At 36.5% G+C, this 72,089-nt stretch overlaps 1 protein-coding gene across 1 annotated transcript; it reads left to right on the top strand.

Moving 5' to 3' along the window:
• The first annotated feature begins 20,534 nt into the window (after positions 1-20,534).
• Positions 20,535-63,828, top strand: LOC149787008 (toll-like receptor 10). Its single transcript, XM_089977555.1, has 2 exons — positions 20,535-20,644; positions 59,802-63,828. Exon 2 carries the CDS (start codon positions 59,984-59,986, stop codon positions 62,372-62,374), a length of 2,391 nt encoding a protein of 796 aa, XP_089833681.1. The 5' UTR covers positions 20,535-20,644; positions 59,802-59,983; the 3' UTR covers positions 62,375-63,828.
• The last annotated feature ends 8,261 nt before the right edge of the window (positions 63,829-72,089 follow it).

Here is a 72,089-nt window from a genome sequence, read left to right as displayed (position 1 = left end):
ATATGATAATGTCGGCAATGTGAAATATTGGAGAAATCGAAAATAAATTTTCTGCAATGTGAAATGTTGGAGGAATCGAAACAAATTGCGAAATACTGTAAATTCACGTACTACCAATTCTCGTTATAATGAGAGTTATGAAAGTTTAATTTAGAAGAATGAAAATTGCATTTATTAACATAAATATTAGGAAATGTCTCAGAAAGATCCATTCGAGTCACGAAAGAGTAATTAATACTGCTTATTTTCCTTTTGCAAAACATTACATTAGAGTCCTTCATTCTCTCTCTCTCTCTCTCAACGTTATCCATTCACCTGTCTGTCGCAAGTTTATCTTTTTCTTCAATAAATGTTTGACTGCTACCGGAAGTTTAGATCGACAGATTCGAAACAAATTCATTTCTGTGTTGCAAGCGTTAAAAATATACCATCTGAAAGTGGATGAAGCCTGGATGTTAAACGTGTTATTGCAAACTCTGGGGTGGATGTTAAATGTGTTATTGCAAACTCTGTGGCGAATCTAAATACAAGTATAAAATCTCAGAGATGATCTTAAACTCTTGGCTGTAATCTATGAAATAGATGCAATACGTTTGGGTGGAATCTTTGAGACGTATCTTAAACTCGTGCCTGGAATATATGTGGTACATCTAAAACATTCGGTTGAAATCTCTGTAGAGGATCTAAAACACGGAATGGACTCTGTTGGTTGTTCTAAAACATTTGGATGGATTTTGTAAATGCCTTATTTCAACAATAACTTGAGATTTGCGTAGTTGATGTCGATTTAAAAAAAAATTGTTCTTATTAAATGTATTTACGCATGTCAGGAGTATTGAACCTGTGATGGTCACTCTCATATCGAAAAATAATGACAGAATATGCCATTCTGGCAACCTATTGCGAAACAAATTAATTGAGCTTTTTGCCCTGCCCTGTATCACAATCACACATGATAGGATTTTCTAACATATTCAGCATAATTATGTGTGGAACAAAGTCCAGTTTCTCCTATGTTTTGATGTTATCGCTGATGTTGTATCCATATGTGCATCTCACTGGTAAACGACTTTTATCCTGGAGCTGTCGAAGTAAAATAGTCGTCGTGAAGACCATATTTTTTCATCCATGTCATGAAATATAATTATTTCCTCCAAATGTATCATGAAAGCTGTAGGCAAACGTTTTAGCCGCTTCTTTCACAAATCATTCGACCTTAAATCCCATTAGCTAAGCAGAACACAATTAAAGAACGTACGTTCGTTTTCACTCAGATCAATTATACGTATTTTGGTATTTGATGAGAATAAGGTGAATGGTATATCGCTAAGATATTTATTGTGTAGGCAAATTATCTAAAGGTCTTTGGTTTTCGACGACATATAAGTACAAGTGTCCATAGTCTGTATTTTGTGAAATTGTTTTTTGACAAGTCTAGAATCATCAGAGAAGGAAAACTTCTTATAAAAGATGGCGATATATAAATACCATATTGTTGATCGCTATTTTCAATGCCCATAGTTCATGAAAGTCATATGATCCGGAAAAAAGTAACATTTTAAATTATGATCTTATTTTTTTAATCGCATTGAATATTAAAATGTTTAGTGGAAATGATAGAAAACTGAATTCACTAGTTTAAAAACTCATTATATGCATGTAATTGCACATAGATATTTCAGTTCGTATTTTTTTGTGTTCTTTTTCATGCAGCATCACAACAATTTAATTTATATGAGACACTGATTTTTTGTTAAACATGTAAAGTACACTTTACATGTTTATCGTTTTCGAATGAATTTGTACAGTACACTTTAGTAGTTTTGAAGGAGCTTGTACACTAAATTTTACATTTTTATCCTTTGATGATGGAGCTTTTGCGGTACACGTTACATGTCTACAAGCTTGATGGAGCTTGTACAGTAGATTTTACATGTCTATAAGTATGATGGAGCTTGTACAGTAGACTTTACATGTCTATAAGTTTGATGGAGCTTGTACAGTAGACTTTACATGTCTATAAGTTTGATGGAGCTTGTACAGTAGACTTTACATGTCTATAAGTTTGATGGAGCTTGTACAGTAGACGTTACATGTCTATAAGTATGATGGAGCTTGTACAGTAGACTTTACATGTCTATAAGTTTGATGGAGCTTGTACAGTAGACTTTACATGTCTATAAGTTTGATGGAGCTTATATAGTAGACTTCACATGTCTATAAGTTTGATGGAGTCTACACAGTACAGTTTACATGATGAGCATTCACATTGCTCGTATTTTGTGTATTACAACCTTAAGCAAAACAGTGTGAAAAGATCAGCTGCAATTTAGATTAAATGACCATAACCCTGAGTGAGCAATTATTGCTTTAATTCTGCAAATATATGTCGAAGGAAACATGGTCTAGTTCAGAAATCCATATATGCTAATCGAGGTCAGCTTTCGTTTTGCTGTCTACAGAGAGGAGCTGTACAACACATGAAGACTGCGAAGTTTGTTTAACTGCTAATTATATACTGCATCTGTGGTTGTAAATTTTAATTTGAAGTTATCGTAGTTATTTCTGTGTTACTGTGGTTGTTTTTGTAAGGTGCTTATGCAGACATAAATAGACTGACGGTACATTCGAGACTGAGAGAATTCCCCGGGATATACCAATTTGTAAAAAGGTAATTTTACACCAGTGATATCCAAAGATCAGACACTGTTTAGTGCCAACATAAACATAGCTGGTAAATGCAATGATGAATGTGCCAGAAAGGCAATCGAAGAATATGTGGAACTGCGCCTTAAAATGTCTTTGTCCTTGGTTAAACCACAAAGCTATAGGAACATCGGAAATGGGCATGCATTTACCATGGCTGTTGCCGCGAAACATATTAGGTATGACATGATTGTAAAATGAGTTGTTGAGCGATGCGAACTCTCGCACACGTCAAAACTGATCAGGTCAAAGAAATATCGCACGTTTGTGTATCGCTACACCATGGTAGGTATGCCTCCATCTGATACCAAGAGATGGATATTCCCCGACGGATTTCCTATTTTCGCATACTTATACCATAGATGCTCAAGTGCATTAAAATGGACTTTGGTGTTAATTCTTTGGGAATGTCTTACCATTGTCCCCGCAGAAAGGCTATACTAGTTGGACATTAACATGGGCTTCAAAATTATAACGCTCTTTCAATTCCCGGAAATTCATTTGGAACTGAAACTGTAAATGCATCAATGGACGATATCTGGGCAGAAGTATTTCACCTCCCGACTTACAATGCCCCCAATTACTACATATGGGGAAGCAAATTGTCTTCGATAGAGTTTAATATAGGTGGTTGGTCAAATGAATTATATATGATTGCGATTGTACTCTGGATAGGCATAGCATGTTTTAAGCCAATCGTGTGTGTGATTTTATTATTTAGTGTAGCTTTGACTTATCGAAGCCATGTAATCCACTCAAGGGATAATTCTATACGATGTATTAACAGTTTAATACGTTTGCCATTGTCTGTGTAACCGTTCTGTAAGTGTATGGTTAAATCATTCTACAATGGTTTGATAATTATGCACGCCGACTTGTCCTCGACGAACAACACATTCTGTTTACTAAACAGTGCAGTAGAGGCTCCGAGAATTTTGGAGGAACCTGTAACAGCATCGCTTATGTTCGCAGTTAATCTGCATCAAGACGTTTGGGCTCATCTGCACTAAAGTCCTGATTTTCTTTTGCAAAAAAGACATCAATACGCAATTCCAGAAACACGAGAGATCTTCATGAGAAGATACATAATTGTTTTCAAAGACATTCCTGCACTCGTAAAGATAAGGCCTCTGAAGCTTGTTGAAAAAACGCAGCTTGTGCGTTAATCGTGAGTCCTCTGTCGCCTCTAAGCTCTATTACCGTCTGTCAACTTTGCAATCCATAGATTTTCAGTTATTTTATATTTGACGGGTAGGTAGAGGTGTAAACAGATACGTGACGGGTGTGTTCCAGTCATGGAGGGGTTAAAGTTTCGTGCTGCTGACCTTGGACGCATTGCGTATCACATGAGTTTAAACAGTCCAACTTACTTACTCATCTAGTCTGCCTATACTTTATCTGGCAGATACATTACAAATAGAACGAAACTAACTGGGACAGATGCAAACTTAAACGAAACTGCAGAATATCGGTAGCGAAAGAGTACGCACTCATAGAAAGCTCGATAACTCGCCCACTAGGTTCGAAGCTCGAGATGGTTTTCATGAGGTCTGTGATGGAAGATATTCAAGAGCAGGTTAATGAAGCAAATGCTTTGGGATTGTAAGTATAAGGATGACATTGTTACTCAAACACTTCGTTGTTTTGGGACACCACAAATGCCAAGCAAGCTGCCTTGGAAAATACGAACACTGTGGCAGATCATGCCATTATGAGTACTGTAGGACACACGCAAAAAATACGTAATGGCCTGGAGGTACTACCATGCTTGAAAAGTACCATCGGAGCCAAATCACGTAATCAATTTTGGCCCTCGTGTGGATCAGTCCTTGAGTACTATTGATTACGTAGACAGAAATCAATATTCTTAACGCTGTGGCAACCAAATTATAAGCACAGTATGATCCTGAATCTTTATGACAGCAGCGTCGTCATCGACACAATTGCAAGGGGCATTGCAAAGATTATCCAATCGCTCGAAAAGTGCATCAACGTAGAATCGGGACGGACGCTCAAATATATATTGCCATATCGCCCGTTTTGTTTTCCCATTTACATATCAACACCATAAGTGTGCTACAAAGGTCAAATTTTAACGTGAAGAATTTGGACTATAGTTGTTTTGAGTGGGAATTATCGGCATTGTATCCGGATACAATGCCGATAATTCCCACTCAAAACAACTATAGGACTACATAGTCCTCATAATTACCGGCAACAGGAGGATAAAAAAAAAAAAAAAAAAAAACATTAGAAATGTCGTGTTTTCAGTACAAAGGACCAAATCCACACTAAATAAAATTTGAAACGCTGTACCAGGTAACGCTTTTAATGTTTTCACGTGCGACGAATGATTATTTCAATTGTCACTATCATTCATTGTTCGTCACAAATTAATTTTGATTTATTTGTCGATGCTGACTGAATTAAACAAGAATCTGAGTTGGTTTCGCAATAAACATGGATCAATGATCTAAATCGGCCTCTTTACCGTCATAGCAGAAACAAAATTAAAACGTATGCATGTCTTTATTGATCAAGAGCGCCTCATCAGCTATGACTTGTACTGCGGCGGTATAAGTCCAAAACTACAAATAACAATCGTGGCAAAGCCTAGGGAAAAAAAACCACCCTTAAATTTGATGAAGTGCAACGCAATATAAAGGCACCCTACATCATTTGTTCAGATTTTAAGAGTTTGAATGTGCCGTTGGATTTAGGCACTAGGGCTGAACAGAGAGTTCAAGTCGCAGAACAATTTCCTTGCGGATATTTTATGTTTTGCTTCCATGTTATGGCCGATAGTTTTTATTGTGCTGAGAATGTGAGCAATCCAGGCACAGTGGGGTATTCCGCAGATTTATTGAATTCACAGCGAAATTGATTCGACAACAGCTAGATTCGCCAGCATGAGTGGCAATGAGGGAGGGTAACATTTGTGAATCTGCTGCAGGCACTTACTGCTTGCTGGTATTGTGAAGAAAAAATATACTTCTGTCGAATTCACTATCTGAACTGATTCTTTAGGCTATATGCTTTTTTTATAATGAGAGCCACCCAAGTCAATTTTGGTTTTCGTGCCTCCTTGGATGATCAATTTTGCGATTCTTTCTTCCAGTGTTTGTTTAGTCGCGTTCAAGTCATAAACGTGAACCAAGTAGGCAAGTGGTCGTCCTCAGGTACCCTATGATTCGTGGTATGCAAGGTCATGTCTGTAAAACTCCGCATTGATTGTTGCTTCACCATTGTCTTATATTAACTTGGGCCATACAAACATAAACTTCTTTGCTCCAAATCAGGCATACGTTCGCATACAACTCAAATTGGATTTAAGGAGCCTTTGTATCATGACACCGTACACAGTTTGAAGATATGATTGCATTATAGCAACAGACAATTATTCAATGGTGTAGTGCAACATGAAATTCGCAGACTACGTTTCAGTCATCGATATCTCTACAAAAGCCACACTTAGATCGTCAACTCATTGTAACAAAAACATCTTTCTGAAAGCAGTTTGTGCATTAAACACTGGCCCTGCTGGATCCGATAAACAAATATGTTGTAGTCTATGATTTTATGATGGTCATCCAGTGATCGGTTGTATGTGATTGCACCATCGGTCGATGTTCAACCGTATAATACTGTGCTCAATGATTTCAACAAAGTTTTGAGAAGAGGTAGCAATGCCACAATTTCAACAAAGTTTTGAGAAGAGGTAACAATGCCACAATCGATTTCTTTTCCACTATCGGCGACCGCCCTACCATTGACAATTATGGATGTAAGCAAACACAATTTGGTTGTGTACGCCGATGTGTTGTTCGTGAAACAGGTTTATCAAGCGTAAATATTTTCACGAGGCTGATAAAGAAAACATTCGGACGTGATTTATTTGTCTCAGCAGATGATAATTCGTCGCATGGACGAGCATGGCCTTGGAAATATCCATTGGACATAATACGCTGAATCAACTGCGTGAATTGTGTGCGCGGATTACTTTAACCCTTTTGATTGGGAACATCCATTTTACATGGTTCGCATTTAACCATTCGTGGGATCAACTACGTGACTAGTGTACTAGTTTTCTCACGAACAATTTGACTTGTGAGCCACGTAATTCGCGTGGTTTAAACGTGCTCTTTTAACAAATCATCTTTCAAATTTAAAAAAAATGTCCTGCCACGATACCATATAATCGTACGGAAGACGTCAAAAAAAGGCGCAAAGCAATATATATGTAGAAAAAGGCCGCAGCACAATCAAAAGAGCATTACAGTTTCCAATGCAAACATCTCATTAATCCCAAAAGGAAAATTGTTGAATGCGCCGAAGATATTAAAGAGACTAGCAAAGCAAAAGTGCAATAAATGGCAGTTCTTTCGGGAACAGACCAAGCCCATCTTCTAGGTCGTATTATAGCCAAGCACAAGAAGGATATTAAGAAAGACACAAGAGAAACTCCAGAAAAGATAGTTCGTTTGCCACAGGTGGTTGAGGAAGTCAATGAAGACGATGAGGAACATGGAGAGGTCTAGAATATATTCGCCGAAGGAAACCAGGCACTTAGGTATTACGGAAAAAAGGCTCCTGGCAAAATACTAGATGTGCCACCGAGTAGGAGTATGAGATGAAAACAATGAATCAATACTTTAACGACGTAACTAACTCGTCAGGGAATGTTTGAAAATCCTATGCTTGTCGCTCTTGACAGACCTACCAACTGTAATGGGAATCTGACTGTAAAACAGAAAAAGGTGAAGAATTATCAATATATTCTTTTAAAAATTGCAACTACAACCGTAACAAATGCCAATGCAAAGTTCAGAGCTTCGTGCCGCTTACTTGACTAATTCCGGAACATACATAGGAAAAACTGGAACAATAATAAGCACCTGCTCAAGCACCTGAGAAATTTAGCGTGTCGCTGCTGAAACAATATGTCCCTCAATTTAGATCAAAGAAATAAAGAGACGAGTGGATAACCATGTGGAAAGTCTACACATCTTGGTCAGCAACCTTAAAATGGAGACAGTCGCAACGTATCTCCAAAGAGACACGATTTACTAGCCCAATCTGCATAAATAAAAGCTATACTTGAACAACCTGCAGATAGACGTCCTAAGCTCATACCGGAAGAAATGAGACTGATGCGCTGCACATTCGTACAACGCACACGCAATTTGACAAAACAATTTGAAGAATATTGGACAAAGCAAGAACATAACATGAAATTGTATAACACTGACAGTTGTAAGCTCATTGCCAAGTTAAAGCAAGCTAGCCTGTGTACATTACCTATTACGGAACTGGGCTCGGTGAGATTGTTCTTGGAATATATCAGAGAGCGACAATAAACTCAAACCTCTAACATCGCGAGCTGAAATCATCACTAAGCATGTAACCATGCAGGTTGTGAATTGTGTCAAAAATACGACCGTGGACAGATTAAGACGAATAGTCTCTCTACAGGCCTAAGCGTGTCTCTTTCGAGCACTGCGATAAATAACACGAGAGCCAAAGGTGGCACCACTTACATTGTCTTCGACCAAATCCGTCTGCAGTGGGTAAGTTATTAACGAGGACGCTCAACAACAATTGCAAATCTGGCCATGAGAAGTGGATTTGCACGCTTTCAAGAAAATAAATAATGAATAATGGCTCAGTTAAAAGACGTTTCTGACTCTGAATTTTACATGGGAGAGTCCGTCAAACGAGACTTCCAGTATTACTTGTAACTTGCCTGAGACCCCAATCAGTTAAAAATATAACTGCAAATGCAAGATAATTCTCTGTTTTTCATTCCATGTGAAGCAGATTTTAACTGGAAAGCTTGTATGTGGTGACAATAACAATTACGATGTCAATGCCGGTGAGAGATGTGGTAACAATGGCTTCATGCCATAGTTCAACAGTACACGTTACTACATCAATGGAAAGGAACTTAAAGCCATTAGGACGATGTAGACTCTCCCGATATAGTAATATGTGCATGAGAGCCACTGGTCTAGCTATGATGTTTCTCAAGCTTACAACTTATCACGCTGTCAGTAGAGCAAATATAATCAGCCAGTCTTGAAATCCTGATGCCGATTCTGATGCAGCTGTATAATTTGTATCGTTTCCTAATCCTGAGTTTGATCTTGAATTTGCACAGCGTCGAGCATATTCTTATCGAGACTCATTTTGTTTTTCAAGTGGTTGACATTACCTTCATGCAACATATTTGTTTTGCAGATATGCTTGCAAGGTGATTTCAGCCCAAAACTCGTTCACCTTGATTCGTAAAAGCACCTCCAACGGTGCCATTTGGCGCGATGTATTTAAGCCTGCCATCAGGTAAAGTTGTGTTGGGTGCACTGACTTTGTGAATGCACGTGTTATTGCTTTCATTGGGCACATAGTACCGCTTGTATTCCGCTTGGGAACCACATCAACAATATTGTTTTTCGCATATATCACAGACGCACACCTACCATTAGTATTACTGGGTAGTTTACCTGGCAGATACATACCGATCCGTCTTATTGCACTAAAACACTTCTCATTGTCGGTTAGCATTCAGCGCGAGATAGTGTCCGGGCAAATAATACAATGGTACTCGACAACTTAAAAACCGCTGAGCACTCCTTGCGGTTAAACAACGAAGAACATCGGCATAAATTCTGCTTCATCAATCAGTTGCCAACCAAAATTCCCTTGCAGGTCAAAATATCTGGTCGTTCATGGACATCGAAATAAGCCAAACGATTTCCCTGAATTAAATGTGTACGTCTTAGCAGATTTATTGCTTTTCACTGGAACATTTGGAGTTGTTCAGACAGTCCAACGTGCTATGTCGCTTCTTGAGAAGACGCTATTGATGAAGGATCCTGGTGAGGGAGACCAAATAACCTAGGTAAAATTCATAATTGAACCTTTAACGAATTTTAATAGTCATGTCCTACAGCAAAGTGAAGGCCGCCATTACTGGAAATCAATTTAAGAAAAGAAACTCACAATAAAAGAAATTGTGGTGTCCATTAAGATTAATTAAGCTTAAAATTTTACTAGTCAGAGGTGGCGCAAATAGAGAAATTAGGAATATTTCCATTCCTTAAAGCGATTCCAGCATTGATGCCAGCGGTGGCCTCACAGGTTGCAAAAGCTTCTACGTTGGGAGCTGTCGGACCAGCATCACCATTAGTAGACTGATAAGTAAGTAAGACGCCTTCGATTACGACGTATTAGTCGTCGAGTATCCTCAGGCATAAGTCATCGATTACCCGGTCGATGAAGATCGCGCGCTTGCCAACCAAATTTGATTTCTGCGCAATAGCTATATCGCTGAAACATCTTCCTGTCTTTTTATGCAAGGTGAACTTGCAACGATGACACTACACAAACGCAAATTAGGCATCGTCAATCTGGAACCATCCACTGGTCCTGGTACTCACTGGGTCGCATACATGGCAAGACCTCAACATAGTTTGCAGTTTGATTCGTATGGACTTGCACCTCCATTCGAAGTTGTAAATTATATAACTTGGTGTAATGGTTAGGCAGTGACAACATATTTGTCTACTGCTGGTTCATTCGATAATGCCTGTACAAACACAACTGGATGGTCCTGTATGCATTCATCTTGACGTTCAAGCGTTGCGTACACAGGAACTTTCACCTACCCCGAAAGCTCCTATTGTTTCACATTACAGTATGCGTTATGGTATGAATTAACTAGATATATCAACATTTACGAGCCATTTCCTGCTCGGCGACATGGTGCTTATCTGGATCTGAGCCAATTTCTGAATAATTTATCCTCGTTTACCTACCGCGTTGCATTTATTTTCGATCCATGGTAGATTTCGATTTTTGGTAACCCAGCTAGCAAACTGAAAAAAGTCAAAAATCTTACACATGCAAGATATTATTGTGAAGTTGAATGCTAACTTTGAGGTAACGATTCTCCATAAAGTCACTAACAGCGGTAGCATTAAAGACTGCTGCGTGCTGGTTGGGTTGTAGTTATCAAAAAATATTTCGATAATACCAATGCTGCAACAAGACACAACGTGCAAAAGACCTCCATTATGAACCATAGGTTTTGTATTTATCCAAGTATATCATGGATTAGGTGATCTTCGGCATGCAACATGAACATATTATTACAGTAAAGGAACCTAAGATAAATCTGCTGAAAAAGATATTCACGACCGTTTGTTGTATGTACTGTCTCCTGGAATAATTTTCTTATGACCCACCAGTGATTGATCCTTACATGAAACTCCTTCCTTTGTTTAATGTATTACATGATCAGAAGATTATCGCCAGAATAAAATTGGCAAGGACCAGTAAGCGAATTCTGGTGCTAATTCAGCATATTATCGGACTGTGCATGGCGTACCTTAAAATACTGTTAAAGTCTTCATTGAATGAAGCAACTTAAAACAATGCTTTCGTTTATCCATATTTGTGAAGAAAACGTATCAGCTTCTTAGTACGCATCTATTAGAATCGGATCTAAAATATTTCCATCAATAATGGACTGCATTCTTTCCTCTGACCTACCTACTAGATTAATTAGGTTGATGTTTTCGTGCAAGAAAAGCATAATTATGTAAACCGTCTAGTACTTGAAATGAAACCTCAAAGTTAATACATTCGTAATGACATTCTACTAGTAATACAACTACAACATGTTTGTTGGAACATGACTACTTAGTCATTGATTTTGATACCATATATGGTAACAGAAGGGTGGGGAGACTGAAAATTGGCAACCTCAATATATGAAAATATAATCTGTTCAATATCATATTTGAGCAACCTATAGAAAGTTGTTATGGAACCTGTCCCATTGTAATATAAAAGCAATCAACTTTCATCAGTGTTCACTGCGTAAAAAAAACTTTGAAACAATGATCAAGATCGTAAAGACAATATACTGACCGCTCCGGTTGCCTAGTGGTTAGAGCGTCCGCCTCGGATGCGTTTGTCGTGGGTTAGATCCTCGGCCGAGTCATAACAAAGACATATAAAAATGGTACTCACTGCTGTCTCACTTGGCGCTCAGCATTAATATGTTAGTGTTAGGAGTGGTCGGCGTGTTATCAGGATAATGTGACTGGGTGGGGCATCATGCTACAAGTCTGTGGCATATTGCCACAGTGATAGACATCACTATAAACTGTCACACTGCAGACATCGTAGCGATATGTCATAAAAATTGTTAAAGCTACGTTAACATTACAAATCACACACACATACACACACGCACACACACACACACACACACACACACACACACACACACACACACACACACACATACACACACACACACGCAATATACTGCTTGAAGCATTGCCGGGTTTCAGTCAAAATACGATATTTATGTTTCACACGCCAGAAAACTCAAGACAATAAGTAATTCCAGGATTTGATAGATAGATAGAAAGATCCCTGAGTTTTATAGGATATCTTATCACTAGTATTTCTGAACTTAACACATAGATAAATCATTTGAGATTCACGGTGCATTTTATTATTTGTATTTCTAACATGACTATCAATGAATAAACTGCTGAACGTCGTCAAATTAGCTCTGTTAAGCTTCGATTTGAGAGTCCTTTGTTAAGCATCAGAGATCAGCATAAATGCATGAAATATCGGTTTATGTTATAGCTATGAAATGAGACTGTTGGGAAATTGAAGTGGCCCTGCTTCACTGTGTTGGTCGCAGTTGCAGGTAAAATCTACGTTATATACAAGTATTGCTGAAACAGCAATCATACAACAAGAGAGTGCTTCTTCTTAAACTGATCATTATCATTTCGCTACATAAAGCGTAAATTACTTAACTTTCTATAACAATTCATAATACGTAATATAAGTTTTTACACTTTTCTATGGCAACAGACGCATTCTAGTTTAAAGTTAATTATTTAATAATAAGAGATCATACACAGATCCAAGTATTACCACAAGCCTGTAATTTTCCCAATATTATGTACAATTACTGTTGACAAGCATAGATTGATATCCCTTTCAAATGTTACACACGTCATTTGCAATCTCAAAACAAGAAGTTGGGTGTAAAACATAAAACACTATGGAAGAAACTTGACTATAAACTTCATTATAGACGGATAAAGGACTCATAATAATTGAATTGGAAACTTCTCTCAACGGATCGGTAAATATTAAACGCTTACATACCGCAGTTCATATACGACAAAGGGAGATTTGGCAGCTAGATTTAAATAAGATGCAGCTTAGACGGCACCCTCGTGTAACATTTTGATAAGAACTTTGCCAACATCGGACCGACCCAGGTCAAAAGCTCTTTTTTCGGCATCTATGATATCTGTTGCAATATGTGCCATTGTGTCAGTCATATACATATCATTGTTAAGGGCTGAATCATTACTCATCAAAGAAAAGTCACTAAAGTGTTAATCAGACAAAGGAAACTAAAGTGTTGAGAATGTCAGCCAGTTAATTACAATATCTGTTAATTGATATATAATATATTGATGACATTTGCTTCATTAATCAAAATCTGATCCATATATATTATCTTGAGTTGACGATTATAATAACATGATCACCAGAGATAATAGTCATATTAGTCTATATTCCACGCTTTCTAAACATCAGATCAGAATTATGCCCTACAAAATAGTTGCAAACTCACTCAGTCAAGAAGGTACATCCCATAATAAATCGTCATGTACCTTTCTCATTATGAAACTCATACCAGATCATCATGACAGCGGCCCATGTTAAAATTTGATCAAAATTGGATAAAAATCGAGGTTTAAAAAATAGTGAGCTTTTGGGTAGATCATCTGAAGTCATCAATACTTTTGCCATTTCATTGGCAAATCCAACACGTACCATATGTTTATTGATTGCCTATAGCTTATATTTTTACCAATACCTGTCCTAAAAGCAATCACATTTGTAAATATGCTTCCGATTGCAGAGTATATGACTGACTTTATCTAACAAACCTAACAAGTTGATTGCAATTGTGCCAGTGCAATCGCAAGTGCCTGACCATTATGAGCTTCAACTGTAGTTGGAAAACCAACATAAAATTCCAGCTACCTTGACGTCACTGACATTATTGAGGAAGTCGGCGGCGTTGTGTCAGCAATGATCAGTTCCAGTCGTGTAGTTATTTATGTGTTCATTATTATATATACAGTGAATTCTAAATTTGGCGTTGACAATGATGGTAAAGTTATTGCTTGCACTGGTATGTTTGCTTTCTTTTGATACAGATAATAAATATCCCTAACTGCAGCGAATTTATTTTCGGATTACAACGTCATTTACCCTGCTGACAGGATCATTGCTATATCTATACACGCATATGTCGCCGCGGCGTTATTTCTGTGTGCTCCTGCATTTTTTTACCGTAATATGTAGATATATGTTTCACCTTAATGTTAAAGATATCAGCAACGCCGTCAAAAATAGCGACACCCGATTCCAACGATAGGCGAAATCACGTGCGTCGCTGATAACGAGCAGATTAATGTCGCTGTTTCAGCGACCAGCAATAAGACCGCATATACAATATTGTCTATGACGATGATTCATCTGAGATATCTTTTTTGTTTTGTCATGTGCTCAACTATGATTTCCTCCAGCTATGCCTTCCACACACATGCTTTATTGAACCAAAGGGACTGTGTGAGATTCGATATGTCATTTACTACTTCACTAAAACAGATGTTTAATCGACGAATTCCACAAACCACCAATACATCTCTGTGGATAGGGTTTTGTCTCCTGGATCCAGTATGAATGTTTCCCTGACATCTTGATTTAACAGGACTGACAAAGGTCCTGAAAATCTATCGATGGAACGACCCCGTGGATATGTTGTGATGGATGATGTGTATACCGTGTTAATGAAAGAAGTTGTATAGACAACACCAGGGGTAATCTGTTTCATGTTTTGGTCTCTGCCATTGAGTCGTGTGCGAATTTCGCAGAGGTTAACGTTAACAATATTTGGGTCTCCAAAGAATCTATTGTTGATTCCATTTATTTTTCTACGAAATCCGTCAAACTTGGTCATGTGATTATTAAATTCAGCTCTGAATATTACCCATCCATCAACATCGTCCAATTGTAGTTCTCTCAATTTAGCAATTCTATTTTCGCTCATGTTGAATTAACCAGTCATTGCATCGGCGGCCTTAGATCTCTCCTATGGTACCTCCGATTGACACTCTTGAGTCTTAGATTTTTCTGCCATCTATAGACATCATCGATATTATTATTGGTTGTAACTTAGACTTGCAGAATAATATCGACTTATTTTACATTGTGTGTCATCCACCCATGCTGATCTTGAGAACAACAACCTGATTTGCATCAACCCCCTGCGAGAGGCAAAAGATCAGGAAGTTTATCTCTTGTTGCGTACGCCGACAGATCAATGTCATCTTGGGCCTTGCCCTTAGTAGCTCTTCCTTTATATATCTACAACTATCAACCATTAACCTGTTTAAACCGACGGGCTGTATATTCGTGCACTAATTTCTGATGTGGAGCTGATGACTTTGAAACGGCGTTAAGTACATCGAGTACTTCTGGACCACATGTTGGTGGATCCGTTAATATATGTGTTGGTAATGTTAAATACCATAGAGGTATGTCACGGGCTAGCCATTGTATTTTAAAACTTCTTTCAGTGGCGCCAATCAATACGAATCGATATAAACAACACCGCGTGTATCAACCGCGTATGCACCCTAATGAGTACCAGCACCAGAACGGCCATCTAGAGTAATGATACAAGTTTCAACACGAGTTTCCTTTTCTGGTAACTGATCACGCTTCAAAACAACTCCGGAGTATTTTATATTTGATCGCTGCTCAACATCAAGTAAATACAAAATGGATATGGGGAGATTTATGGAAGTGTCTCCGGCATTCGCAGACCTTGATCGTACTACATTCGTGGTAATCTTAGATCCCGTCCGTTTCTTAGGTATTTATTCAGTGTCCTGTTGCCTAATTCAATGATATGCAGATCCAACGGCAACAACCGCAGCTGATTTGTTATGAGCTGAAGTTGAAACGGCAGCCAAGGCTGGTGTATCCGCTATAGGCGGTTGTATAACTACAGTCGCTGATAGCATTCACAGAAAGATCAAATCACACGCCAGTTTTGATTTCATGGCCTCATTATAGTGTTTGTGCTGACACTCAGTAGGGATAATTTATCTGGGCCTTGCAACGCCTCTGATATCAGAGATAGTTTTGCACCAGAGTTCTTTGATTGCAGCTTTTTAACACGACCAGGTATCAGATTAACGATGACGTGATGATAGGACATTATAATATCATGAATGAACTAATTCAATGTTTGAAAATATGACATGTTTGGAAAATACTTACACGTTTGGAAAAGATTTACTAGCTTTGTATGGGCTCATGAAAGGCTCTCATTCCTCAGTCAACATCTTCAAGCTACATTATTTTGTCTGGCAATGTAACATCACTTACACTGTAACCACCAGCTGGCGCAGGACCAACAATAGCAAATTGTAACAGGAGGTACTGCCTATTGTCAAAATAGTCAGTAGTGTACTACTCATACATTAAATGGTCGATAATTGTCAAAGTTATCGAGGCATGCATCCATTTCTCTACCATCAGTTATATTATTAATGGCACTGTTAAGCAACGCCATAATACCGTTGTTAACGAAACAACATTGTTCATTTGCAGCGTATGTGTTATTATCATTTTTCACAAATTTTCCATGAACTTCAAAACACATTCCACAGCGGGAAATATATATATTAATGTATCTTGGACTTGTAGTTCACTTTGTCCACGATGGTCTGGTCTCGTTCTCGTCTTTCATATGAATAATGGTGATAATCACACATTGACTCGTCTTTGAGTATACGTGCATCCATGTTCGATGCGCGATCAGATACACGCCTGAACATGATAATATATTCTTTGTTCTCTACACCGATCAATAAGTGCTGCATCAGCAACGACGTCGAGCCAGGCCACTACCCTCTTTTATGTTTGTGGTTATCATTTGTGCATCTCTAATAAAGCTTGTATTGTCAGAGATGACCCACCAGGTAATTCTTTCAACCACTTATTTGCGGCTTGATTTATTATTTTACTGATACTGTCTGGTATCACTTCGTTGCTGGTAAGTTTTATTGAAATGCTTGCACTGGAATGGATCGTAATCTGCTGTGGTTTTCGTCGTACTAATCACCGTGAGTCTGTGTTTGGTCGCTGATAATGCTATACCACCAACACCACCAGCCGTGTCAGTACCCTTCTCACGAACAACTTCGATGCTTTTCATCAATGTTTTTGCAATCGGAATAGCTGTTGCGGCTATCATAAAAATAAATCTTTAATGACACCGCTGAGTCCAAACCAACAATCGCTGTTGTAACCGTTGGTAATTTCATCGATCAACTACCGACAAACGCTATTGTCCATGATTCCACCGGTAAATAAACATTGACAAATAGCAGCTGCTTCACTGATGATTTCGTTCGAATTGTTGCCGGCTCGTCTTTCACCAACCATATGTTCTAGTCTATCAAAATCTGCAATAATGTTATTGGGATAAAGTTTATCTTGAATCAACGGGAAGGTTTGTGTTCTACTAAATCGATCACAAGTGGTATAAACATTTCCGGCTGCTCCTCAAGGTGAATTGTCGTGCGGTCGTGGAACAGAAAGCGCTGCTGGAGTTTCTCTGACTCAGCTTTTCCCTTTTCCTTTTTTCCAGATCTCGATTTAACGCCTAATTGTTTTCCTTTCTTCTTTCTCTTTTTCAAGTTGACGCTTCACTTTTTCTTGTTTTGGTTCTCTTTCCAATTCAGATTGCGCAGCAAATTTATATACTGCATGTGTAAGATTTATATACCATTTTAGTCCTTTCTGAATTGCGAAATATTAGTAGCAGCATGATATACATCTTTGACCGAATCGGAGGATTTTTGACTGTAAACATGTCTGGGTTTTATATACTTATCACTGCTACACTCTCCAACGCAGCAATTTCAAATACTTGGTTGTATCCCTGATAGCGGCAATACCTTCCGCGGTAAATTTATCTAATATGTTGGTTCTATCTCTTCCTGGTGGTGGTGGTGGTAGTTGAACTTCGGTGGTGGGTAAACGGGTTTGAGGGGTTGAAGACGGTCATCAATATCAGCTGGTAATGTCTCAAGAGTAGTTTGTGTTGCGTCTGTTGCTGTATCATTTGTTTCGTGTTGGTTCGATAATTGGTTTAAATAACTGGTCTGTACCCTGTTTAAATTCCACATGAGCTTCCTGGCGTTGTTGCAGCTGATGTACGGCAAAATCATGTGCTAGAATATATTTCCTAATTACATTAAACCTTTGTCTGTTTAATTTGGCTGTAATAAATTCCATAGCAAGCGCAGAATCACTCATTATTATTACAACAAAAATATATTCATAATAGAGTCAGTGTCCGTGAAGTTAAGAGGTACGGACAAACTATCTATCGACCTGTGCAGACTTACCTTATGTTTTTTTTCCCAGTAGCGCGCGACTGACATATTGTCAGTGTTTAACAACAGTTATTAAATGATGCAGAATGGTGCCTGCAATGGATCGATAAAAGATGAAATATCGTTAAATGGTTAATTGCAAATTTATAAAACTTAATCGAGTTGCTCTTGCCTCTTCCGAACCCCCAAAAGGGTATTCATTTTATAACACCCAGGTTCATATGAGGGGGCGCTTGAATACATTAATGAACTAAAACAGCCCTTTGAATCTCTTAAATTAGTTTCGCACTTCGCTATTCCTCAAGGGGTGTGTTCACACATAATTAGACAAAAAGAGCAACGAGAAAGGAACTATACAAAACTATGAAAATTCTCCAAGAACGTTATTCATCGTATAATCAACATCTATCAACCTGGTCTCAGCCATTTTCTTTTTGAACAGATTAAGAAATCAGCATTACCACAGGTAAATTTAACAATCTTACAAGCCTCGGATTGCCTTTTACATAACTGATCAGTCAACGCTGCTTTCCTGAAAATAACATTTGTGTCAAGTCATATTACGAAAACGGGATCTATTTTGTGTGTTTGTGCGTGGAGGTGGGACAAACCAACAAGTCGCCCCCCTTTTGCTGCTAGGAAACTTACGTTTGCATATGACACATTAAAACTGATCCATAGAGTGTGACAATGCAAATGGATATAATCATGCGAATCACGCAGCTCTGAGAATTTTCTCAGATGTACAAATAGTGTCTGACTTTCCATTCACTGGCTTGTATATCACTTGTTGTTAAATTACGTAACTTGACTTTACGTAAATACTGCTAAATATAAGTAGAAACAAAAACAAACAGCTGATTGATATCAAGGCATCGTTACTGCCAAATGGAGGATTAAATTGTAATAGCGATATACAATTTTCTAATTCAATGCTATGAATATTAATTACACATATTTACAGGTGAGACAATTTACCTACATACAAAATATATCAAAAGATATGAACATATATGCCTAAGCAGGAGGTTGATTTTTTGAAGAAAGAGTAACCTTTTTGTAATGCATATATGCTTGTTAATTTTGGCAACAAAGATTTCTTCTCCATACATAGCACCTCGTCAATAGGTGAACGTTATATCATTATACTACTATTAAATCATTGCATATATACCGATCATCCATGATGAAAACAGACCGAAAACACAACCACACAGTCTAGCAATCGCTCACCATACACCCTATCCCCCACAACTCACAAATAATGGCTGCTGAAAAACACAAACACACACACAAATAACATACATACATACATACATACATACATACATACATACATACATACATACATACATACATACATACATACACATTCACACATACATACATACATACATACATACATACATACATTCGTACATACATACATGTTAAACCCTATAACAGCAAGATAAACACATACATAAATACAGTAGTACGTTAGGGTTATTGTGTTACTAAATGCAGAACACTGATTTAAACAAAGTTTATAGTTTATAATGGACTATCATATATATTATTCCTCATTGAGCTCTTGTGTACGATATTTTTGGACTCGAGTAACCATTAATATGTAGTTTTCTTTTAACTTTCATAATATAGCATACAATGAATATAAATATGACTTTACGTTAAGACATGATCATAATTGTTCCATTAAAAGGCTTCATAATTCAAGGTTAACTTGCTTTATAACAAGGCAGAAGTCTAAATGAGTATATCTCTCTCATATTTGTCTCTCTCTCTCCAGCATGATTTCATTTCTCCTTTACGTAATTTTGGAAGAATTTATCTTTATAAACTTGTGTCCATTCAATTTTTTTCCGTACTTTACTTTTAAATGGTACCGTGTGTTCCATTAATAAACTAAAAGCCAGGCACAAACAAAATTTGTGGGCGACTCATCCAATCATTCTTTTCTAAAGAAACGACCTATGATGACAAGCCAACAAATCTATGAAGTTCTTTGTTACACATACTCCATTCTAACAGCACTTTTTCATTATCCAACTGAGAATGTGTTATATATAATACCACCGTTTATGTGGATAAATCAGGCTTTGCTATTGATAGATTTAAACTTCCTATTTCATTATCCGACTGAGAATGTGTCATATATAATACCATCGTTTATGTGGATAAATCAGGCTTGTAGCTATTGATAGATTTAAACTTCCTAATATCTGAAGATTGGTGGAGTTTGATAATGCGTATTGAGTTGTCTAGTTGTATTATTAGCTTCACTGACCTGATCCAAAGCAGTGATATTAACAAATCATCTTTTTGGTACTGTGTTGAAAGGTAATTTAGTCTTTTCCAAAGGTTGTTTCTACTGGTACGATAATTGATCTTCTCTGTTGACATGTCAGGTAAGTCTGAGACATTTTTATATGCAAAGACAAATACATTACTAACACAACCTGGCAAATTGAGGGGTTGGAACGCATGACTGATTATTAACTGCGAAAGAAAATGTAGTGTTTGAATGGTTATATCTTCTAAACATTTCGTAAGATAAATATCGCAAAACGTGTCATCTATCCACTTCACGAAAGTCACACATACAGATACAAATTATATCTATCTATCTATCTATCTATCTATCGATCGATCGATTCATCCATCCATCTATCTATCTATCTATCTATCTATCTATCTATCTATCTGTCTATCTATCTATCTATCTATCTATGTGTGTGTATGTGTGTTTGTGTTTGTGTGTGTGCGCGTGTGTGTGTGTGTGTGTGTGTGTGTATGTGTACTAGCTAACACAGTTTTTAACTATGTTATGTTTAACTGCCGACATTTACATTCATTATGTTATAACAGCATAATAGCTTAGTTAGGCAACTGGAAAATACATTTTCTCTAAATCATGCCGATCAGTCGATGAACTGTGTGTGTGTATATATATATATATATATATATATATATATATATACATATATATATTAGACAATGGAGACTACTTCCAGAAAAGGTAGGGGTTAACAGGTTGTCATGGATCGTGCTAACAGTTATGTGCTAAGAGATCTATTATCTTGCATAAGGTCAGTTGTACACAAATTCAAGTAACAATTAAAAGCCATTTTGTTATCTTCTACATTTAATTTAGTTAATGTTTCGATGAAATTATATTTTTTTCTTTTTAAATCAGGTTACATGACCACTACTTTATTTTGCAACAAAAGAAGATACAATTATTTTAGACCGCCAGAAATTATCATGACACAATTAGATGGATACAAGTTGTTCCTGAGATATGTTATTGTGTCGGATACAACTTGTCTCTATTACATTTATTCTGTCATTATGATGTTACACTTCTTCTACATTTTCTTTGGACCTAATACATTCAATGTAGTTGTCGCTTTATCACAAAATTGGCTATGTCCCTCCAAGATATTAGGATGGCCTTTGGTTCGATGTACATGACATTTCTCTGAGTTTATACGTACTGTGTGTCCAATCGTACTCTACTTACCTTCCTCAATGATGTCCAATATGGGATTATATTGTCTTTCAATTAGAGTGTCACGAGTGGGTGGACAAAACGTGCCTCCCACATTGACTCTGTCCCTAAGATTTCACGCTATGTTGGATTGAATTGGTATCTCATACTGACTCTGCCCTACGATATCACACATTGATTTATAAAATTCGACTCCACTTGACACTGTCCCTTACATGTCAAACTTCTTTAGATGAATTTCATATCTCATGCTGTCTCTGTTCCTAAGATTTCGCACTTGGTTAGACAAAATTTAATCTCCCACATTGCCTCTGTCCATAACATCATTGTTCGATTGATACAAGTAATAAATAAGATATAGATGTTTGATACTCCACAACATACAATTTGCCGTTATTCAATACCGATTACATTACGATCTTTGATATGTATGGTCTAATATATAAAAGACTATATGTACCACATGTCTTAATTGTTGAAATTCTGTCATGAATATTTAAATGCATAAAATTTTAGCGAATGTGACAGTTTTTAATAGTCGGCTTTTCTGAATCCATTGTCTAGTCGGTGTCATGCAAACAAGCATATGTGTTTGTGGTCAATACAATAAGTGGCAATAGACAGTCAACCAAGCATTTAGATGTATAGCTAATTTAATAAGTGGCGGTAGACAGTCAACGAAAATGTTATATTGATAGATATTATAAGAAGTGTCTACTGACAGTCAACCAAACAGTTATCTTCATGCCTAGTATAGCAAATAGCGCTAGACAGTCCACCGAAAAGTTCCTGGCTAATATACTAAGTGGCAGTAGGGTGTCAAACAAAGTTTTATTCATGGCTAGAATAATAAGTGGCGATAGACGGCGACCAAAGAAACCCATGGACATGTATAGTGTAAGCAGAAGAAGAAGAGGCCTAGTAGAGTGTAATTTTACTTACAAAAAAATAAAAAAAAAATAAAAAACGATAAAGGCATCGATAATGATTAATTTGTTTCTTCTTGAAGATGGTTTTTATGGTGATGTTGTTGATGAAGGTAATGTCGATTGATGCTTCTCTTAAAAAAGTATTAATGCTGTATTTTTCCACAAAATAATTACAGGTCAGTTCAGTTCCACTACAATTTTGTTGGTATATGTCTACGTGATCCTGCTGAATTTGTTTCGTAAATCGTACACGAGTATCTATGCAGGCACATCCTCATTGGCTACACATTACCTGCACATATTTCCTTTTGTGTAAAAGTCAACTCATCAGTGTTTACGCCCGCATTTAGAATTATGACTTTATTTATTTCAAGTTCATTTCTTCTTTAACATCTGATATGTAATTCAATATTTGCTGGTTTCATACTCACGAAGGCCAAGCAGGTACTGCTGTCTTGGTGTGGCATTTGAAATTGCATTTAGCTCACATTCCTCGGCAGGAATTAGACAAAAACGCACATGACGTGCAGTTTAAAATCTGCCATAACAATTTGTTCTGAATGCTTGTACAATGGCCCTGGTGAGGGCGTTTTGTGGTCTCTTGCATCGGAAGCAAAGGGACAATGCCGAGGGCACGACCGATCTTGTGAGGATTGTTTAACAAATTCAACACGATGCTTTGCGGAATAATGTCCAGTTTTTTATGGGTTTGATGTCATCGCTGGAGTTCTTTCCATATTTGTATTTCACTGCTATAAGACGTCTGTCTTGAAACTGTCTGAGCAAAATAGTCGTCACAGAGGCCTTATGTGTGTCTTCCGTGTCCCTATGTCGAAATATTTCTTCCAAATATCCCACGAAAACTGCAGGCAAACATTTTAGCAGATTCTTTCCAAAATCAATTAACTTTAAATTCCACGAGTTAAGTAAAATCAATTAGACGTATTTTGGTAGTTGATGAGAATAAGGTGAGTGGTACATCACTAAGATGGTTATTATGTAGGAAAAGTATCTCAAGATCGTTGTTCTTTGATAACATACATGAAACAATTGTCCATAGTCTGCATTTTGTGCAATTGATTCTTGGACAAGTCTAGTATCTTCAGAGAAGGAAAACTTCTTATAAAAGATGGTGATATATATTCTATATTGTTGGTTCTTTTTACGGAGAGCCCTTGAAACATTTTCTCCAGGAACAACTCTACGTCGAGAAGCTTTGATTCCAATTAAAGATAGATATTTAAGTTTGCTCTGTTTTCCGTTCAATGCTGCATCAACTAAATCTGTAATGTGTATAGCATATATATAGTTTTCATTTTCTAAATGTCAGATATTGCTTGAAATAACCAGTAATCGTTAATATTAAAGCACTAGGTAGTTACACAAACATGAAATGGATCCACATTTACAAATGTAATTATTGTAGTTTGCGATGAGATAATAAATGGGGTAATGCAATTCAAAGAGAGCTGCATTTATTATCACATTGAATATCAAAAGGTTTAGTCAATGTGATAATTAATACACTAGATTAAAAAGTAATTATAAGTATATATTTGCACATATATATTTTAGTTTGTATATATGTATATAAAATTGGGCATATATTATAAAACCGATATTAAAGTTTTGTTTTAATCATGAAGACTCAAAACATATTAGTTGATCTGGGACACTAATTTTGTTGTTAAGACAGTTATGATAATATAGCTTTTCTTTCGTTTTCTTGTCTGCAGAGACGAGCTGTAGAGTTTAGGAAGACCGTACGATTTTTGATTAATTGATATTCAGAGATTGTATCTGTGGTTGCAAATTTTGATTTGAAGTTATCGTAGGTTTTGGTGTTGCTGTGGCTGTTGCTGTAAGGTGCTGAGATAGATGTAAATAAACTTAAGGTACATTGGAGACTGAACACATCCCACTGGATTACCAATTTGTAAAACGGTGAATTTTAAACGAGTGATTATCCAAAAGATCAGTCACTGTTTAGTACCAACAGAAACAGTGTTGGTAAATTCAATGATGAATGTGACGGAAGGCAATCGAAGAGTATGTATAACTGCGTCTTAAAATATCTTTGACTTTGTTTGAATCACGAAGCGATAAGAACATCGAAAATGTAAATACAGTTCCAGGGCTTTTGCCTCGAAACATCTTTGCTATGATATGAGTGTGAGCTCACACACACGTCAAACTGATCAGGGCAAAGAAATATCGCACGTTTGTGTATCACTACACCATGGTGATTGTGCCTCCGTCTGATACCAATGGATGGATATTCTTCAACGGAATTTCGATTTACGCATACTGATACAAAGCCTACGGTAGATGCTCAAGTTCAATAAATAGACCTTGGTTGTAATTTTAGGAATGACTTACCATTTTCGTCTCACAAAGGATGTACTAGTTGGACATTAAGTTCGACTTTAAAATTATAAAGCTCTTTCGATTCCAGGAAATTCACATGGATCTAAACTTGTAAATGCATCGAGGGACGATACCAGGCCAGTAGCACCACACCTCCCGACTTCTAGTCCTACCGTTTACTACAGATGCGGAGGCAAATCGTTTTCAAAAGAGTCTAATACAGATGGCTGTACAACTGAATTATATATGACTGAGACGATATTCTTCCGGATAGGCACAGCATGTTTTAATGCAATTGTGTGTGTGATGTTATAATTCAGTGTTGCTTTGACTTATCGAAGCCATGCAATCCACTCGTGTGATTTTTATTTACGATGTATTAACAATTTATTGCGTGTTCTAATGTGTGAGTTACCGTTCTGCAAGTGTGTGGTTAAATCATTCCACAATGGTTTCATAACTATGTATGCCGACGTGTCCTCGACGAAGAACATATTCATTTTAGTTAATAGTGCAGCAGAGAATTCGAGAATTTTGGATGAACATGTAATTCATCTTTCCATTAATTGCGTAGACTGTAATGTTTCTCGGACGGTTTCTTATATGCTTTTGTATCTTTGTTTATCATATCAGTATATTTGATCTCAATCGGATGAATTGCTTTCTCCTTTGATGACCCATCAGGAAATTCATCTGCATGTGTGGGATTAATTGCATTCAATTCATGGATGAGACCTGCTTCAGCAAGTTGATGGGCACAACTATCACGTCTTGCTTCGTACACGAGATCATGTCGATAAATATTTGCATCATTGATGATTATAGATGTTTCCAAGATTTGGCTGGTTTGTAGAATCAAGTTGTAAATCCATCCTTGCACAAGGCCCACGGTAGTTGTAACTAAGTCCCAGATTGTGCCACAGCCATTAATCACCAAGTTATTTGTCCCACGACACTCCGAGTAGTCTTGCTAATGTAGCTATGATTTCAATGCCTCCTATGCTTTCTCAATAAACGAGAACTTCTTTCATCCACAACTAATATAATTTTCAGTTATCACAATACCAATATGTGCTTGAACTCTAGTTGTATTTGCAGTACGAGTGATCATGCAGCATTGCACACGATAATAAAGTCCTGACTGTGTTTTTAAAAAACTGCTCCAATATGTAATTACGAAACACGAAAGATCTCCTACATGAGAAGATACCTATGTTTTCTTTCACTGTCCTTCTGCACTTGTAATGATAAGGCATCCTAAGCATGGTGACAAAACTCAGCTTGTGCGTTAATCGTGGATCCTTCCTCGCCTCTAAACTCCATTACCAGCTGTCCTCGATGTTGAGTTACTTTATTATTGAGGGGTTGGTAGAGGTGTAAACAGATACCTAACTCGAGTGTTTCAGTCATGGAGGGGTTAGGGTCTCGTGCAGCTGGATGTGGACGCATTGGGTATCAAATGATTTCAAACAGTCCCACTTACTGCTCTAGTATGCTGATATTTTATCTGGCAGTAACATTAGAAATAGAACGAAACTAACTGGAACAGAAAAACAGAACTAACACAGAACTGCAGAATATCGAGCGCGAAAGAGTACATCCTCAAGGGAAACACAATAACTCGCCCACTACGTCTTAAGCCCGAGACGCTTTTCATGAAGTCAGTGAAAGCTGTTCAAGAGCAGGCTAATTAAGTGAAAGCTGTTCAAGTGCAGGCTAATCAAGCAAATGCTTTGGGATTGTAAGCATAAGAATGAATTGTAAATCAAACGCTTCTTGTATTGGGACGCGACAAGTACCAAGCAACCTGTGTACTATTGATTACGCAGACATAAATCAAAATCTTAAACGCTGTGGCAACCAAATTATGATCAGGGGTGTCAAAGCACAAATAAAATAAACATAAATAGATAATATAATAATTAGGATCGAAGAGATCCAAGTTTCTGATCTTGACCAAGTACTAATAATACAAAAGTAAAACATTCCATCGACAAAATTTCACAACTGCAGCAGCAACAGCAACGGCAAAACAACTAAGACAATTGGTGCAAAATTTGAATACCTAGAAGAACAAGAACAATTAATATCCTTGCGATACTATATTGGTATGAACAAAACCGCCTTCTTGTTCAGGTATAAATAAACGTCATCTCGTTTCTGATATCGGTACTGAAGTAGATGGGTCTGTTGATCCAAAACGACAACAATCGCAAGTGCCCGAGCTCAAATTTCAGAAGCGTATTGGTGGGTTGGAAAATAACGTGGCCATTATTCCGCCCATCTACACTCCTGGCAAAGACGTTCGATAGCTTCTTACCAATCCGATTCGAGGTATTGTAGCGTCTAGCAAAGCAGTTGTTACGCTGGAGTGAAAGCAGACATTGTCTCAGTACTCGTCAGTCTATGCCTCTTAGTTAAGACAAGGATGGGTTTAAAATTACTTCTCCATTGATTAAATGTGGTTCCCGTATGATCCTGAATTGTTACGACAGCGCGTCATCATCGATACAATAGTCAGGGGCATTGAAAAGATTCAGAAATCGCTAGAGAAATGCAACAATGCAGAATTGGGAGCGACGCATGAAAGATCTTTTGCCGTATCTCGTGTTTTGTAGATCGATTTACATAGCAACACCAAATTTGTCTGCAAAGATCAAATTGTTAAGTGAAGAATTTGGACAACCATTGTTTTGAGTGGGGATTTACAGAATTATATCCGGAATTAGACAATCAAAATAGTCCTCAGACGTACGGGCGACACCAGGACAAACCCAACATTGGTGATATCGAGTTTCCAGTGCAAATGACCCAAGCCACACCAAAGAAATTGGAAACACTGAACCCAGGTAGAGCTGTTAATGTTTTCACGTACGCCGAAGGATTGTATAAATTGTCACAATTATTCATCGGTCGCCACAAACGAATTCTGATTGATTTGTTGATGCTGAGTGAAACAAACAAAACTCTGAATCAGTTTCGTATTGCATATGGATGAAGGACCTATATCGGCTTCTTAGCCGTCACAGCAGATATATAATTATAACTTTTGCATGTCTTTAGCGATCAAGAGGTCCATATCAGTCACGAAATGTACTGCCGCGGTATCAATGAAAAACTATAGATAACAATCGTGGCAGAGCCTAGTAAAACACCCTTAAATTTGCTGCAGTGCAGCGAAATATAAAGGTTCCCTACATCATTTACGTGGATTATTAAAGTCTGAATGAGGCGGTGGAAATAGACACCGAGTCTGAGCAGACAAGTCGCAGATCAATTTCCGTGCGGGTATTTTATGTTGTGGTTCGATGTTATGGTAAATCGGAGATGATAGTTTTTTATTGTGCTGTGAGTGAGTGTGAGCGATCCAGGCACAGAGATGTATTCCACAGATCGATATAATTCACAGCAAAATGGATTCGACAGCAGGTTAATTGGCAAGCATGCGTGACATTGAGGGAGGTTAACATTTGTGAATTTGCTGCAGACACTTACTGCTTGCTGGATTTGTGGAAAGGCTTTTACAGACAAAGAACAAAGCCAAGCTGACGATGAAAGAAAAAGTTCGGTTTAAAATGTTTGCGATCATTTTAAAATCATCATAGCAATTATGACTTTGGAGGGCTACTTGACTATGCAAAAAGTAGCCACGGCGTTCAAGTTTTGAGTAATTCTGAACAACATTGAAAAATGCATGACCTTTTGGCTTGGTCAGATTCATTTCATTGACTGTTTAGTTTATGAACTCTTCACTGGAAAAGCTACTGAGTAACCTGACAACGGAGAACTTCAAAATCACTTGTGTTGGATGTCTCGGTGTATAAATCCGTACGCTTTTGCAAACACTTCGAAGGATAATACTAGGTCAGTGACTCGGCGTTGTGGCCAGCATTCCAACTCGACAGGCAAATACAAATACCAAACAAGTTTTGGATCTGTCGGCTTGTAACGGTGCCGGCTGTGGACATAATTGTTTTAGCAACAGTAATGGCCTTCCGTCTAATTCACTATTTGTGCTGATTCTTTAGGATTGATACTTTGTATTTATAATGAGAGCCACACAAGTCAATCTTGATTTTCATGCCTCTTTGAACAATCCATTTTGCGATTCTTTCTTCCAATGCTGGTTTAATCGCAATCAAATCATAGACGTGATCCAAGTCGGCAAGTGGACGTCCACGGATAAACTTGGATTCGTGTTATACAATGTCATGAGTGTAAAGCTCCGCATTGATTGGTGCTTCACGGGACTTGGGTTGGTTCCGAGTATTGAGTCGTTGATTCAGTCGCGTACCAGGCTTGAGATAACTGTAACTAGGCAGATGCTACTCCCAGAACATTTATTCCACTGTGTCCATGGTAACTTTGTTGATGCAGTCGAGATGTCACCGCCACCAGTGACTTATTTTAGCTTGGACCATGCAAGCATAAACTTGTTTGCTCCAAATTAAGTATAAGTTCGCGTACCCCTTGATTGTTTTAACTCGAGTTGGATTTATAGAGCCTTTTTCTCACGACACCATACACTATATAAAGATATGCTCTGATCATGGCGATCGATCATTATTCAACGGTGTCATTTAACAGGAAATTCGCAGACGACGTTTCAATGATCGATATCACTGCTAAAACCACACCTAGATCGTCAACTCTTTGTTACAAAACCGCCTATCTAAAAGCAGTTTTGGCACTAAACACTGGCCCTGCTTGATTAGACAAACAAACCTGTTGTTGATTATGATTGTATGATGGTCATCCAGTGATCGGTTGTACGTGATTGCACCATAGGCCGATGTTCTTATACTGTGCTCATAGATTTCCACAGGGTTTTGAGAAGATGTAACAATGCGACAGTCGATTTCTTTTCCATATCGGCGACGGCCCTACCATTGACAATGTGGATGCAAGCAAACTCAATATGACGGTATACGACGATATGTTGTTCGAGATCCAAGTCTATCCCGCACACATAATTTCACGAAGCCGATAAAAATGTCGGACGTGATTTATTTGTCTCAGCAACTGCAGAAACGATAATTAGTTTGCCACAGGTGATTGAGGAAGAACTTGGAAAGGTCCATAATATAGTCGCCAAAGGAAAACAGGCCTGTAGCCAGGAGGAAAAAAAGATTCTTGGCAAAATACAAGATGTGCCATCGGAGAAGGACACTGAGATCAAAACAATGACTCAATGCTTTAATAATGTAACTCGCCAGGGAATGCACGAAAATCGTATGAGTGTCGCTCTTGGCAGACCTTCTTACTGGAAAGTGTATCTGACGGTAAAAAAGTATGTAGGTGAAGAATTATGAAGATATTCTTTTTAAAATTGCAACTACAAGTTCAGGGTTTGTGCTGCTTAATCGACCAATTCCGGAACATACAGAATAAAAACAGGAACAAGCATCTATACCTGCACCAGCACCTGAGCAATTTAGCAATTGGCTGCTTAAACGAAATGTCCCTCAATTTAGATCAGACAAAGAACGAGACGAGTTGATAAAGAAACAAATAAAAGAGTGAAAAAAGTCTACATATAATGGCTCAGTTCAAAGAGCTTTTCGATTCTGAATTTAATATGGGAGAGCCCGTCTTACTAGGCCGAAGCAAACTAGATTTCCAGTATTACTCATACCTTGCCTAAGACCCCAATCCGTTAAAAATATAATTACAAATGCAAGATACCTCTCTGTTTTTCCTTCTCTGTGAAGCATTTTTGGATGTGGAAAGCTTGTAACAATTACAATGTCAATGCCCGACTTAGATTTTAGTGGCAGCATGGCTTTGTTCAACAGTACACGTTATATCGATGGAATGGAACTTGAATCCATTCTGGATGATGTAGACTTAGCCACAGCGATTCTCGGACTCGCCCGATATAGTGAGTATTGCCCGAGAACCGCTGGTCCAACCACGATGTTTCTCAAGTATGGAACATATCACGCTCACAGTTGAGCAAATATAATCAGACAGTCTCGAACTACGGCTGGCGATGCTGATGTAGCTGTATAATTTGTACCATTTTATACTCCTGAGTTTCACCTTGAATTTGAACAGCGCCGAGCATAACTTTGTGGAGATTCATTTAGGTTTCTGTGTGTGTGCCATTTCCTTCAGCAATATGTTTGTTTACAGAGATGCTTGAAAGTTGGTTTCAGCCCAAAACACGGTCACCTCGGTTCCTAAAAACAACTCCAACTATGCTATTTGGCGCGATGCAGGTACTCTTGCCATCCGATAAAGTTGTGTTAGATGCACTGACTTTGTGGATGCACGCGTTATCTCCCTTCATTGGGCACATAGTATCTCTTGAATTCCGCTTGCGAACCACATCAACAATGTCGTTTTTCGCATATATCACAGACGCACACGTACCACTAGTATTACACGGCAGTTTACCTGGCAGATAAATACCCAACGGTCTTATTGCACTAAAACACCTCCTCCTATCTTTTAACATTCAGTGCGAGGTAGTGACCGGGCAAATAATAAAATGATACTCGACAACTTAGAAGTGACTAAGCTCTCCTTGCTGTTAAACAATCAGGAACATTCGGCAGCAATTCGGATTAACCACACAGTTGCCAACCAAACTGCCCTTGCATATCAAATTGTTCATGGACATCGGCAAATGCCAAAGGAATTCACCGCAAGACTTTCGTACTCTTTACCATATTTATTACTTTTCACTGGAAGATCCGGATGTGTTCATTTAGTCCAATGTGAAATGATCCTTCCTGAGAAGACGCTGCTGTTGCAGGATGATAATGAGCGTGATCAAATCACCTATGTAAAATTCGTCATTACACCTGTAACGAATTTGAATAATAATGTCATACCACGAAGAAAAGGTCTGCCTTACTGAAAATAATTTGTGAAATGAAACTCGCATCAAAAACAATTGTGGATTCATATTAAGACTTTCTGAAGCAAGCTTAACTGGAAGTGTTCCTGATTGGTTGAAAAAACTCAATTCACTCAATTTAATGTTGAAAAACACAATATCGCTTCATTAAACTTAGCATTATCATAGTCAGAGTTGGCGCAAATGCAAGCGAAAGGAGGAGTATTTACTTTCATTCAAGAGATTCAAGCATTATTGCAGCGGTGGCTAAAGCGGTTTCAAACGCTTCAACTTTAGGAACAGAATCACGAATGGCTTTTACAAACGCAGTCGGTAGACGCATACTTAAGGATAAAGCCTCCGATTACGATGCACGAGTCGTCGAGTATCCTCAGTCATATGTATTCGATTACCCGGTCTACAAAGAGCGCGCGCCCGCTAACCAAACTTGACATGTGCGCGATAGCAAAATAGATCAATCAGTTTCGTGGTGTTTTTTATGCGAGATGAACTTGCAGAGACGATGCTACGCATATGCGATATAGGCATCGTCAATCTGGAACCATCCACTGGTCCTAGCACTCACTGGGTCACATAAATGGCAAGACCTCAGCATAATCTGTATTGTGACTCGTAAGGACTAGCACCTCCAGTCGAAGTGGTTAATTATATATATATCGGGACGTTGTTTAGGCGCTGAGTACAGAGTTGTCTACCGCTGGTTCATTCGACTATGCGTGTACGACTACGGTTGGATGGACCTTTATGCATTCATCTTGTCGTTCAAGCGTTGCGTGCACTGGAGCCTTCAACGACTCCGAAACCTCGTATTGATTTCACATTAAAGTATGTGCTTTGGTATGACTCAACCATTTATGTTCGTTACTCTGGTCGGCAACATGGTGCCTATGTGGATCTGAGCCGATTTATCAGCAATGTGAATCTGTTTTCGTTTACCAATCGCGTTGATTTTGGTCTGGATCCATGGTAGATTGTGATGTTTAAAAACCAATCTAGCAAATTGTAAACAGCTAAAACGTATATACAGAACATATTATTGTCAAGTTTAATGTCAATTTTGAGGTAAATGAATCTCCTTAAGGTCACTAACAACGGTGTATTTAGAGACTGCGGCGTGTTGAATGTAGTTTTCAAAAACTATGTTGATAACATTAATCATTCAGCAAGACAAAACGTGCAAGATGACTTTCACTATGAACCACAGTTTTTGTTTCTCCTAGCATATCATGGTTCAGTTGATTTTAGACACAATACTTGAACATATATGACAGCAAAGGAACCTAAGATAAATCTACTGAAAAGGATCTGCACGATCATTACTTGCATGTACTGTCTCCTGGAATAATTTTCTTAAGATCCACCAGTTAATGAACCTTGCAGGAAAATCATTATTTTGATTAATGTATCACAAGATCGTGAGATTCTCGATATAATAAAACTGGCAAGGACCAACAAGCGAATTCTGGTTTCTAACTTAGCATATTATCGTTCTTTGCATCACTTACCTTAAAATAATGTTAAGGTCTTCATTAAATGCAGCAACTGAAAACAATGATTTTGTTTTTCCAATTTTGTTTAGAAAAAGTATTAGCTTCTTAGTACTCTTTTGTTAGAATGGGATATAAAATATGTCTGTTAGGAATGGACTGCATTCTTTCCTCTGACCTACCTGCTGAATTAATCAGGTGGATGCTTTCGTGCAAGAAACAAATGCTGATTCAAACCTACTATTACTTAAAGTAAAACTTCAAAGCTAATACATTCGTAATGACATTCAACTAGTAATAAAACTCCTAAATGTTTGTTGGGACATGACTACTAGGTCATTTATTTCAACATCATACATGTGAAGAAAAGGGTAGGGAGACTGAACATTGCAATCTCCGGTGTTTGAAATTAGAGGCTTTTCAACGCGCTTTCAGTACGCTTAACATGACTATTCTTTCCAACGATTCATTTTCCCAAATTTGTCATCTTCACTCTAGTTCAGATGTACGGCACTTCTCTCTCCCTCCCTTCCTCTCTCTCTCTCTCTCTCTCTCTCTCTCTCTCTCTCTCTCTCTCTCTATCTCTCTGTCTCTCTTTCTCTCTCTCCAATCCAGAATACAATGGCATACTTAAAAGACCTAAAGAAAGTTACTGTCCCATTGTAATATAAAATCATTCATCTTTCATCAGTTTTAAATGCTGAACCAATCACCTTTGACCAACCATTAGGTTGTAAATGACAATATACTGCTTAATGCACTTCTGGCTTTCGGTCGAAATACAATAATATTTGTTTTACAATTTCACATGCCAAAAATACTAAGGACAATAAGTCATTCACAGCTTTGAAACAGAGAAATATAGACATATCCCTGAGCTTCATGGGATATTTGATCACTAGAATTTCTAAACGTAACACATATATAGATCACTTGAGTTTCATGGGACATTTCTAACCTGAGTAGCTGTGAATAAGCCGCTAAACTTCCTCTGCCTTCAAAGTGGCTCATTCAAACTTGTATTGTAGAGTCCTTCTCCACTCGTCAGAGATCAGTATAAATTCAAAAAATATGGGTTAAATTTTACCTATGAAAGAAGAATGTTGGGAAATTGAAGTGGCCATGCATTACCGTGTTAGTGAACATTGCAAGTACAATCATCGTTATATAGAAGCATTGCATAAACTGCAATCATACAGCAAGATAGTGTTTCTTCTTAAATTGATTATTATCATTCCACTACAGAACGAATAAATTAATTTACTTTACTTTACTCCGACCAACCCAGAGACAAAACTCATTTTGTCGGTATCGATAATAACTGTTGCAATGTGAGTCATTCTTTCAGCCATACATATATCATTGTTAACGGCCGTATCATTATTCATCGCAGAAAAAGTGTTGATCAGAGAAAGTACTAAATTTTGAATCATAGAAAACACACCAAAGTCTTAATCAGGAAAAAACAACTAAAGTGTTGAGAAGCTCTGTCAGTCACTTACAATATCTACTCATTGACATATCAGATATTGATGATATTTGCTACACTAGGCACAGTCTGATCAATAGCTATTATCTTGTGTTGATGATCATCGTAACACGACCACCAAAGATAATAATTATATTAGTCTATATTCCAAGTTTTATAAACATCAGAGCAGACTTATGCCCTATAAAATAGTTACAAACTCATCCAGTCAGAAGGTATACCCCATAATAAATCGGCAGGGACCTTGCACATTGTCAAATTCACACCAGATTATCATGCCATATGCCCGTGTTACAATTTGATCGAAATTGTATCAGGATCAGGGCTTCCAAAATTGTGAGCTTTTGGGTAGGCCATCTGAAATCATCCTTTGATTGGCAAAACCAACACGTACTATATTGTGTATTGGCTATAGCTTAAATTCTTACCTATATATGGTGCTAAAATCAATCACGTTTGTAAATATACTTCCAATTGCAGTGTAAATGACCGACCTTATCTAACAAGTCTAACAAGTTGATAGTAATTGTGGCAGTGCGATCTCAATCGACCCTCCATTAGGCGCTTTAATTGTGGTTCGAAAACCAATATTAAATAATGGCTGCGTTGACGTTGCTGACATTAGTGTGGTAGCCGGCCGCTCTGTGTTAGCGTTGTGTTAGCCGTGATCTGTTCAAGTCGTGTGGTTATTTTTGTGGTCATTATTATCTATACGGCGGATGTGGAGTTGGCAACGTTGGCAACATTGTTTCCTTTACTAGTATGTTTACGTTCTTTTGATATAGATAATACATATCATTGGTATGTTTACGTTCCTTTGATATAGATAATACATATCCCTAATTGCAGCGAATTTATTTTCGGATATTGCAACGTCGTTTAACTCCGTTGGCTGTATGGATTATATCTGTATACACGCATCTGTCGCTTCTACGTTATTGTGCTTGTGAAATTTGTTACCGTAATATTTAGGCATATTGTTCGCCTTAATATTAAGAATACTATCGACAAGAATAGCGACACCCGATTCAAACTACGGGCGAAATCACGTGTGTCGCTGACAACGAGTCGATTAACAGCGTTGTTTCAGCGACCAGCGAGTAGACCGCATATACAATATTGTCAATGACGATGATTCGTCTGAGATATGTTTTTCTTTTGTCATGGTCTAGTCGATTATTTCGTCAAGCGATGCCTTCCACACACCTGCTTGATTGTGGGATTCATTATGTTATATTCTAATTTACCACCTGTGGTGATTGAAAAACGAATTCCAGACATCAGGAATACGTCTCTGCGACTAGGGTTTTGTCTTCTGGATCCAGTATAATCGTTTCCTCTACATCTTGATTTAACAAGACTGACATGGTTCCGGAAACTCTATCGGAGGAGCGACGCCCTTGATATGTCGTGATGGCTGCTGTGTATACCGTCTTGATGATAGGAGTTGAATTAACAAAATCAGCGGTAATCTTTTTAAATTTTTTTGTCGATATCATCGAGTCGTGCGCGAATTTCAGAGAGCTTAATGTTAACAAGATTTGGATCTTTAAAGAATATATCGTTGATTAAATTTTGTTTCAACGAAATGTATCAAACGCGGTCACGTTATTATCATATTCAGCATTGAATATGGCCAATCCATCACTGATTGTAATTAACGAGGTCCTTATCGCGACATCTTACATTATCAACATTATCCGATAGATACGCTTGATTCTTTGATTTTTTGCGGCGTCTATAAGCAAAGACCGCTGTTATCGTTGGTCGCCGACAGATCAAGCGTACAGATCAATGTTGCCCTTACCTTTAGAAGATCTTTCCCTAATTAACTACCATTACTAACCATTAATCTGCATAAACCTACGGGCTGTATTATCTTGCAGGACTTCATGAGGGTTCGCTGATGACTCTGACAGGGCGTTAAGTACTGCTAGCCCATATGGACTACATATTTATGTACCCATTAATGCATGTGTTGGTAACGTTGAATACCAAATTGGTATGTCGCGGGCTAAGTCACTATATTTTAAAAATTCAAAGGTGGCTCCAATCCATACGAATCGAAATAAACAACGTGGATCAACCCCGTATGTAACCCAATGAGTACCTGGACCAAAGCGTCAGTTGAGAATAATGATTCCAGTTTCAACTCGGTTTGTTATTTCCGGTAACTGATCACGCATGGAAACATCTTTACAGTTTTTTATGTTTAACCCTTTAGAAACAGCAAGTAAACCAATTTTGGACAAGGAGAGTTTTAACGAAGTGTCCCTGGCAGACTCAGACTTGGCCGTGCTATATTTCTGGTAATCTTAGACCTCGTCCCGTTTTTAAGGTATTTATTCCGCGTCCTGTTGCATATTGCAATGCCACGCAGATCCAACGATACCAAGTGCAGCTGTTTTTGCAAGAGCTGGTGCTTCAGCGGCATCAAGGCTGCTATAGCAGCTAGAAGCGGAAATATACCGGCAGTTTTTGCTGTGTCGCTGTTCAATTCGCAGAAAGATCAAGTCGGATGCCAGTTTTGATTTCTTGGCTTCAATTTAGTGTTTGAGCTAACCTTCAGTCAGCGATAATGCATTTGGGCATTGCAACGCCTCTGATATCAGAGATATTTTTGCCCCAGAGTTTATTATTTGATGCTAATTGCATCTTTTTATCTTGACTGGGTGTCAGAGTAACGACGATGTGATGATATGACATTGTAACATCATGAATGATCTAATTGCATGTTTGAAAAAATTGCATGTTTGGAAAATACTTACACGTTTAGAAAACATTTACATGCTTCCTACTGGCTCATCAACGGATCTCATTCGTCCTCCAGCACCTTCAGGCAACAATATTTTGTCTGACAATATAAAAGCAATTGCACTGTAACCACCACAATGTCCGAATAAGTCGAGGTGTTCAGAAGAAAAGTTATAGATCCGATTCAACGTTGAGAAATCCCGCTGGGATATCTGCGACCAGAATCGACATTCTGATTACGCCCCGAAAAATCGCATCAAGCTATGATACACCCATGCAACGTTGTTTTTCTCAAAAGTTTTTATTTTGTCTTCAGATGGTTCTTGATTTCCATTTATCATCTATCAAACACCATTTGGTTCGCTGTCTGCTCTTTATACCTCTTGGCACGCCGAAATGCCACGAATATATGTCGTGGTGCTGAATTTCCTTGCTGTGATGCGATCTGCCATAAAAATGTTCCTGTTGTGCCCAGGGCTGTGTATGTGGTCATCGTCAGAAACGACAGCGTATACTTACCACCAATATCTATGAATGATAACAACCGCGTTTCTTCTGTCACTAATGGAATCATTGTTGGCATCCATAATGCTAGTCTTGTTAGTGTTACTTTACTAGCATCCATAATGCTAGTTTTGTTAGTGTTACTTTACCAGCACCACCAATTCCTGTATGCCGAATTGTATCGTTGAATGTGGCCCTTCGAACCAGTGTAACCGCATGTTTTGCTCTGAAGATAACGTTTTCAAAATGACTGCTGAATCCGAAGATATGTGACAGTGGTATCACACAGAAAAATCTACCATCAGCATTAACCTGAGATCGTCGTGATGCAAATCCCATGCTTAATTCTGGATTGGCGCTCTTCAGTGTCGCCAGATCAGCGGCGGGTCGGGCTATCACGCCGGCTGGTTATAGATTAACAGATATTGCCTGTGTTAATTGGAGCATGAGGCTGTGCATATCGTCTAGGTGGTCAGTACTGTCCTTCGCGAACATCATTGATGACCCGGTGGAACGTGAATAGTCATCGGAGTATCTTACAGGGCCAATATTTGCACTAGCAATATCAAACTTATCGAGACATGCTTCGATTTCTCTACCATCAGTGATATATCTGGCACTGTTAAAGAACGCCCTAATACAGTTGGTAACGAATCCACGTAGGCGGCACCATCTTTTTTCACAAGTTTACCATGAACTTCAATAAATGCCGCAGCGGGCAAGAAATACCTTGATGACACCTTGCCTTGTTGCTCGATTCATAAGAATAATACCGATAATCACGCATAGACTCATCCTTAATAATACGTGCATCCAAGCTTGAACATGTTATTATATTCGTTGTTGTCTACACCGATCAATTAGTGCTCTATCAGCGACGACGACGATCCAAACAACTACCATCTATTAGGTTTGTGGTTATTAATTTTTCATATCGGCTTGTTTTGTAAGAGATGGCCCACCAGTTAATTCTTTCATTTGTGGCTTGATTTTTTAATTTACTGATACATGCTGACATCACTTCGGTACCTTTTTTATTTGAATGCTTGCATAGGAATGCTTCACATTCTACTGTGGTTTTCGTCGTACTAATCGCTCTAGTCTGTGTTTGATTCCTGAGAATGCTTCACCAGCAAACTTACCAACCGTCACAATACCTTTCTCATGCCTAATTGCTTTAAAATCGGAATAGCTGTTGGGGCCATCCTTCTAAATAAATCTTGAATAACATCGTCGAGTCCATTTCCGTAGATAGCCTGGTAATCGTGAATTTATCACACTGACGCTTTTGAGGTCCAGGTTTATCATTGTGTATAATCATTTTATTTTGCTATAGCCGATCTAACTGATCACTCACTGTTGTAACCGTTGGTAATTTCATCTATCAGCGCTCTATAAACGCTACTGTCCATGACGCCACCGTAAATAATCGCTGACAAACAGTAATGATTTTATGTGAATTGTTGCCGGCTTATCTTCCACTAATCAAGATTTCTACTCTATCAACATCAGCGATAATATTAATGGTACAAAGTTTATTTTTAATTACCGGCGAGGTTTGTATTTTACTACACCGATCGCAAGCAGAAAGGCCACTTCCTGCTGCTCCTTTAGGTGGTTCGTCGTATGGATCTGGTCGTAGATCAGGAAGCCCTGCTGGAGTGTCTCTGACTCAGTTTTTCTCTTTTCCTCCTTTTTACCAGACCTAGGTGTGACATCCGATTTTCTCCTTTATTCTTTCTCTATTTCAAAATGACGCCTTATATCCTTTTGTTTTCGTTCTTTTTCAAGTCCTGACTTTGCATCATATGTATCTATTGTTTGTTTAAAGATTTCAAAATCATGGTATTCCTTTCTGACTTGTTAAATATTAGTAGCGACAAGATATACATCTTTGATCCAATCGGTGGATTTTAGACTGTAATCATCTTTAGTTTTTTTTTTAATTTATCTTTACCACCCTCTCCAAATGCAGCAATTTCATATACTTTGTCTGGATCTTTGACAGCGGTATTACCTTCCACAGTAAATTTATATATGATGTTAATTCTACCTCTTCGTGATGTTGATGGTGGTAGTTGATATTCGGGTGGTGGCTAAAATGGTGGGGTGGTCAAGACGTCCGTTAGTATTAGCGGGTAATGTCTCAAGAGTTTTTGTGTTGCCTTAGTTGGTGTAACAATTGTTTTGGGTTGGTTCGGCAATTGTCTTAAATAACTGCTCTGTACCCTCTGTAAATTACGCATGAGCGTCCTGTCGTTGCTGCAGCTGATGTATGGCAGAATCACGTACTGGAATATATTTTTTTAATTACATCCAGTCTTTCCCTAGCTAGTTTAGCTGTACTAGATTCCATAGTAAGGGCAGATTCAGTCATTATTATCATTACAGCAACGATTTAATTACAGATCACTAAGTCAGCCAATGTATAATATTATACTACATGCAGTTGACGTATACTGATATAACATCACCGCCCGTAGAGTTCATTTGAATTACTTTAGCCAAATATTCTTAATAGAGACAGTGGCTGATAGGTTAAAAAGTGCTTTCAATCTTTCGATCGACCTGTGAAAACATACCTCATGTTCGATCCAAGTAGCACGCGAATGACATATTGTCGGCGTTTTACACAGTTTATAATAGGGTTAAGATGGTGCCTGCGATGCATCGAAAAAGATGAAATATCGTTGAAAGGGCAATTGCAAAATTATAAATCTTAACCAAGATGTACTTGCCAGAGCCCCTTTCAAATCCCCAAAAGGGAGTTCATGTTATAGCACCCTGGGTTCATTTGGTTGGTGCTTGATTATATTAATAAACCAAAACAACCCTCTGAATCTCAAAAAAATTCGTTTCGCACTTAGAGATTTGTCAGGGTAGAGGGTGTTCACACATAATTGGAGAAAAAAAAGAAAGCAAAAATAATGGAAACAACTATGAAAACAATTACCCAAGAAAATAGTTTAACATATAATCCACATCTATCGAGCTGGTCGCAGCCATTTCTTTTTGCACAGATTAATAAATCTGCCACAGGTAAAATAACAAATCGTACAAGCCACGGATTGGCCTTTAAATAATTAATGAGTCAACGCTGCTTGGCTGAAAATAGCATGTTTTCATGACATATTACGAAAGGTGGGTTTAGTGTGTGTGTGTGTGTGCGTGGATAACCACAAAGTCGTTATTTTTGGGGTCGCTCGACCCCCTTGTGCTGCTAGGAATCGCAGATTGGCGTATAACCCATTGAAACTGATCCATAAAGTGTGGCAGTGCAAAAGAATATTACAATGCCAATCATGCAGCTCTGAGAATTTTCACATTTGTACAAATAGTGTCTGACTCTCCATTCACTGGCTTGTGGCTAAAATACGTAACTTGTCTTAAGTAATTACGGCTAAATATGAGTAGAAAAACAAGAAAAACAGCCGATTAATATCAACAAATCGTTCCTGCTAAATGGAGGATTATATTATCACATCAATATACACTTTTCTAATTTAAGGCTATCAATATCAATCGCGCAGTTTAACAGGGGAGACGATTTACCTACACAAAATATATATCATGCAAAAGGCATGAACAAATATGCCTATACAGGGGGTGGATTTTTTAAAAGCAATAGTACCCTTATTTCAGTTATATATACTTATTTATTTTTGGCTGAAATATTAATTCTCCATACATTTCGCTGCATCAATACGTAAACGTTACATCATTACAATATAAAAAAATTTCGAATGCATAAACTGGTGTCAAATAAGATACAAAAAAATGAATCAACTGTAGTAAATCATTGCATATATACTGATCAACCATGATACAAACACGCAGATAACACAACTACAGTGTCTAGAATCCACACGCCATACACCCTCTCCCCCACAACTCACACATAATGGCTGCATAAAACGAAAACACACACATAAAACATACATACATACATACATACATACATACATACATATATGCATGCATGCATGCATGCATACACACACACATACATACATACATACATACATACAGACAGACAGACAGACAGACATAATACATAAATACATACATACACACATACATGCATACGGGGTCCCGAGTAGCCGGGTCGTCTAAAGCGTTCACCGTTGCGGATCACTTACATCTTACCTCTCTCTGCGTGGGTTCGAGTCTCGGCTCTTCCAATGGGGTAGGTGAGAAAGCGTGTCAGTAGCTTCTCGTGGGTCGGTGGTTCTTTCCGGGGTTTTCTCGGGTTCTTCCTCCACCATTTATACTGGCCGCCATGTATAGCATGTCTTGTGCTGACAAATATCGTGAAACCATCTAACAACAAGATAAAAACATACATACGGTAGTACGTTAGTGTTGTTTGTGCTAATAAATGCAGAACTGTTTTTAGTTTATACGGGACTATTATTCATATTATACCTCCATCAGCTAATGTGTACGAAATACTAAAACTCGAACCACCAAGAATAGGCGATTTTCTTTTGTCTTACATTCAGTATAGTATACAGTGAATGGAAATCTGACTTCACATTAACATATGATCATAATTATTTTATTAAAAGGCTATATTATTCAGTGTCAACCTGCTATCTGCCGAGGCTGAATGAGTCTCTGTCTCTATCTGACTCTGTTTGTCTGTCTCTCGTTGATTTTAAATGTTGTATCACAATTGCGTTAAACATTATACACACACAGAGAAACACACACACACACACAGATATATATATATATATATATATATATATATATATATATATATATATATATATATATATATATATATATATATAATTTATCTTCAAAAAACTTGTGTCCATTTCATATTTTTATTACTTTGCTTTCAATTGGCACCATGTATTATTATATTATTAAACTCTCTCTCTCACACACACACACACACACACAACTAAAGGGCGTCTTATCAACCCATTATTTTCTAAAGGCACGATCCATGACGACAACACAACAAAGCTATGAAGTTCTCAGCCACACATTCACCATTATAACAACACTTTTTCCAAACCTATTTCATTATTCAACTGCGAAACTATAGAATAATACCACCGATTATGTAGCTAGATCAGGCTTGTAGTTATTTACAGCTTAAAACTTCCTGATATCTGAATATTGGCGGAGTTTGATAATGCGTATTTAGTTGCGTAGCATATTATTGGCTTCACTGACCTGAACCAACGCCATCCAATTAACACAACGTCTAATCTGTTGCTGTGTTGAAAGGTAATTTACCTTTTCGAAAGGCTGTTCGTACTGATACGGTAATTGCCCTTGTCTGTTGACATGTCAGGAAATGTTCAATCATTTTTATATGCAAAGGCAAATACACTATTGATACAACCTGGGCAACGTGGAGGTTGGAACACATGACTGATTATTAACTGCAAAGGAAAATGTGGTCTCTGAATGCTTATATATTGTAAATATTTCCTAAGAAAATTATCGCAAAACGTGTCTTCACTCCTTTTGTCGAAATACACACACACACAAATACACACACACACATACACAGAGGCACACATACACAATATTATTTTTTCTAAATATGCAACTTGCGCCAATCTATTTTTTTAAAAATGATCCAGATGCCATCATTCCTGGGGGCACACTTTAACATACATTATAATTCTTGCAAACCATCAAAAACACAATATGCCCAAAATACTGTATGAAGAAGCTACATTAAGCGACAAGTCCTAAGTGTATGTATGTATGTATGTATGTATGTATGTATGTATGTACGCTCGCATGCATGTACGTACGTGTGTATGTGTGTGTGTTTGTGTGATTTGGATTGTTAACGTAGCTTTAACAATTGTTCAGTATTATCGCTACGGTGTCTGCAGTGTGGCAGTTTATAGCGATGTCTAGCACTGGGGAATCATGCTCCAGCCATGTAGCATGGTGTCCCACCCAGTCACATTATCCTGACACCAGTCCAAACACTAACCTTTTAATGCTGAGTACCAAGCGAGGCAGCTGTTAATACCATTTTATAAGTCTCTGGTATAACTCGGCCGGGAATCAAACCCACGACCTTCCGCATCCGAGACGGACGCTCTAACCACTAGGCCAGTGGAGCGGCCCGTACGTATGTACCTACGCATGTATGTATGTATGTGTGTATGTATGTATGTATCGACCTTTCCGGTGGCATAAGTGGTTAGAGCGTCCGTCTCGGTATCGAAAGATCTCGGGTTCGAACTCCATCCGAGTCATACCAAAGACTAATAAAAATGTTACTAGCAGCTGCCTGACTGTGCGTTGATCTTTAAGAGGTTACTTTTAGGACTGATCGGCCTGGTTTCAGCTGGTACATGATGCTAGATGTCTGCGGCATAATGTCCCAGTGCTAAATATCATTATTATCTGCCACAATGCAGACATCGTGAAAAGTTGTTAAAGGTACCTTACATATTTATGTCACAAACACACACACACACACAGATATATATATATATATATATATATATATATATATATATATATATATATATATATATATATATATATATATATATATATATATATATATATATATATATTTATATTTATGTGTGTGTGTGTGTGTGTTTGCGCGTGTGTGTATATATGTGTGTGTGTGTGTATGTCTGTGTGTGTGAAGGGGAAAATTTCTGCCGATCTATGACGAACACATTAGTTGAGACCAGATTTATGGGAACAGGCGTATCAAATCGCCATACTGCCATGTTCGGTAATGTCTTTTCGAGGTGAGAATTTTATTCTTAATTAAGCATTCGTCTATTTAGCCCACATAAGACTGGTAGATACAAAATCTAATTTCGATTCCATAGTGTAAATGTCAAAACTGAAAGATCGCAGAAACGCTGTTACTCAAACTACAAGGTCAAGCTGATCACGACTTTGGTGCCTCTAAAAAAAGTCGGCATATATTTTTTATTCTGATTGGTTACGCTCAATATGGGGCGTGTTTCCCACACTAAATTTCCTACTTTTAATATCGCCACATCGAATATTTTAATCAGTCTAAGCTTTTCTGCAATAGAAAATAAGTGTAGAAGACTCTGAAAGTAACTTGGGAGAAATTATGTCGGAAAAGTGTTGTCGATAAAAACCGACGAAAGAATTTGGCGGTAGAAGCGAGGAACGCTGAAAGCTCAAAGGGAGAAAATAGCTCCTGCGACGTATTTTCTCTGAGACGTATCCTTTGTCGTATATGTGAATCTATATGCTACGCATAGAGTTGAGGACCGAAAGAGGCAAAACATAGTTAGGTGGAAGGAACAGCTACAATGGAAGTGGAGTGAACTGAGAAGCAGGCTATACAATTGCACAAGGCATTGACTTCGATTGTTCACTCGATCCTATGATGAACTAAATCTATCAGTAAAACAGAGTGGCTACTTTATATAAATATATGTGTGTTCTTTGTAGTTCGGTGAAAGTTTTACTTCTAGATGCAGACTATATTCCTGATGTAATGAATTCTCACAATTGTTTTATGTAAATAATTAAATTGTTGTTTACATGTACGGGAGCTCGTGTTGGTCTGTTCTATATCTCTGCTCAGATCACTATCTATTCCACCTATAAGTTTCATCACTTATATTTGAATTTACTTGAACGGGGCAATAACACCGAGGGTGGTCAATCTCTAGATAACGAGAACCAAATTAAGCGGACACCTTGAAAGAAGGTACAAACTGCCAACCCACACACCTCTTGCAAGAAGAGGAGACTTTGTGTAAAGTTTCTACAAAGTGGACCCGTGGGTACCCTTACAATATATATATATATATATATATATATATATATATATATATATATATATATATATATAGATATATATATATATATATATATATATATATATATATATATATATATATATATATATATATATATATATATATATATATATATATTTCTGTGTATGCTAGTTAACCAGGTTTTTAAATGTTTTCTGGCAGAATTTACAGTCATTTAAATTATAAGAATATTTCAGCTTTTTGTATTAAATGGGCATGCTGTGTTAATTTAGTTAGGCAACTGGAAAAATACATTTTCTCTAAATCACGCCGATGTTAGTGGCTGATGGCGGTCAACCAAACAGTTATCTTCATGCCTAATGTAGCAATTTGCGCTAGACAGTCCACATTAAAGCTATATTTCTGGATAAAATACTAAGTGGCGATAGGCAGTCAAATTTATATTTATGGCTAGTATAATCAGTGGCAGTTTACTGATGCATCATGATTACGTAGACGCCAGACTTCTGGTTCGCCTCTTCCATATGAAACAAAATTAAAAACAACCGGCTGTAGACGACTGAATTTCTGCAAAGGGGAGGGGGACGATAGTACTATATATTCCATACCATTGCAATGTAAATTGCGGATATTTATTTCTGGATTATTGACGTAAGTGGATTTATTATATTGCTTGGTAACCAAAGAAACCCACTGAAACGTATCGTGCAAGAAAGGAAGAAGAAGTAGGCGTACTAGTATGTAATATTACTTAAAAAATAACAATGGTACAGGCAACGATAATAATTAACTGGTTTCGTCTTGAAGATGGTTTTCGTGGTGCTGTTGTTGATGAAGGTGAGGCCGATTAATTCTTCTTTTAGAGGAGTAATGATGCTGTATTTTGCCACAAAAAAGTGCACGTCAGTTCAGTTGCACTACACTTTTTTGGTATATATCTATTTTGGTATATGTCTACGTGATCCTGTTGATTTTGTTTTGGTAAATGTACAAGCTTATTTCAGCAGGCACATGCGCATTGCTTACATATGTGTTTTTTGCACACAAAAAAAGCAAATCATAAGTGTTTGCAGCCGAATAAAAAATTTAGACTTTATTTATTTCACTTACTTCTTCTTTGACATCTGATATGTAATTCAAAATTATGACGAGTTTTATACTCACGCAGGCCAATCTGGTTCTGGTTCCTTGATATAACCTGGGAAATTGCGTTTAGCTCACATTTCCTTCAGCATGATTTAGACAAATAAAGCACATAAAATGCTGTTTAAAACCTGCCTTCAAAACTTCTACTGAATACTTGTACAATGGCCCTGATGAGGGCGTTTTGTGGCCTCTTGCGGCGGAAGCAACCAGACAAAGCGGATGATACGACCGATCTTGGCTAAAGAAAATTGAACCCGTGCGCAAGCTAAGGTCTTTGAACGAATCTGATGCACTGAGATGCGAATCAAACTAGGTATTTTCATGATAGGTTTGTATGCTATCCTATGCCAAGGGTGCTATAGTATATTTTCTTTATCATTAGTTCCCTTTTCAATTACCATTTATTGATGGACACAGAATGTCATCCGTTTAAATCACAACTTGTGCTAAATCATGTTGTGCGTCCTCTTGTAGCCGATGCAACCAGACACAGCAGATGAGTGTGTGTGCGTCATTTGGATTTTTAACGTAGCTTGAACATTTTTTCCAGTCATACCGCTACGATGTCTGCAGTGTGGCAGTTTATAGTGATGTCTAGCACGGAGGCATCATGCCGCAGACATGAAGCATGCCCCACCCAGCCACATTATCCTAACACTGTGTGCTTATGAATCTAGATCAATGATGAATTTCCACACATTGATCATTTGTGACGCATGAAAATAATGATACAAGGTATTAATAGTTCTCGTTGTATGAATGCATTTAATATGGTACATAATTTTATCGCAATCCCTCCTGTATTCCGTCCCCTTATCTCATGCATTCATGAATACTCGACAAAATACGCATAAATATGAAGCGAGAAAGAAAAAGAATTCGGACTGGATGAAAACCTTGAAACTGAACTAACACAACGTAAGCTACAAGAATACAGTTCGACGTAACTATACGTGTACACTTTCCTTGGGATTTATCTATAGTGTTCATATAATCGACGATAAAATGTTGCAATAGACTGTGGACATCATACGGTAAATTTCTGGATTACATGGCACACATACTGTAACATATATGGGGCCTAATGCTTTATTTTTGTTGCTGTTGTTGTAGTTAATTAAACCTATTATAATGTTCTAACAGTCGATTATTATTAATTAAATATGACAATGTCTATTGGCCCCCTTTCTGTCTGTATGTCTGTCTCTGGACCATTCTACCAAAATAAGGGCGAAAATCCATGAAAAGACGAGAGTAGAGGATTTACCTTTTGATTCTCGCTTGTGTCATACGACTATATCTCTAAACCTATGAATGATGTTGAAAGTAAAGTCAACGAGACCAAACCAACAGAGACAAATAGACAGACGGACAGAGTGACACAGAGACACAAAGAAAGAGAAACAATTTCGCGCTCGGTAGCAATGTTAATCAAAGCAGAATAATGACAGACCAGCTATAAATGTATTAAATATTGTAATAACCGATTGGTTGTTTATCATTTCACTTTCTTTCTACCCACACTTATTTCCATGCGCCGGTACATGAATGGCTGAACGATCAGTGTTTGCAGTGCTCTATTGTCTTTATTAAAACCATTGTTCATGTTTGAATCATAAGTGTTTCTTATATTGATTTAATCTATGTGAATAAAAATAGAAATTCAAAAAGAAACCAATGAATTTATCAATATGCAAATGTGCATGTGAATCGCCAGAAAGGACAAAGAACAACAGTTTGTAGCGGAAACACTCGGCAGGGATGTGATGTGTTCATTCACTCGGGCAATATATAGATGCCTGCAGTCAGTCTTAACTCCATTCAGATGGCAAAGATGTGCATTTGTATGTGGTATAGCCTCGTTTCCTTTTACTGAAGCATTTATACATCTCGACGTGACAGTCGCGTGTCTGCCGCATAAAAGGCAAATTTTATTATATATACATTACATACCACAAAGGGTCTGGCAGTTAAATGAATATCACGCGATCTCACTTCAGAACGCATCACCTTCTTCACATCCTGACGTCATTGTAGCCGCTGGTATACGTTTTTTCCTGAACTTTCAAGCTGCTCACAAAGTGTGAAAAATTGGAGGAATCTAAAATTGTTTTGCCTGCATTGTGAAACACTGTCGTATTCAAGTACTACCAACTTTGCTTTTAATGAGAAGTATACAATTATGATTTAGAAGAATGAAAATTGCATTTAATAAAAAAAATCCTAGAAAAGGCATTCATTATACTCTGACTCTGTTATCCAGGTCATCATTATGCCGAACATAACTTGAATTCCAAATGATGCATGCAAGTCACGAAAAGCAATTAGTACTGCTTTTTTCCTAGCACATAACAGTACCTTCAAGTCCTTCATTTACTCCCCCCGCCCAGTCGAAACGTTATGCATTCAATTGTCTGTCGAAATTTTATCTTTTATTCTATAATTGTTTGACTGTTACCAGAATTTTAGCTCGTCAGATTTAAAACTAATAAATTTCTATGTTGCGAAATTAAAAGCAAAACATATATCATCAGTGAGTGGCCGAAACCACTGCGATGGCTATTAAACCCGTTATTGCAAACTCTATGGTGGATCTAAAATGCGGGAATATAATCGCTATGATGGATCGTAAACTCATGCCTGGAATCTATGAAGTGGATCTAACACATTTGGGTGGAATCGTTGAAACAGATGTTAAACTCGTGCCTGGAATCGCCCTGGTGCATCTAAAACAATCGGTTGGAATCTGTAGAGGATCCAAAACACCTGAATAGAATCTATTTGTAGGGTATAAAACACGTTGATGGATTTCGTACAATACCTTATGACGAAATTATCTGGCAATTTGCTTAAATTATTCCGTTTAAAAACATTATTCATTCGGATTAAATGAATTTAGACCTGTCAGGAGTATTAAACCTTTTTTTTTTTTTTAAACCATGCACATACGTGAAGAGAATGTAAACGGGTCTCAAACCTTGTTCTATTCTATGCACATCAATACTGTTTACTTTAGGTAATAAGCTCTGCGAGGTTTCGCTTGATTTTTTGGAGGTTTGTTAAGTACCATATTAGTTACTGCTGATACCGGGGTTAGGGAATACCTCACTGATTGATGGATTGACGTCTAGATTGGCTAGTAAGTAGATGGATGAATGTATAGACGTATATGTGGGTTAGTGCGTGGATGGATGGAAGGGTTGACGTATTGGTGGTCGGTGCGTAGATCGATATTTTGATTGACGTACACGTTGGTCAGTGAGTAGGCTAATCGATATATTGATATTTTGAGGACTTAATGATGAGATGGAAGGGTTGATTAAATTATGGTTGTGTAAGCGGTTAGCAGGATGGATTATTTGAGGTATAGTTTGGTTAATACGTATATGGCTGGATATATTGACGTAATGTTGGGTCGGCATGGATGGATAAGTTGACGTATAGTTGAATTTATATATATATATATATATATATATATATATATATATATATATATATATATATATATATAACTTGAGGCTACATTCAAAATCGATGACGACATAGGTTTAAGTTCTGTCTACACTCATGAATAATATAAGTTTATTAATTAATCGCGTACCATTGTCTCTGATTCTTATCTCATATTGCTTTGCATGAGAAAGGGAGAGATAGAGAGAGAGGTAGAGATCTTCATTTGGATCATATTAGGATGAACTAATAGGCTCACTGACCAGCCAATATAAAGGGAGACAGACCTTCAATCCTATCCATTTTTGGGAGGATTTGTTCAAGACTTTCGCTCAGGTATAAAACAAAATGAAATATTATAATACACCCAAGGTGTGTACTGTATGTATTTACTTCTCCATTTATAGCTTTGTGAGATGTTGTGTCTATTTCCCGATAATGGGAAACCTGTGTTGATAATATGGATTCTTTGTCGATATTGAAGGTCTGTATTGGGGAGATATTTCTGTGACGGTCATTAACAAATTATTAAAGATTTATACAATATTCCTTTCTTCATAGATTAGTCAAATATACATATAATAATATACAAATTAAATTCACACACAAAGATGTATTATGAATGACAAACAATATACACAAAGCAACAGAGAACTTCTGCAGATTGGAAACTGCATTTGCAACAAGATTATATGTTCCCTTGATGTTAATGGTGTATTCCTGCAAGTCTAAACACCATTTCAACAATATATGATTGACATGTTGATAATGAAAGCAATACGCTTGTGATTCCTGAAGACAATATTCGGCGAAGGAACAGAACGAACATAAATTTAAAAGAGTTGCAAAGCCGATATTAAAGCCAATCATTCCTTCTTGATTGCATAATAGTTTCTCTGGTGTTTATTTGGTACATGGGAGGTATGCAAAACATTACGTTCTAAAGCGTTAATGGACAAGGTTGGTTCGTGTCCTTTAAATATATGTCCGACTGCAATATTGACTGCAAAGGCAGACGGATAGTACTATGTTAAAATATATACCAATGGATCAAAAACAAACAACCCACCAAGAACAGCAGCAGCAATAGTCATCCCTGAATCTGAATTCAATATACAAACGGGATCCAGATTACCTGACTATTGCTCCATTTACACCACTGAAGTCTGGGCTATACTTGAATCACTACAATGGATCAAAGACAACCAATTACCTAAAGCAGTCATTATAAGCGATTCCCTAAGCGTTATCAAATCGATCCAAAATCGCAATACACACTCTAGGGAACAATTCATCGACAGAGCATGCCAATTAATCGACGATATCACCACAGCACATCAATTAGTCGAGCTCATGTGGATACCGTCGCACATTGGAATCTCTGGCAACGAAACACCAAACAAAGTTGCAAAAACCAAACTAGGAGATCAAAACTCTATCAAGCTTAACTATAGCTCTACAGAAGCAATAAGCTTCGCACAAACATATATAGATCAAACATGGCAAGATTTTTGGAACTCCTCCACAAAAGGTAAAAAGCACCATGAAACCCCAAAAAGCGTAGATAGGAACATACAGCTACCTAAGGGTACATATTTAGAACAGAAAACCATAAACAGGATAATAACCAGAAAAACTAAACCAGCAAACAGTTATGGAAGTTTGTATAGGACCCAAACCAGCAACCATTAACTGCTTTAACTGCCACACCACCGAAGATCTACACCACCTATTCAGTATATGCCCAAAATATCAACCCGCTCGGAAAATATTTATCAAAAACCAAAAAGAGATTGGATCTCCTCACACATACCCAGAGTTGCTTGTGGACTCTAATAAAAATAAACAATCAGCATATAAAAATATAAACAAATTGATAGGCTCAGCAGGACTTAGGAACAAAATATAATTACTATCCCCACAAAACCAAAAGACCCAGTAACTAGCTAAATAAATTGAGAAGCCACCACATAAAAACTCATAACATATCATTCAATTTTATAAAAGCATTAATAAATAATTCACTTAGAAGCAACTATAAAAAACTAAGAAAACCGCAAAATCGGATGTCCTAGATGTCCTTAACGAACTGTGTAATCGGCTAGGACTCCTGTCTCTTGCTAAATAAAGTATAAATAACATTCAATCTCTTAAACCATTAATTAATAAATGACTTCAAGAGGTAATATTTAAAAACTTATAAATAACATAACGTATGAAGCACACCCTAAACACCTCGACTAGTAATACCATAATAACATTGAAAATCTCTCTTCATACATGATTTCTACTAAAAACCTCTATAAGCAGCATAGAACATCCCCCTCCTTTTAGAACATTTTGAAGAAGAAAAAAAAATCGAAAAAAAAAAATCGCAAGAAACACCAGGCAAATGCAACAAGAAACCAGCGATGTAAAGCAGCAGGACCGTTCCCGAGCTCTCCTTCCCACTAATGACAGCCAACCATTCAACTGTAAGGGTCCTTTATGGACCCACAGATTGAGGCCAAACTATTAGGGTTCCTTGATTCCATAAAAGCCTGGGGGAGGTGGCACCATCTCCTTACCCAGGAACAACTAGCAGGCTGCGGTGCAGTCAGAAAAAAGGGGCACATGCACAATTGTGAGCACGCCACTATAATTAAACTCAACAAAAAAAATGTGTTGCCTTTATTTGATGTTTGTTGATCTACAACTTAATTATGATTTTTTGGGTGCTATGGGTAGTTTTGATTGGATTACATAATCGAAGTTGTGTGGGTGAGATGGGTAGTGTTGGACTGACTACATACTTATGGGTACAAGATAAAACCTTTATTTAGAATATCTCAAAATGTTTGTGATACATTTATTTGGACACCATTTTTAAATTGTCGTTTGAAATGTACTTGTATATGTGAAAGTTAAACGCTTTAAACGAAAAGGAAAATAGTAAGCTTAAAATTAAAGGTAATACAATTCATCATGCTGAAAATATTAATTGTATTTTAGTGATAAACCGAAATAAGAGAAGGCTTAGAGCCTGATGGAATAAAGCTTAGAATCAAACTTCCTACATTTTGTGTATGTCGATTTTCCGTTTTATGTAATTAGGAGGATTTTTACGTCAAAAAAGTGATGAGAAAGAGGATACTTTTTTGTTGCTAAATATATGTCATCATCAGGGACATTAGCACAATCATCGTCAGCCCACTTGTCTTTGTCAGTCTGATTAATGGTCTAACCACATTTGTTCGCAACATCCTCATTACCTTTATGCTAATATTTAAAAATCCCTCTCTTCTTTGTTGCATCCAGCTTGTTGTTTATGTCGTCTTATAAAGCCCAATGACAAGCATTAACTTATGTAGGAAAGTATGATTTATAGTTTTAACTACTTCTCATATGTTTTACAATTTGTATCCATATCCTGCCTCTGTTCTATCTCCCTCTCCCTCACACTCTCGTACTCTGTCTATTAGCAAAGAAAAAAATGACCATACCACCTTTATTGAAAACAAGGAAATGGTTTTATCCGTTTGGCCTTTGTCAAGAAATGATGCCATTTGCCTGCTATTCACGTATTTCAAATTGCAATCGCTTATTCACCTCTAGATCACACACAGGCTACACATAAATCGTTTTCAGATATATTTTGCTTTTGTTGTATCACAAAGCTGCATTAAGCAAAAGAGTTTTGCCGTACAATCTTCATTGTAGTTTGATAATAACCTAATTTGTCATTTAAAAGATTTATGGAAAATGCATTACATTATATAAACAAACGCATTTGTTTGCTCTTGTCGTTTGCACCCTTTATACTTTTTATGTATGTGTTTTGTGAAACAACATCGTTTAAATCTAGGTAAATAAAGGGACAATAATATGCGTACATGTTTAGAACTGACGAATAATTCCAATTAAATCAGTCTGATTGCGGAATGCATATTGTTTAGTTATGGAAAAACGTGATAATTACGGATTGATATATTGATCACGTATAAGACTTAAATGTAAATGACTTTTTAAAAATATTAAAATGAAATGCAGCATATGCGAACAGCACAATTCTGGATATATTCAGCAGTGGATAGATGAAAAGAAACAGTAATATTACAGAGAACAAATGACGGCATTGGGTACTAAACAGCAGCAAATGCACAATTTAATTTAAAATATTTAACATAAAGACATCATTTTGAAAATATACCCATGTGATTACAATGCATCCTTGTATCAATTATAACTGTCGTAGCAAAATGTATTCAAATCAAAAAGTTTATTTTCCGACTAGATCCATTATTCGGAAATTCAAAGTCATGCTAAATCAATCTCGCATTATAAACAAAAACCCTACTTACCTTTCCATTTTAGGCAAACAGAGAAGCGGTTAAAGATAAAGAACATTCCCTTAAATATTTTAATTAATGAACAGAAGTTTAGTTAATGAAAACCATCCAATTATGCAATGGGTGATATGGAAGGTTTATGATAATCTAATGTTTATATGTTTTCCTTCAGTTGAGAAAACTAAGAGACCTGAGGCTAAGGGACATATTCCTAATAAACTTAAGCTCAGATTCATCTAACCTACTACTACTACTACTACTACTACTACTAATAATAATAATAATAATAATAATGACACCATTGTTTATGAGACCAATACAGCGTACACTAAATCTTGTTATGAAATTTAAACAAGGCACCTCGACAAAAAAGGACTTTAAGAGGCAGTTGTCATTTAAAAACAGTTTTGACATTAAATTCATGAAGGTCATTATTTAATGACATTTATAATTCCAAAGTCTCCAACCACACCTTCTCAATATCAAGTAGTAACGGTAGGCAAGTTTTGCTATACGCACAATGGTGTTTTTCTGAATAATGCTCACGTGTTTGTGCATATAAAATCCAGGTATATTCTACGCGAGATAATCGATGCAGAAGTGAACACTGGAGGTTGATGATACTGAATAGTATATTTGAAAAGTTTAAAAGTAAGCATTGTCTTGTGTGAATAGTTTTTAATTTTTAAATCTCGAGCTAAGGCTCGTTCGATCATTCCATATTGCTAAATGGTTGTCTTTATGTGACTGAAGGAAGTGTGAATGTATGTGTCTTCTTGCGTTTGGTCAACAAGTCCTGGGATTTTATCTAACAGACAAATTGACTTTCACATTATTTTTAAGTTATCGTTTGAAACGCACTTGCATATGTAAAAGGTGTATGCTTTAAACGAAAATGAAAATAAATTTAAAATTAATGTTTAGAGAGTTGCATTATGCTGAAGCAAATTACTTGTATTTTAGAGAAAAACGAATCTCACCCCGAAAAGATAGAAGGCTTAGAGTTTGATGGAATAAAGCTTAGACATCGACGTCAATCACCCGTTATGCGTTGAACACTTCTAATTTCCAATGGTTTATTCATCTCATGTACAATGTTTGAATGATGCGAACGTACACATAAGGAGCTAGAACTCTCTTCAATATTTTTCTTGCTTTTGTTATATCAGGAAGCTATAATAATCACAGGGAGTTCTCCGTATAAAGATATTATATAGTTTAAAGAACCTTAATTACAAAATGTTATGAAAAATCCAATACCTGTATAACCAGCGCATGTGTTTGCTTTTGTTATATTTGCTCTTCCTTCTTTATATGTATGTGTTTTCTGAAACAGCTTTGATTAAAACTATACAAATATGGGGACAACAGAATGTTCAAATGCTTAGAACTGATGAATAATCATATTGCAATCAGCAGATTGCGCAATGCATATAATTTCCTCATAGCCAAACGTGATAATTATGGATTTATTTATTGATCAGGTATAACAGTTAAAGAAAAATGAGTTCGTAAATATTTTAGAACAGAAATGCAATCAAAATGAGAACAGCAAACTCCTGGATACATTCAGCACTAAATGAAAGGATATAGTAATATTACAGACAGCAAATGCGTATTAAGTTGGCATTGTGTATCAAACAACAGTAAGATTATTCCACCATTTTGAAAATATGCCTCTGTGCACAAAAGGGAAATGTTTGTTATAAGATAATATTTGGTGGACAATATGTGGATAATCAGAATTGAAATCTGTGGGATATTCCAAGTTCTAAAATTTGCACCTGCCATTTCACTTCATAGCAATGGTTTAATTATGACAAAATTCGACAAATCGACAGTTTCATTTTCTTGACTATTATTTAGACGAGACATTTAGTCCATATAAACATGAAATAAAAAACACTTTAGTTATTGAGTCTGCGATTGTTACGTTCTTAATAAATCCATAGGACACTTCTCAGAATTGTGCTTTTCATCTGATGCATTGTAGTGTAGTATCACATTTTAAGCTGTGAACAAATTTAAATCTAATGTTGTATTACGATTTCGTGCAGTCCGTATCTTTCCAATGTCGATACACTGGCAAGTTGCACAGTTGTGCGATAGTTATTATTTGTTTTGGAGGGATTGAATACACAATGATGAGTTGGTTGTATTAGATGTTTTCGAAGGTCAACTTAATTATGGTTGTTTGGGTGCTATGGGTAGTACTGAATGGATTACATAATCGTAGTTGTGTTGGTGAGATTGGTAGTGTTGGACGGATTACATAATTATGGGTACAAGATAAAACCTTTATTTAGAATATATCAAAATTGTTGTCACACGTTTATTTTCGGCGTGTACATAATAGTAAATTAGGATTACACCACTGATGTCACTAATACTACTTATCCTGTTGTGCCATCCTATATATTCTTAAATGCTATGCAATGTGAGGTAATACAACTGATTGAGTTCGTGTTGTATGGCATTGTATAGTGATGTTTACCACCGGGGCATCATGCCGCAGATATGTATCATTTGGTCCCACCCAGTCTTATTATCTTGATATTAAGCTGAACAGTCGTAACACTAACAGAGAGCTGCTTGTCCTATTATATATGATTTTGGTCTGATTCGTCAGATGTTTCTGAACCTACGACATTCCGCATTCGAGACAGACGCTCTAACCACTTAGCTCACTGAAGCAGTCTATTGAAATGGTAAAAATGCATAATTATATCAATGATAACTTTGGGAGGAAACCTTATTCAAAGGAAGTGTTGGCAGCTTTCAATACAACCACTACTCAGTCTTTCAAAGTCGTGTTCTTTCTGTCTTCTATTTTGAAAAACAAGCTATCCAGCCTTTAAGTTTTAAGCAAACATAGAATAGATACAGAATAAAAAAACAGTCGATTAAATATGGAATCAATGGAAACTAAAATATATATAAATAATCTAGAGAAGCTTTGTCAGTAAAAGCAAATCTTATATATAATGGGTGTCATGAAACGTTTTATGAAAATCGTACGTTTACAGGTTTCTTTTCACTTGGTGTATATGTCAAGAAACATGAGGCCCCTGAGACGTACATTTATATCCAATAAATATATGAATCTCACTTACTAGCAAAGATTTGACATTAAATTGATGACGGTCATTTTTCTAATTAGGAAAACGTTGATTTCGGAGCTTATCAAGTTAATTTCATTAATTCATCTGCAGAGAAGCTATGCTTACATTGACCTTAGCCGCATTCGATCACTAGTCCTCAGGTGCATTCATCGCAAACTAATGTTGGTTCTTTCCACTATACCACATGTGTACATTGCACACAAATACGGCTTAATTGGTGATGACATAGCTACATTGGCTTCGACTGCAGATAGGCATCTAATCATCCTCAACATGTGTATATAATTTGTATTACATTTTCATGCGTAGAATGCCTAGCTAGAGTGAATCAACATTTAACTCTATTGTTTTAACATATAAGAGTTAGCTACTTAGGAATCATCTCTTGTACTGTATATTATTCGTTGACGTAACGTCCTATGATCAACATATATAAGGATTCTATTCAATATAATACGTGACTGTTTTAGGGAAATTAATTCTCATTTACCCCAATTGCAATCTGATATTATTCTAAATATTAACATAGACACTGATATGCGGTGCTCTATTAAAGGTGAATCAGTATACATTCATATGCAATAACGTAAGCCTCATACACTTTAAAGTGCTTAGCTTCGTATATTCTGAAAACATGCCATTGTTATTTTCTTTATTTGTTTCTGTCATTTAGGGAAGTCGGAAATGATGCTTCTGCAGCAGAAATCGCAAGTCCTCTTTCTGTTAGCGGGTTTACATAAAATTATCTGCATAAAATGTTAAAATTAAATTGTCACTTGAATGGAATCGCTGAAAACATTTGCTATCATAGGACGCAGGTTGTTTAAATTGCTAACAGTTCATAATTCCCTTATTCCTGTTATGTGACTGGAAGTTCCTGCTGCAGAAATTACTCACAATAGACTTAACGGAAGGAAGTCACATCACCAGAGCTACAGGAATTGCAAGATACAAAAACGTATTCTAAATGGTTATAAATCTAAAAAATCCAATGAACCAAGATACTAAAATGATCAGAACCATACACGTATAAATAAATAGTGCATCACTTTGTGGAAGTATCAAAGGAATGGTAAGGCCTCAGTATGCACTTTGCTAAGTCCAAAAACCAGAATCTCAACCAATACAAGCACCACCATGTTTAAAGATTGCTGATCCTGTATAAGACGGCAAAGTTTCACTATAATGCGCGGAAATGTAACACCTGTATAGGCCGTAATAGGTATACGAAACGGTAGAAATGATATTAAAATTCAATACCTATACGACATTTCATTTTCTGACTTTCATTGCGGCATTACTGTAGGTTATGGTATTGCTGAGTCAAGTAACCATGATTCTAATATACATCTCCTAAATCCAAGAAAGCGAATCAACGAATTTTGTTAAAGTAACGTACATGAAGCATATATATATATATATATATATATATATATATATATATATATATATATATATATATATATATATATATATATATATATATATATATATATATATATATATATATATATATATATATATATATGACTTTTCGCAACGTCCAGCTACGGAAATTGTACAATGCAATTAAGCTGACACTGTCAAGACATTATTATTCAAACATTCAAAAATTTCTCATCAAATTCTCACTTTAATTTTTATATAAGGATTATATTTCTACTTCAATTCCAATTTTACGCTACGGTAGGCATGGTATACTTACAATTCCATGATTTGAAAAAGATGTCTCATAACATACTTGAATATAAGATTTGAATTTATCTCTTGAAATATTGTAACCTTTTTGGAAATGATAATGCGAACAGTATTCTAATCACTTCGAACTTGTCTTGTTTCAGAAATAGTTACCACTTTGGAATGTAACTAGGATATTGATACGTTTCCTGGATATCACAATGGACGTTAGTATATTAAAAATCTCAAAAGTGCTGCCGTGTGGATGACCGATCATGGACCCTTACTATTAGAAGACTTTACGGATTTCATCCTTAGTATTAGGAAATAAGATTTCGATTCCGAAATGTCGCGAGGAAATATTTTATGTTCAATTGGTCTTCTAATTGTTCTTACTATTGGAATGAGTGAATCAAGGTCGTGTAATTTGGAGGGCACGTCTTATATATGTACAAATATATCACATATAGAAGATTTTCAACTTTACTTGCCAATCCTTGTACAGAAAGTAACGCTTATTGGAACGAGGACTATCAAAGAGTCCTTTCCTAATGACCTTTTCCAAGATATCAGTTGGACAAATGTATCGGAACTTTCCCTTCATATGTTCACACGTATACTTTCAATTGATAAATCCTTTTTGAAAGGACTGAACCACTTGAGATCTTTATCGATATCAGAATGCTACTATCTTCAAGTCATTGATTCTGCATTATTTGACTCTACTCCTGATCTTGAAACATTACATCTTGATGGGAACCTCATGTTGAGATTATCTGCTGTCGAAAATGCTCTGAAAGGAAAAGTCAATAAATTGAAGAGTCTGTCATTACATCATCTTCAAGCAGAAGTTCATGAAGCTGGTTTCATCGGTAAAAACTTTATGAATGCTCTTGAAGGAAAACAGCTTCTATACCTTGATGTCAGTTATGCCAATATAGCGGGAATTTCTTCAAATGATAGCTTACACGATGTATTATACAATTTAAGATATTTGAATATATCACATTCCAAACTTCCTTGCTATAGGTTAATGCGATTTGGGATCGGTGGTCCCCTCCCAAATCTTGAGGTGGCAGATTTTAGTGGATGTCAAACGTACATAACGAATCCTAGGGTAAACACAGTCAACATTCACAAATGTAGTTTGCCTCCAGAACTGAAATACTTATTTCTTGAAAATATGTTCTCATATCAAAGAGAACTACGCTTACAATTTGAAGAGCAATATACTAATTGCAGCTTGTGTAATCGTTTGGAAGTCCTTGATTTTAGCAATAACAGACTTACTCATTTCAACGTGACAATAACAGGAGTAGAGTGTTTCCTTAGACTGGTAAAGTTCAACCTTTCCAAGAACGGTATGGAGTACATATCACCATCAGTGGTAAGTAGTGTCTCAGCACTGAAGGTCTTGGACATGTCTGAAAACCAGCTGTATAAAATGCAACATATGGGTGATTTCAATAACTTACTGCGGAAGAACTTGATGCTGGAAATAATATATCTTCGAAATAACCAACTTAGTTTTATTCCAAACAACTTCCTCATTTCCAATACCAGATTGCTGCTTCTTGATTTAAGAGACAATGACATTAACAAATTTAGTATCAACTTTAGACATTTCTTGAACTTGAAGATCATAGATTTAGGTAAAAATCGGCTAGGAGGTCTGTTTTCTAGTATGTATCAAACATTGGAAGTACTTTATTCATATCAAGCAAACAACAACGGAAGCACACTTAGCTTCTTAAATAATAATCTTATTTTGCAGTCGCTTGATAGGAAAAGTATTACAGAAAGGTATAAATATGGTAACAATATCAACGTGAGTTTGTGTCTTGAAGTCAAATGTAAGACTATTCCACAATACCTAACGATTGATTTATCTGAAAATCCCATCGACTGCAGGTGTGAAAATGAAGGCTTTCTGAAATGGGCTGTCAATACAAAAATACGATTCGTCAATTCGGAAAGTTTGGTTTGTAATTATGGAAATAGGAATTCTCTCCTTGACAGGAAGTTACACGAAAGCGTTGAATTTGATTGTCTGCTTCCTGCCCTTCTCATCAAAGCTATTTCAGCAATTCTTTCCGTCATTGTGATTTTCAGCATTGTAATTCTCGTGGTTCGTAAGATTCACTTGAATCGTCGCAAGGCTCAAAATATTGAAATTCTAAAAAGGGAGATTAGAAACCGTCATCATAATTTCCGGTACGTGGCATTTATTCCCTACTCCAGTCATGATTACGATGTTGTTGAAAATAATATATTACCAGCTCTTAGGACCTCCATAAAGAAAAGACTGGATACAGACAAGGAAGTTCTTTGCACTGGAATGGAACATTTCATACCTGGTATGCTCATCATAGATGAAATACACAGATGCATCGATGAATGTTTAGTTGTAGTTCCCATTATAACATTAGGTTTCATTCAATCGCCATGGAGCCAGAACGAATGTTCAGTTGCGATTCAAAAACATAGAAAAGTATTGATTTTGATGGAGAAACAGACAGATATATCACATGCCGGGACAACGGTTACAAATCTGATTGAGAATTACACAAGAGCAACATGGTCGAATAAGGAGGGGCAATTTGTGATTCATCCGCCGTTGAATGTTGTTTGTGATAGAATAATTACTGTAGCTGCTGAAACCCTAAATAAACAAAAACATTATCAACGTCAAAGGCCAGGTAATTTAATTCCATTACTTGAGGAGAATCCACCGTAATAGCCCCGACATATATGCACAGTAAAATGTATCTGATTGATGGACAAGTAGAACGTTTTCTTAAGGTGTTTTATTCGATATATTACTGACAATTCACCCCGATCCTGAACGTTATCAAAAGTTTCATATATGGATGGAGAAGACCGTGTGTAACAGAGCAGAATAATGCGCTGTGTTTTTCAGACTTCACAGCTTCTGTTTTGTCTTCTTTCTTAATTTGCTACCTTCGCATAGATAATAAACAATGTCTTTGAAAAGTTCGTCATAATTCTGCTATAAGTTTACACAGACGTATTACCCTGAAGTTTTTTTTTATCGCATTCGACAAGGTCAGAGAGCGCGGAACTGAGACTATGTAGTTGAAACTTTGTCTCCTACTTGTATCATGCGCTTGTTTTATTAATTATATATACAACAACTTCACGTCTGTGGAATGTTATTGCATCAGAATGAAACAATTCTTCCATTGTTGTTTCACACGTGAATAAACATTTTACTGTCGTGAAGATCGTTGTTTTATTTGAAATATGATTTCAAAGGTAAACTTAAGTTCTTGATCTGATGAGACTGTTTCATATTATAAAAGTATATTCCCGTACATTAAGTAGACATAGTTTTGCTTTTTACGTTTCCCCACACCTAAAGCCATATCCAGGCTGCATATAAATTTTGTCCTTCAAAATCCACATGTATCATTGCAATCCGTGTATAATACGTTTTATTCGTTTTGTTTCAAAACATCTTGTTATGGTGTTGGTGTTTGTACATGTAACTCAGGAATTCAGCATGATGGTAGAAGAGCATAAATTAGTTTCTTTCATTGCGAATAGTCTTCAACACCCGATCCATGATTTAGCATTTGAAGAACTAATACTGTTTGGGCGAAAAGGCATACAAATGATAGCAAGGAAACAAAGATAAAAATATTCACGATACACAGATTGACAACTGTTATATCAAACATGTATAAGTAAAACATTGTCAGTTGCGCGTTTAATAAATTTAAGCCACAAATCACACGGCAAATATCACTATTTCCATAAGTATTGGATTAAAAAGTATGTGAGAGTTAAAAAAAATATTTGATATTACAGAACAGATTTATAAGATTTGTTTTGTAGTCTGTCTTAATTTGCTACATTCACCGAGATAAACTTGCACATGTTTGCAGCCACATGTTCCATCAGTTACACAGACTTAGTACCATGAAGTTAATATCGCAGTCGTTGAGGACAGAAAAGGTGGAGTTAAGACCATTTATTGACAAAACGTCTCTTCCTTGTATCAGACACCCATCTTAATAATTAGACTTGGTTTAACTTCACTCCAATAGAATGTTATTACATCGAAGTGAACTAATTCTTCTAAACGTATGAAACATATGTGGAAACATTTCGCTGAAGTGAAAAGCTAAATTGAAATTATTGGCCTGTTAAAAATATTTATATTGTATTTTTTTCCCCTTACATTTAGAAAAATAAACATTTTATGCTTTAAACTGCATGCAAAAAAAAATACATATTTGTCACTTTTTATAGCTTTCTGTGTTTTTGTTGCCAAAATGTTACTAGGATCGATGTTTTAAAACTTTTGTATCATTATGTAATCCCAATTTTATAAATTGACCACATCTTATACGTTTTGATAGAACGTAAGCGGCCATGTGATGCTGATCTGGAAATAGTTAGACATCGATAAGTTATGCTCATTAGTTTTGCTTCACTATTTCCAGATCATTTGATGTGAAGTTTTTTCTATATAAACCCCGTGATTTCCGTGATCGACAATTAGAAGTTAAAACAATGTAACTGCACATATCTTCCTGCACTTCAAGCTCACCCCTTTTGCCTATGGAGAAATATGGCAGGTTTCAGAAGCCCATCTTCGGAAATTATTGCTTTTCGCCTGGTCAAACTGTTTCAGCAGCTGTTTTTAAAGGTCAGTGTCATATGTCAAGCAAGGAATTCCCATAATGGACACGATTTTGCTTTGTAAGAACGAAATGGTTAGTAAATAATAACAAAGAATGCTGCAACAAAACGTGTCATACGCAAGAGTAATTCTAGAAAAGAAGAATAGCCTTTTACAAACTCCATTAACCATGTTATATATATATATATATATATATATATATATATATATATATATATATATATATATATATATTAAAATAGTGATCATAATAATATACCACTGGCATGACCAGCTATAACACTCCAGTATTAGTATATATAGAATCGAATGCTCTTGGATGGCGAAGATCGGTCTATGTAATCCCTTGCAGTTAAGAGGCTAATGAAAGAAAACTTCGATCTACATAACGGTTAGTGTTCTTTTGACGTAATCTGCTGTTCTAACGAAAGAAGGGAAATAAATCTGAATTATATGGATAAAACGATAATGGTTGGTGATTTACTGATGTGTTCATTTACGATTACCACATTCTGCAAAATTTTTATCATTCAGCTTGTTAGTACATTCTTTCGTGTCCAACAAGACGAAACATTTGGATAAAACGGTTCAAATTAGTGAGGGCAGATTTGCACATCACAGGTTATGGATGAAACAGGAATTTGTGTTAGCATTTTGCGGGAGAGAAATGACCAACGAACTTCAACAATTTGTCATCAGTTTTCCAACAGGGACATTTAAGATTTCGATAGGTATTTGTAACGATATTACAAGAAGAAGAAGCAGCCCATGCATATGTCCCAAAGAAATTACACGAGAGAGAGAGAGAGAGAGAGAGCATTTAAATAGGTTTAAACTCAGAACGTATTGTCTCATGTTGTGTGTATATACTTGCTTCAGACAATTAATAAGTTTTATTCCTTTACGCCAGAAGCGCTTGTGACACACGTTTTAACTTAGCATGTACAGATGATAAATAAATAACCAGCAATGAAAACGCGTCTACTTTGCAAAAAGCCAGCTCGGGTTTTAACATGTCTTTGCCAGTGTAAAGCAGTGTGTGCGTGTGAAAATGAATGTCCTTTAATGTTGTTGTAGTTGAGAATAGTGTAGCTTATCACAGGTTTATGGACAAATTACAATTGAAGGTACCGCGGCGGTGGCCTAGTGGTTAGAGCGACCGCCTAGGATGCGTGAGGTCATCGGTTTGATCCCCAGCCAAGTCATATCAAAGACTTATAAAAATGGTACTAACAGCTGCCTCTCTTGGCGCTCAGCATTAACTGGCTAGTGTTATGGACTGGTCGGCCTGGTATCAGGAAAATGTAACTGGGAGTGACATCATCCATACAGTGCGTTTTGGAAATGTTATTGGCACTTGTCGCCACAAAAATTAATTTTATTATGAGAAGCAAAAACGGCATGTATTAGTTTGGGACTTTTAGATTTTAGTTTATTATTGGCAAATTGCAGACAACCAGCATTTTGATTGTGCAGCCAGAAGATTGTGTCAGAAGCGGTTCTATCAGAAGTTGGTTTGAAAGGCGCAATTTCTAATTCGAAGCAGGTATTTTCTTCAATGTTATGAATGTTTGTGCCATTAATTTGTGCTAGTAACACGTGGCTTTTAAATTTCACATCTTGAGTTTTCTTTGTGCCCAAGTTTATTTTTTCGGCAGTAGTGGAAATTGTGCCATCTTTGTTCTCCCGTGTAATTTCTGCAAGGGCATATAGCAGTGCACCAATGTGGTGACATGCCTCGCCCTCGCTTAAAAGTTGAAGTTGCAAATACGCATTATATTGAATTTTGTCTTAATGAAAGATTTATGAAAACCAAACCCATATACTGCAGTCAGGGTTTTGTCTCTATTGTGATTTGGGAATGGATGGAATCACTTTACATCTGACGATACAGTGGCCGCATTACTCTAAAATATTCCTAGACTCCAAAGAGTGTACATGTCTATCTCCTATATAGGCTTTCGATCTCAGCTGATGTTTGCATTTCATAGTAAGTACCAGGTAATTGTAAATGTCTTTGTCAGTAAACGCTGGAATGGCTAAAACATCACTTGTCCAGTTTCCGAGTGACTCTATCTCGGCACTTTGTTCCCCTAGTGGGGTTGTCCTCACGCCTGTCTTATCCATTCATCTAATTCGTTCAGTTTCAACCTGACCACACCTTTTGGCCTATTAATCAATTCATTTTTGTTACCTGTTAACAACTGTTCATGTATACGAAATTAACGTTTCAGCCCTTTGATTGCGTAGCTACCAGTTTCTTCGGTGTTAATATATTGGTCCATTGCTCGCTCCAGGTACTTGCCAGAAGTTCTAATCATGGTACTCCGCGCTCTAGAGGACAGGGTAAGAAACTCAGTTTTCACATTTGTCTATAGTGGTTCTTTGAGTTAGAGGAGTTACACAGTATAGTCAGAATATCAATGTGCTTGACAAGGCACAGACTCTGATTAACAGATTAATGCAATCCAACTGTTCATACCTAAGAAATGCACACACTTTGATTAATATAGACAAATGAAATTGAATAGTACTTGTGCTTAACAAATGTATATACTCTGATTAATAGTCAAATGAAATTCAAGATTGCATGTACCTAAAAATGCAAGCCCTCTGGTTACTATAGACCAATTACATTCGAGAGTAATTGTTCTTAAAAAAAACACACTCTTATAAATAGACCAATGAAATTCAAGTGCATATGTGCTTAACAAAGGCACAATATGATTAATAAAGACTAATGAAATTAAAGAGTACATTTGGCTTACAAAGACAGACACTGATTAAGTGATATCAATGACACTCAAGAGTGCATTTGCTTAACAAAGGTACACACTCTGGCTAAGATTAAAGACATTCAAGATTACGTGTTCTTTACAAGGGAACACACTGATTATCATTTCTTTTCTTTGAACTTTCATGCTTTTGCATGTTTAGATGTTTCATAATTTTATAAGACTGCATATATTTGCTTTTGATTTTACTATAGCAACCTAATCCATTAATACAGATCGTCCAATTGTATAAAAAGCATGATCAGTCAATTTCCACTGTTTGTCATGTTTTATGAACATATCACAACGTATATTTTTCAACACTTAATATACCACTGTTATTAAATCTGACACACAAGTTAGTGATGCCTCACATTCAGATATGGGAATGGGGGTACTTTAAATATGTAATTATGAACTTGATACATATTTCTTAATTCGGCATGAAATTCATGGTCTATCTGGCCCAAAAATAGAACAAAATTTAGTACTCCACGTATGTACGGTTATTCAATATGAGTATACACACACACTCACACATACGCGTATTTATATACTTGTGAGACCTTGACATATGACTACAGTTCGAGGACCTGAAGAAGGAATGAAAGTTTATGTTAGAAATTTGAAAGTAAGCTTAAATGTAAGCCATGCAATATCTGTATCACTTCATTTTTGTCGTATACTTCTTTAAAAATTATGAAACTATATAATTATAACTATATACAGACATATACACGAGCTTAAATGTTCAAATCGTATTAAATATGTTATGTTTGAAAAAACAAACCCTTCGGCACTATTTTGCAACTGTGTAACCTCTTTTATTGACACAATCAAAAATTATCATCCAGTTGGGAAGTGTGAAATAACATTTTATAAAAATATGCATCAAGTCTAGATAGTGTAAAATAAAAACTTAAGAATATCAAACATATAAAAATTGTCAAATCATCTATTAAAATGAAAAATGTGATTTTTAAAAATTTAAGTTGACACCAAAGAAACACTAATGTTATGACTCAGTTTTCCCAATTCAAATTCACTGGAACTGAAGCTGCGATTGGGAAATATGCGCTTGACTCATTATATGACAATATATCACAACTAAAGTTTAATTATTAGGCAAACTAAAACGGGAGGTTAAGGACATTGCGTTCAATTCGTTTTACAGTTAATTTTTATTTTGTTTATGCCTTAAAATCATATGCCGTTATTAAATTCACATTTCTACTATTGTATATGCTACGAGATGAACATGTACAGTAATGAAAGCTAGACTATATGGAATACTATTTTGTTGTTAAAACAAAATGAGTTGAGAACACTGACTTATCCATTTGCTTAACAATAATCATCTAGTCACCATGAAGTCGGCGACATGCGTTTAAACTCTCTCTGACGAGCTGACTTTTGAGAAGGAGTTACATACACTTATCTTAATTCGTTTACTTCTTTTTCAAACAAGAGATAGTTATCAGCCTTCTGTAATTTTCATGTAAACAATTATACAAGATATGATAAACACCGATGGGTTAGTAGTGTTTAGGTTGATTGATTGGGCATTTAAAGAAATAGAAATGGCTATAATAATTATGGATACGTTTTTTATTAAGCATGCCTGTAAAATAAATCTCACACGATTTACATTATTAACATGTACAAGTATTACCTAACTACTATAAATAGGCGACATACATCAAAATAATCTTTGAAACGCCGATTGTTTAGGGTCAATAATCTCGGCATTTAATGCAGCCCGCAATCTGTCCATGGTTGTGTTAGGGCTTGAAGTCCGCGTACCACGAAATTTATACATTTTTCATTTAAATAAAAAGAGGCTTGTCAAACATCCTTTCAATGAAAAATGAATACGAGTGGTTATAATTGACACAGCGTACATACTGTACATATATTATATTTATATCACCTGCTAATACATGGGTTTGCACTGTGAATGGAGTTTAAGATTGATACCAGTCAACTGTTTACTGACCGAGCGAATGAGTTACTCGCATCCTTACCAAGCGTATCCACTAAAAAATGCAGTATGTGCCTTTTGTTGTTATTTAAAATCACCCTAGCAGTTTTATAAGCTGAGTGTTTTCTTTTTGAGTTTCTACTTTCTACATTGTCACAATTAATAAAAGAAACATTTATGATTTAAAATTGAAAGATGGTATTAATGAAGAAAGCAGAGCACTACAAAAACATGACTAACTCAATCATTGACATGAACGCTGAGCCCTTCAGGGACCAGCATACAGAAATAAGTGTGGACTAGAAACATGCGAAATGATGAACAAACAAGACGTAATTAAAATATTTTAATATATTTACAGTTGATCATTATTCTTCTTTAATAACTGTACTAACAACCATACGCTCTCTCGGTCTCTCTCTCTCTGTCTCTCTCTCACCGTTTGATCGGCTTAAATTAACATTTAAAATCACTCTTTAGTCCAGGGGCATCTTGGGATGACACAAAACGAAAATTCTCCTGTTAGATCGTCTGTTCATAGTTTTTCTCCCGTATCTTGCTATTATGGTCCAGAGAGAGAGAGAGAGAGAGAGAGAGAGACAGAGACATAGAGAGAGAGAGAGACAGAGACAGAGAGAGAGAGAGTGGGGGTGGGGGGATATTTTCATATTTAATTAATAATACTCGATTTTAGAACACTATAATAGGTTTAAGAAACAAAAACTAAATATTTTGTATATGGACCGCCTCGGTGGACTAGTGCTTAGTGCCTCCCAAAGTCTTTATCTCCCTTACTCCAGGTTTCTGGGTGCGGAAAGCAGAAAAGATTGCAGTGTATCCATTTAGAAAACGGGGATTATCAATATTTTTATCGTTATTTTCATACGTAACTAGTGAATGGTAAGTGGACAGAACACAGTAGCAACGGAGCCGGTGCAAGAATGTTTATATATGCATATCATTGCTTCATGGGCGGATCACAAATTAATATACCAACATTATTGTTATATCAAATTGCCAACACTATAAAAGCAATGTCATTTTTAATTTATACATGTATAACTGACAAGGTCAAATATAAACATATAGTACCTGTTGTCAAACGTTGCTTACAATATTCATGTTATGTCACGGATTACAATATGGGAATTGAACACTTTAACAGGATAGACTGATTATATGAACTATGGACCATTATGTAAAAGAAGATTGAGATATATGTAATTATACACAAAAAGAATGATATATGTGCTTTGGGGAGATTACAAAATATAAAAATTGCAAATCATAAAGAAATGCTAATTCTACGCGACCTCTCTTATTTATGTTTCGACTTTCCTGCGAAATAATGCCAGAGACTAATATGAACTTCTTCCTGGCATCAGGCAAGTAGATTCTGAAAGTCTTAATAACAATAATACGAGTGTGTATTATATTTTGCATCAAATTGATGACTTGTGCTAGTAACTGATGACGAGATTTACAACTATAGCAATTGTACGAGATAGGTTAGGGGAAGAGCATAAAATCAAATTCACTTATTTTTATTCCTACTTTGTGAACATCTGACATTATCAATATTCAATTGTTTACATGTGATATATTGGATTGAAACAGTTTCAGATCACATATCGTAACACGTTCATGATCTCTCCTCCAAGAATATCAAATTAATAGTACCAAAACAACACTGTTGAATCCATATTAGACATCATATCAGCACCATTTTTGTTTAGAACAGATTAGACTTTATACGCTTTTCTGGCTGTATTACTTTCTAATTTGGAGCAGAAAGCGATTTTCAAGATGCCTACCATGGTGGCCACACTTAACATCAGATCGGCACTGTTTTAATTTTGGACTATCCACTCAGAAGTAGCGAGAATAATGGGTGCTGTGTTGGCCATGTTGAATGTTTAAGTGGTATCATTTCCATTTAGAACCAATTAGACTACGTGTGGCAAACATTCATGGCATTCCTCAAGGTCGAGTCGTAGCAGCAGACAGTGCTTCTTTACAACGTTATCTTCACATTTTTGTATGATAAATCCAATGAGCATAGTTCATTTAAAGTGATCGTGTATGTGAATATCCTGGACCAAAGATGGGAGTGGAGTTCTGTACAGTTAATTTTATATTCACTTTCTCAGCTATCCTTGATTAAAGACATACTCTATTTAAGTTTGAAATACATCTTAAGACCAATGGTAGCAGGATAACCCGATAATGCTGTAAACTTTACATTCGTTTTAACTGTTCTCAAAAGATCCATTGTTACAACGGTTTTTTGCAATACAAGCAAAACTGGTGGTGGTTTGTCCTTGTACGTATTATACAGGTGGTACAATGCAAGGATTTTATCTCTCAATACAAATGTGGGAAGCGGTCAAGACTCTAGATACCGCTGACATATAAAAACACAACTTTAAAACCAATTAACAACGCTTGTGGTATATATTTAATTTGTATTTGTTTGCCTTTATGATTATTTGTTACGTATCTCTAAATTGTGATATTGACCTTGGTCAGTAATTGAGTTTAATACCTACCTGACAAAACTCTTATTTTTGTGTAAACAATATAATCCATAACTAATATGTATCTATGATTTTAGATTATATATTAAGATAAATATTACTCGAGATAAACCTTTACTAGAGCTTTAATTTAAGACACTCGTGTTCCTCTTGGGAATTCCAAGTGTACTTCTGCATTACATGTTCTTAACTGAAGTTTTAGCAACAGACATGACCTTGTTTAAAACTTAAAATATTCTCAAAATAACCTTCATCCTGGTTCTGTTATTACAATTTTGCTTTTTTGTTACAGTGGGAGAAGTAACAGAACGTCTCTAGTGCATGTCTTAACATCAGTTTCTGAGGACCCAATTTAGGTTGCATTTCAGTTAATATTTGAAAGAATTCATTTCTTTAAATTATTCACTGGAATTTAAAGGTACTCATTCTTACTATAAAGACTACATCACTATTTTGGAAATGTACTGAATTGATTTTTTAAGACGTTTTGG

Source organism: Sinohyriopsis cumingii, chromosome 12, assembly GCF_028554795.1.
Source record: "Sinohyriopsis cumingii isolate HCF-2022 chromosome 12, ASM2855479v2, whole genome shotgun sequence".
In the NCBI taxonomy this organism is placed as follows: domain Eukaryota; kingdom Metazoa; phylum Mollusca; class Bivalvia; order Unionida; family Unionidae; genus Sinohyriopsis; species Sinohyriopsis cumingii.
The sequence above is the reverse complement of the archived record's forward strand: the minus strand, read 5'-3'. Positions and strand labels throughout refer to the sequence as shown.

What these genes read in the sequence shown, in the direction of transcription:
- LOC149787008 (XM_089977555.1), top strand. Translation starts at nt 59,984, where the DNA reads ATGTCGCGAGGAAATATTTTATGTTCAATTGGTCTTCTAATTGTTCTT.